Consider the following 72,089-nt stretch of genomic DNA (forward strand, 5'->3'; position numbering starts at 1 on the left):
TCTGCTTTTTTTGGAAGAAAAGAAATGGAAGCTAGAAATTATTTTCTTGTTTGAAAACGCCAACTTTTAAACCAATAGAAGAATGTAAGTCCTAAGATCGGTCGTCTCCGGTTGGGGATCGAATTAAACTTCGATTTTGGCCTCTCCCGGGATCTAAGTTAAAATCTAGTTACACAGTAACGAGTGGTCAACCAATTGGAAAGCGAGAACGATGAAAAACGACCAATCAGAATGGTCGATCTAGGACGGAAATTGATAAAAACCTGACAATTCAAGAACGTGACGACCCTCATCGAAATTCCCCCTGTCAGCGACTTTACAATATCTTCTTGGCATATGTGTTGAGTGTTTTGTGCCCATTAATGCGGATTACATTTTTAAAATGATTATTTATAAAATGACGATGGTAAAACGACTAACATTTTTATTTAATATTTATTTAAAAAATAAGAAATTAGTAAAGAATAGTTAGATCTTCAACAAATAAAAGATATTAGTTGAAATATTACAGTTAGATACTTCAGAAAATGTATAGAAATTTTGCAATATTTCATTAAAAGTTTGAAGTGAGCATAACTGTTATCTGGGAGCATATTAGCTGTTAATTGTTCATTGATACAAATTGGTTTATTCGTTTTAAAAAAATTCTTTGTATACTACTTTAAATAAAGACGATTAAGGTACAAAGAGTGTACTTTCAAAAATACAATCAAAATATTCGTGAGATATCTGAGTGATTTCTTACAGAGCACCGTCGTTCAACCGCATTCATTCAAGTAAATCTGCATCGGGATCATACCGAATCTATATATATATAATCGAGACGAGTTGATAATAATAATAATAATAATAATTGGATAGCGTCGAGATTTTTACAAGTGATATAGGGATGGCGTTTGGACTGGATAAATGCAAAGTAATACACATAACTGCAGGACGCAGAAGCAGTGCAGTTGGAGAAGGACATATACTACTGAATGGAGAAACTTTCGACCAACTTGCAATAGGTGACAGATACAAATATTTAGGAGTGCATGAATCAGGAAAAATAGAGCATAGTATTATTAGGGAACAGATAACAAAAGAATATTTTAGAAGGATTAGAAAACTTTTAAACACACACCTTAACTCACGTTATCTAATACAGGGTATAAACACGTATGCTATCCCGGTCTTACTTTACCCATTCGGTATAATCAACTATAAAAATACTGACCTAAAGAAAATAGATGTTAAAACACGAAAGCTACTAGCAGTTAAAATAGCACATCTGCAAAAAGCAGAAGTAGAAAGGTTGTATTTGCCAGTAAATCAGGGAGGAAGAGGACTATTAAATATAGAGTATAAAGCACAAATAATTAAATACAACCAGTACCTAAAAGGGGAAAGTGATCATCTGATTAAAGTAATAGTAAAGAATGATATAGGTAGGGATAAATACTCAATATTAAAAGAAGTACAAGAGATAGAAGGTGAATTACATCTACCACGAGGAAATACACATACAGATGAAGAAATTAAAAAAATCAATAACAAAACGGCATAATGATGTATGGAGAAGCAAACAATTACATGGTCAATTTCCTAAAAGGGTATTGGATCAGGGCAATAGAGACAGAAAGCTTGCATTTGAATGGATTAAAAAGCAACAAATAGCCCTAAGAGTTGAATCATTAATATTTGCTATTCAGGCCAGGCTGTAATGACACGACAACATCAACGTGACATATTAAAGGAGCCACTGGATGGAAAATGTCGCCTTTGTACGACCAAAGACGAGACCACGCAGCACATTATATCAGGATGCGAAAAATTGGTGGGGACTTGTTACGTAAAACGTCATAATAACCATGTCCAGTACGTCTACTGGTGCCTGGCCCGAAAACATAAAATAGAAGTTCCTAACCAATGGTGGAAAGAAACATTAATCCAGCCACAAGTTAAAGAAAATGGTACGGCCAAGATCTTATGGGAAATGCCTGTCCAAACTGACATCACTATCTCACAATAGACCGGATTTGATTTATGTTGATAAAAATCGCAATAAAACATTCTTAATAGATATAACTGTACCATCAGATTACAACATTGGTGCTAAAGAAATTGAAAATTAAGTAAATATCATCTTTTGAAATCTGAAGTTAGCCGTCTATAGAATACACAGACGACTGTCATCCCAATAGTAATAGGAGCAACAGGAATAGTACCAAAAACCATTAAAAAAATACATAGATCAATTAGAATCCAACATTGACATCAGCATTCTTCAGAAACAGGCAGCCATACGCACATTCCTTATACTCAGTAGAGTGCTTGATAATACTATCTTTGTGGTCAACACACCATATCCACTCAAGCATAATATGCAGAAATCTCCAGACACGCAGCAATTATCAGATACGCATCATTCATCAGTTAATCCGGAGTTACCCAATACGACTGTTGAGACTAGTACACAATGCTCATCTAGAAACCTTTTAAGAAGAGGAAAAGGGAGCGGAAGAGGAACTACTTGCACGTAAAGTGCATCTAATACAGTAAAGGGGTGGAATCAGACACTTTCTTTCCTGTGGGTTACAGGACGAGGTATTTTTTTACTCCGATGTAAATCGTGTAGAAATAACAATAATAATAATAATCAGCGCAGAGCCCAAACGGTTAGGAGTTGAAAGTTGAAATTTGGTACACAGGGTACGCCACTAGATCGCACACTAAGAAGGGATTTTTCGAAATTCCTTTCCACGGGGGGGGAGAGACGGGATTAAAGCTTCTATACACATTATCGAGACGTGTCTATACGGTTAGGAGTTGAAAGTTGAAATTTGGTACACAGTTAGGGTATGTCACGAGAACGCACACTAAGAAGGGATTTTTCGAAATTCCTCCCCGCGGGGAGAGGGACGGGATTAAGGCTTAACACTTCCATCAACAATGGAAGTGCTAAGTAACAATGGAAATGTCAACAATGAAAGTGTTACGTAACAATGGAATTGTTAAGAGAAAGCGACGTGCAGATGCAGTTTTTCGTTTTTGCGGGAAATCGAACATATTTTTAGACCCATCTAAAAATTCTCTAATTAGTCCGGAAACAGGGGGACCCAATTCTTGCATTCTGTGGAAACGGGTACGGTTGACTGTAACGTAATAATCTTAATTTTCGCTAAAACGGTTAGGAGTTGAAAGTTGAAATTTGGTACACAGTCAGTTAGGGTACCAAATTTAAGTACCAAAGTGTTAGGTAACAATGGAAGTGTTGAGTAACAATGAAGAACAAGAGAAAGCGACGTGCAAGATTTACGGGCTCTGGAAAAAAAAGAAAAAAAAGAAAAAGAGTTATATGTTAGAACATATTCGATTTTCAAACTTAAACAGATTAGTTTGGTTTTTCTCGACCTTTCTTCTTTAGAACATTCGATGAAAATCGAACGATATAATCAAAACACGTAGTGAAAATCGAACAATATTAGAGCATTCGATTATCAAATTCGGCCTTTCTTTAGAAATACTTAGTTCGTTGATGAAATTACTCTTTTTCTTTTGTGACTATAACGTAATAATCTTAATCTTCGCTATCGTTACTTTTGCCCGAGCAACGCCGGGCCTACCTGCTAGTATTTATATAGATTAAGATAATAAATAAAAACTTTTAACATCACTTACTTTCATTAGGTTTTAGAGACTGTCCTGTAGTGTTGGTTAGGTGACTGCTGAAATAAACAACACTCTCAGCTCGATCGTAAAATCATAAGGCTTGAAGAAAGACACACGGGGAGGCTCTCTCAATCGTAAAGTAAAATCTAATTTTAAAGTTTTATTTCAAAATGGCCAGAATAATTTGAATTTCAATTAATTGCAGTATCATACTAATTAATTACTAGGTATATTTATTTAATACAGTACACTCTGTTTCTTTTAATTTTATTTATACTAAACTAGGTTTTATTATTCTGAATTAATAGAGAATTAGTTAAACAATTGAGTTATTGGTTTAATTGTCAATATTTTTTACGTTTTGGCTGTTTTCGCCCTACAGGTGCCAAGTCCTTTTACTCATATAAATCAGGAGTTCGATAGACACAAATAGGGCATCCAGGCCAGAGGAAGAGATCCAAGCTCGAAATATCTGGGACACACTACTATCCGAAAAATTTCTGGAGCTTTTACACTGCATGAATGCGATTTCGTTTCCCTGGCCGGTAGCTTGGCACCTTAATTCACTTCATTCATAAACGACTGGGGGTAGTTAAGACATTATTTGTGACTATTATAAGCATTAATGCAGGTTGATATGTTAAACACAACTCACCCATTTAAGCCAAGAGAAATTAGGCATTACTTGTTACTATAGAGACATTAATTCTATATTCTATAGAATTATTTGTCGCAGTGACGCAATTCTTATTTTGTATGTACATTTACACGGTTATGTAATTGTTTAAAGTAACGATGACTTGAAGTGATACTGAGAAATGTGTTAATCTAAATTTTGAAATTCTAATTTCAAGTTTATCCTGTATAGATTATTTTATTATACTATTATAAATTTATTATTTAATAAATTTATCTATAAATTTCTCACAAGTTTCAATTTTAATCCTCTGTCATTCTATATTTTTATTGAACTTTTAGTAAAATTTCCTATATTTTTAAATAACTCTTTAAATTATAAATTTAATTGCATGAAAATACTAAATATTTATAAATGGTACTAACATATAAAAGTGATGATTCTGCGCATTTTTCGCTGTATTTTAAAGAATATTTAAAATTTAGTAAAGTTAATTTATGAATAAGTAAAATTATTGTTTATTTCCTAAAAAATTTACAAATTTATTTTTAAAAATAAGAATAGGAACTGTCGAATAAAATCTTAGAAATTGACGGTCGAATGGACAAGATGGATAAGTCATCAGCTTACTGTTCTGGGAGATCCGAGATCAGTTCCGAGCGAACCTCGCCTTAGGATTTTATGGCTACAGGTGTATATCTCGAGTTACGTCGTTCTCGATTATACGTCGTTTGTCAAAAAAGTACAGTGGTGCTCGTATAACGTACGCCTCGAGTAACGGACGCTGCGAACAACGGACTTTCTGTTTGGCCGTTACGTGACTGGAGCGACGGACTGGCTGCGAACAACGGACTTTCCGGCATAATTGGCGACTGCTCCATGGATGCGTTCTTTAATAGCGGTCTCTCTGCGTCTCCGCTACTACGGGAGTGCGCTGCTGTTTGTAGGCATTTAGGAACGACGGTGAAAGAAAGAAAGATGGCGGCGCCCGTACTATCGGTAGTATCGTGATGGAGGAATCTATGATTCAAAATATGAGCTTTTAAAGGCAAAAGAAGGGTCCCAATTGTAAAATTTAACCATAAAATGGATTATTTGTTGAAAGAGAATTCAAAATAGCCACGAAAAAAAATTAGAATGCCGGCTACCATTCGAAAGAAATTCGTAAAGACACTTACATCACCGCGTGCACTAACTCGCGCTTTTACAATTTTTAAATTTTCATTCATAAAACCACATAATGGACCCGGAAACGAAATTATATGAGCAATGGAGGACGCCATGTTGCTTTCCACCGTAAACTACTGCTACAAGCGGCCGTTTTTGCCGTTCGACGGCGCGCACTCCCACCGGAATTTAGGAACGCATTCCGCAGGAATTTTTAAACGGATGTCGCTCGCGCAGAGTTACGCGGAGGAATAAAAGAACGCACCCCATGTTCATTTTTTTTATGATACAGTACGGTTATTTTATGCTGCGGAACGAATTAGATGTTTTAACATGTATTTCTATGGGAAAATGCGTTTCGTATAAAGGACGTTTCAATTAACGGACGTGCACCTGGAACGGATTAAGTACGTTATATGAGGCACCACTGTATATGGAAAAATAAAAAATCAAGTTTAAGTCATTTTATTCGACTTTACATCTGTCTGCCACAAATATTGAAGTAGTAATATTACTAGAAAAGCGTTAAAAGCACATAAAATCATATTAAAATATATACATTTACAGTAAATGTTAATGTAATCATCATAAATCCTAGAGAACGAAACATGAAAACATCCGTGTTTCTGTGTCGTCGTCTTATTTAGCTGTCTTTGAGTGCTCATTACTGGCGTTTTCCACCAAACTTTCGACTTACGTCGTAACTACACAAGTAAATTCGACTTACGTCGCCTCTCCTGAAACCAATTACGGACGTAAGGCGAGGTATACCTGTATTATGTACCGGATATGTTGGGATCTATTACACACTATCAGGATGTAAAAGTAATCAAATCCACAACATGTAAGGAAGGCTTTATAGTGCCCACAAGAACGTGTCTTACACGTGTAGACTACATTATTCGAAAAGACATCTTGTATCAGGGGAGGAGAAAAATTTACAGGAAATGTTAGAGCCGCCGCAAACTAGCACTTCGCGAGAGCAAAATGCTAGCAAACGTGCCCTAGCACAACCGATGACGTCAAAGGTTCCGCCCCTCTCTTCTTGCTCACGTGGTTTTTCCTTTGCTAGAGCAGCGATACGAGAGTACTCTCGCTGTTCACAGAATTGAACAACGAGAGCATTACGCTAGTAAGAGAGAGCAGCGGAAAATGGATGATTACATAAACATGCCACACGTCGAAAAGGAAATAATAGAATTTTATCGATGTACGTAAATTACATGATTAATACATTCAGTATTGAAAAGAAAATGGTGTAAACGTTGTATATTAAAATAGTAAATAGTTATTTATAAATAGGCTTAAGCCTAGTTAGGTTTAACTAGTAGGCATATTTTTCCCATGCTGTTTCAATGTTCGGAACGAAAACTGACAAGTATAGGCTATAATAAAATCTTTGTTCTATAGCCAATCCACATCTGTGGATTCCACGTCATGTGGACTAGTTACGCGAGCAAACGTTGTGTAGTTTGCGGCTGCTTCGTGCCCGAGTAGCTTAAAAATGGCCCATAGCATCAAGGGAAAAAAGGCGGGGCTTGGGAGCGCGACCGAGCGTACGCTAGCTCTCGCTTCCTGTAGTTTGCGGCGGCTCTTAGATGTTAATGACGTGAAAAACAATTCAAAGATTTGTATTTTAAAACTGTGTACAATAGAAAGCAAAGTATCACCATTTGACAAACTTAGAGACATTATGCTACTGATTGAAAAAGAAAAATTTACAAAAACCTGATTGTGTCAATGACGTACAACACTAATGAATTGTCATCATGCAGATAACCCATTTTAAAATTTGCTTTGTTAATTATTAACGTTTAAATTTAAAAACTGTTATAGGTAATCGTTTTACAATAATTTTTCTTTTAGGTAATTGTGTATATGTTACCGGCCAAACCCGATTTCAGGCCAAACTAGTTTGTCCTACGCGTCTCAGGATATACTAGTTTAGCTTAGGACAATTTAGTTTGTCCTAAATACTTTAGGCTTAACTAGTTTGACCTAGGCCGAACTGATTTAGAATTATTATTCAAGTATATTAATGGTTAAAATAAAATTAAAAGGCAATCAATTAGATGAACAATTAAATTCAAGCATAGTCTACTTAATTATAAAAAAACAGCATTATTTATTTATTTTTTAACTCTTTCCGCCCTGTGGGCACTAAGAGGGCCTCTTTTTGTAGGCCTATTATGGGTTCTGACCAGGCCCACAATGGGGCGACCTGGTGGTGAGGGACGGGGCCCGACATATCCGAACGGACCACCCCCGCGAAAAATTCCTGGGGATTTCTCGACCCGTTCGGATTCGATCCCGGGTTTCCCAGAGCGGTAGGCTGCCACCTTGACCGCTCGGCCATCCGGCCTAAGAAACGGCATTGATTAGAAATGACACAACACTTGTACAAAACTATAAAATAAAAATAAGCTAATCATTACTTATCAGTTTGTATTTTTTTTAAATTAAGCCATGCAATTTTAAAGGTAATTAACTTTCGAAAATATTTTCAAAAATTAAAACGAAATAATAAAAATAACTTTTAGAGTTAAACTAAAATTAAAAATGAACTTATTTGTGTTTCTCAGTGTAACATATACATTATACAATATTTAATCTTTTATTTATTTTTACAGGGTGGGTTAAAGTGTACCTAGGTAACCCCAATGGCGGCGCTTTCCGACTGTTCGTGCTTCTGACGGACTCCTCCCGGAGGGGAGACGCTGGCAGGCTGCCCAGTGTTTAACGTCACTAGTTATTGATTCACGGTAGTTCTTGAACAAAAGAAAAAAAAGAAAACGTCTACTAAAAATGTTGTTAACCTAACCAAAGCAACCTAACTAAAGCACTTCCATTGAGGTTACCTAGGTACACTTTAACCACAGGGTGTACTGTGGTGGAATTTCGAATTACACAAAATCATTTTTGTTTTTTTACACTGGCCCCTATTTGTAGTACATAAATCAGTTCGGCTTAGGTCTAACTAGTTAAGCCTAAAGTATTTAGGCCAAACTAGATTGTCCTAGGCTAAACTAGTATATCCTGAGACGCGTAGGACAAGCTAGTTTGGCCTGAAATCGGGTTTGACCGGTAACATATATACTGTGATATTATCATCAAAAGTTGTGAAATTATTTAATGAAGCTTATGAGCCTCATAAAATAATTATATAATTTTTAAATTTGTTTGAATCGTTTTGGAAATTGATATAAAATTTTGAAACAAAGAGATTTAGTGAGATTACAACATTTATATTTAGAATTTAAAAATTTCGAATATTGCATTGCAGATTATATAATGGCCAAGTTAAAACACGTAGCCTACTTTTGTTAATGATATTGCAACCTTGTTTGATTCTCTGATAGAGCTTGAAAAATTAGTTGAATTGTCGACTGATTATTTAGATAAAAATAATCTAAGATTAAATTTGTATAAGTCTGGTTTTCATTTTCCGTAGAGATGCTAGAGATTGGAAAGTGCATAAATGGAGGGATCTCTAACTGATGTCACTTCTAATTACAAATACATAGGTGTTACCTTTTCGGCTAATGGGTATGTTGGTTGAACTATTCTAATATAAACTCCATTATTGACAATCTACTTAATTGAGGAAATCTACGAGATTACGAAACTTGAACGACTTTTCAGGGTAAATCAGGATTAGGATACATGGTAGAAGAAATTCTGGTAGCTGTGAATGTGAAAACGAATTTTATTTAAAAAACTGACTAATCTGCTGTTCTATTACATCAAAAAATTAAAAAAAAAAATACAACCAACAAATAACGTTGTTTTTGGAAAGATATTCGAAAACACAATATATAATTTTCTGCTAAATACTCTCTGACCTTTAGACGTATGGATTAGTTGGTGTACACTATATTGATGAGCCATCTATCAGAGCTTCCTCTGTTATTTTTGATCGAATACAGGAGAGACTCTTTACTCAAACTCATAAAGTATTATATATAAAGTCATTGCTGTTCTTAACTTTAGATTTTCTAGGCTAGAGTAAACATGTGTAAAAATTCAGCAAAGCAATAATAGAAACATTCGATTTACTCACTTATTTTTACAGAAATTTCACTAAACAGTACGCACAGCAAGCATGACTTTCAACTAACGCAATGTATGTACCACTTTTCAGTTTATATAGTACAATAAATAACCTGTAAAAATTAATTCTTGCACTTATTACAAGTATACAGGCCACTTTTGGTGCTTTTACGCCGTTTTGCAGATATTAGAGAGGTTTAGACGCACGTATTCAGCCCAAAACGTGAACGGCGGACGGCGGAGCGCCGCCATCTGGCAATTCTTGCCGGTCGATAATGGCGTTCGCTTCGTCTAGAATGGCGAATAGAAGATCGGTTAAACTTATTCAATTTTTTGTGTTTGGGGTTTAAATTATGACCTGTTTTCTTAAAATAACGATTATTTAAGCATTTACGAATAACATTGTAAAGAAACAGACGATTTTAATCTAAAAATTATTTAATTATTCAATTTTTTAACAAGTGATGTGAAGTGTCGATAAAATTTTTATAGCTGTGTTCATAAACTAGCATATCATAGTCTTTTTTTTAGAATGATCAAGCCAGTTTGCGAAGATCTGGAACAGAAGAAGAATTTACAGAACGTAATCAACTTCTACAAGAAATAAAAGAGTTAAAATATGAGGCCCAGATAACATCTGAGAAATTCCATCACAAGCCATTGCTGGACAGCAAGTCAGAGATGACATCTTTAAGAGTATCATCATCTCTTGAGTTTTCATCTGGTAAATATAAAAACTAAAAAATTTTATATATTATAATTTTTACAAGAATTGTATTATAATTATACATTACTAATTATTTTTGATAAAAATACCAATGTCACGAAAAAAGAAAACAAAACTTTCTTGTCTCATACTTACAAAGCAAGCAAGACCAATAGCATCAGTTGAAACAAGAAGAACCACATTTAAATAAAGAACGACTGAAACTGGAACAAGAAAAATTAGATTTGGAAAAAGCAAAATTTGATTTAGAGAGAAAAGAGAGAGAAGCAAGACTGAAGCATGATAGAGAGGAAAGAAGACAGTTTTTAGAAAAATTTTATTTACAGAGAAAAGAAAGAAGAGCGTTATTAGAAATACTTTTGAAAACTTTAAATAGATATCGCAGAAAAATTTTTATAAAATTGAAAAAATTCCTTATTTATTTATTGATTACATTTTAAGTCTTTGTCCAATTTCGGGAGTAAACAATTAAAATAATCTGATGTTACACTACCGTATAAGCATGTGTGACAGTTTGTAAGTAGTTCACCAACAATATACAGTTTACCAACAGGCTGAAGATACAATTTCAAATGTTTTTTAAATCTAGAAAAGCAAACAAATATCTGAATTATTTTCCCAAATACCCATTCCACACACTCTCTTATTAAAGCCATCCTGGAATTAAATACTTTTTGCTCAGGTGTTAAGCTAGCACATCGGAATGGTGTAATGGGGTTTTAACGCAAAGGATAACCAGAATCTCCATATAAAACAAATTGGGTCCCGTTCTCAGAACAAGGAATCGCAGCCAAATGTCTTAACAAATTAGATTCTCTTCATATTCCACTATCATGGCGTCTTTCTTCTATTGGTCCAAATAAATTAGCAATCGTACCATCGGGTGTAACCACTGATTGAAATTTCAAACAATGTATACGTTTATGGCCACTGAATACCACCCTTTGATGTGGTTTTGGTCGACAAATAGGACGTGCCGTTCCATCTATGCACCCCCAACAATTTGTCAAAGAAGCATCTTTTGCTGTTATTACTTGGTTAAATAACTTTAATTTTTCTCTTGCTAGTTTTATTTTGTCGATATTCAATAACAATTTTGTAAATGATATTTAGTGTTTCAAGCACAAATCGTGAAAGTTCAATTTTTGATCTCCCCAACAAAACAGAAATATCACCAAGTCTATTAGGATAAACTAATCTTCGTAATAAAATACATAATTGATATTCCAAGTGAGCGTGATCCATTTTCACGAATGATTACGGATGGAAGGCGTAAAGCAGAATGCGGATGAAACAAATCGTCTCTTGAAAATACGTTAAAATTAAAAATTTTATAAGTATTATTCCCATTTTTAAGTATTTACTTTAATTTGTAAATATACCACTTACCAAAAATAAAACAAGCAATCAGAATCAGTTATTTCATTTAAATTTATTCTTGCTTTTGACACAGGCAGATCTTTAATGATATGATATAATAAAATGGCTTCTTCATCACTTTAAAAGTCAACAGTAATCCGTCATCACTAGACTACAAATATAAGTTTAACTAAATGCTTACTGTGCGAAAATAAAAATAAAAAAAGTGAACACAGCCTTAGAGTTTCTGTGGTCACTTCACATTACATTAAGTATTAAGTAAAAATTATAAATGTTGGATATAATTTTTTTTGTTGTTTGTATAGTATGGAACCTTTAAAGTAAAGTGTTTGTTTTGTATATGGTTAATTGAGACCTCCTGCCCCTAAAAATGCTTTTGTCTTTCATCTATCTAACTTCGTTCTCAAGATTAAGAAAAAAGATAGAGAGACAGACGGCCAGACAAAGGACGACAATAGGAATTTATAGGTCTACAACTTTTTTCAAATTGCAGCGCAAAAATCGTAGTCTTGTATGAAAACACAGGGCAAATTTCGAAAAAAATAGCGAGGTTGAGGCCGAAGTTTTCAACGCAAAAACGTATACGTCGGACGTTCAGCGCCGCTTTGCTGTAAGCCTAGAAGTTTGACAATGGCGTTTTGAATGATTCCACGAACTTTCTAAACGCCATTGTCAAACTTCTAGGCTTACAGGAAAGCGGCGCTGAAGGTCCGACGTATACGTTTTCGCGCTTGAAACTTCGGCCTCAACCTCTCTAATGTATACGATAAAGAACTAATTTTTGGTTGATTATAATTGCCATACAGTCCTTGTTTCTAAAGTGATTTTTAATTGTCTACATGGACATTACTCATTACTAGGACTGTACACTGGTGTTTAGATATTGACACAAGAATAAAAATTAGTTCAGAAAAAACAAATTTTCTTTATTGTATCATCTGTAGTAATTTTCCCTGTACACACATTACACGTGTTTCGGGCTTGTATGTCCCTCGCCAGCAGTAATACTACAAAACACTAAATAATAATAATAATAAAATAAATAAGACATAGTATATAATAAGTTCCTGACAATAAAATACTATTTTATAACTTACAATAAATAGGCCTGTATATTCCAACACCGAGTACAACCGGATGATATTTCTCATTTTAAATTTACATAACTTCATTTCACTGTATAATTAAATATAAATAAGTAAATTAAATAAGTGTAGCGATCGGCCAAAAAATTACCCTTCCCAAATTTTTACATTTTTTGACTGAGGACACCTTTAAATGTCGAGATATGCAAAAGATTCGGTCTTGTTTCTTCATGTATGTATGTGCGGGGGGACGATTTTGTTCACCCTGTTACAAGCCTAATGAATTCTGTGGTTTTAAATCGGATAGTTTAACACAGGAGTTATTAAGCTTCAAAGTGGTTGAACTAAATCGTGCCCCCATACACATTCTAACATCTCAGGCGAGAAGATCATAACGGGTTTTACTGTACTATTGTGGGGATAGCAAAAACGCGTAAAAATGGTGAATAATTATAAAGTTCCGAAGTCGGAAAGTTTCGAGAGTCAAATCGTGTCAGGAACATGTGTTGGTGATGTAAACCAGACACGAAAGAAACTCTCCCAAACTTATCCTAAAACAAACGCGACACGATAATGAACGACCGAGGGGATGTCAACCGAGAGAGAGGGAGCTTTGTCCAGGTGCTCGTGTACGAGTGTCGGAAACGGGAAACAGAGGGGGGTAAATGGCCACCGAAGCATCTGGCGGACCGCGTGAGGTCAAAAACGTCAAAGAGAGGGCCATAACGGCCGGAATATACGAGCACGAACTTCAAAGACTCCGTCAACACCTCTCGGAACTCTCCCGACCCAGATCGGTCTCCAGTTTCGCATAGAAACAAAAGAAATGACCAATCGGGGTAAGGGAGAGGAAGAATAGAACCAATCAAAAGGGTGAAATTCAGGGGGGAAACTCCTATAAAACTCCCGAGTCGCAAGGTCAAGGGGTGGACCCTCCTTCCGTCGTTCTTGGAATAAGTGCGGCAGTTCTCCTCTGGACCAGTGTTACCTCATAGACGCCAGAACCTACGTCCGCCAGCTGGTGACCCCCGTCCAAGCCACACGTCCAGTGCAATAGACAGTTCGTCATCCCAGCCCCGGGCACGCATCTTCGGAAGACGGACCGCATCCGACTACCGACAACCGGAGATCTCTATCACCACAAGAGTCGATCTAGATCGCAATTTGTACCAATAATATGTAAGTTAACTTAGTAGTTAGAATAAACGGTTTTGTGTAAGACACTTGTCATCTTTGTCTCCTACCGCCACCACCCACATACGTTTTCGACCCTAGGTTTTCCTGACGCGCGATTAACTGTTTTTTCCTGGAAGTCGGCGGTCTTACACTATTCTAAAATGACAAAAAGCGTAATTTTGAGAGTAGACAGAGTTTTATTTACAAAAAAAAAAAAAAATTGTAAACGCTAATAACGAGTAAAATATTCATAAAGTTCGAACGCACCGAAGATATGACACATGACCCCTTCTATATCTCCACCCTGTTGACTTTTAATTAAGAACTAAAATTTTATAGCATTAATGCCCCTTTATACAGAATCTACAGTCCAAATTTCGTTTGTTAAACTTTACCCCATTCTTAGATATTGTTTCATAAGTATCTCCGAAAAGAGAATAAAGACATTAAACAAATTAGAGCTAATATACACGCGCGCGGAAATTTTTCACGTTTAATTGACATTATTTTCGGGTTCGGGAGGTCTCAAAACGTGCAGATTTGGAGAAAATTTGGAGGGTCAAATTTGACACCATTCCAATACTTTTCCATTTTATATACATAACAAGTTGGAAAGTAAAAAAGAGTCAAAGTCGGCGGATTTTTTGACGATTCCGACTCCGACTAAAACACCAAAACTCCACGACTCTGACTCCGACTCCACAGCCTTGGTTTACATTTGAAAAATCTTGTAAAACTGAGAATAATTGCTTTTATGTTATGTATACCTATGCAACAACATCTTATCTCATGGAATGATTTAATAACCGTAAACAAACGTTTTCAATCTTTAACCGACGATTTTTATTTATTTTATTATTTTTCTATTTTAAATTTTATATAGGCCTATATTATCGTAATTTGTAAGTTAGCCGACTTTTAATTAAGGGAGACTCGTTAATCCCGTGTCAGTATGATCTAGGAATGTTCGCGTGTGGGTGTGGCGGAGAAGACAAAGATAACAAGTATCTTACAAAAACCCGTTTATTATGACTGGAAATAACTTACACTATGCACAAAGTGAGTTAAACAATTGAATGTTCGAAAGTTCTAAGTGTCGAAAATATTTTTAACGTCTAAATTTCTATAATAAACGTTTAATTTCGACCCGTTTGTGGAACTTCACACATTTATTCGTTGGATTCAATTATCTCAATATTCCAAGCAATTTTGTATTTTAAATGTGTTCTTAACTGTTCTATACAGAAAAGAACAGTTAACAATATTCGGTGATTTTTAAAAACCTAAAGATGGCCAGCAGAATAGGTTGAAAACGATTGTTATGCTTAATAAATTATCTTCGGTGACATTTAAACATTTGGAAAACTATTTTTTTACTTTCTCTAATATCAGATGCAATAATCGAATGTTATAACTGCACGACTACACAGCATAATAGATAAAAATACTATTGAAGTGATCATAACTGACAAAACTAGTGAGTAAATTATGAAATAAAATATTATACCGAGTACACGAAAAGAGAATTATTGTCATTTCAGACACTTTCGAACAAGAGGAGAGCTTTTGTTTACAGAGTAAAGATACGGTTTGCGGTTTGTTGATAGTAGCAGGAGAAATCGATAGCGACTTTATTCATAATGTACTATATCTGGAGTAAAAAGTTTTTACTATATTTGACATTGATTTTAGTCCATTTAAGTACTGCTGCTTTAATTCCGTTTTATTAAATTATAACTAAAGTATTAACAATAGCTTAATAAAGTTAAATAAAGTTTCCACTACCCTGATCTTTAAAGACAACCCCTCCGTATTTAATTCCAAACGAATTCCTCATAAACCACTCAGAACTGAGATAATTTACAACTAAGAAAGAATTACATAAGTTTCTACTTTCAGATACCAAATTCCAGCAACGAGTTGCTTAACTTTCTCGGCAACATTTGGTTGCACCATCTGTTATAATATTTAACTTTAAAAAACTTTAGCTACTCACCTATAGTGTTGTTTGGAATCCGTCACTCTGAACAAAGCTCTTCAATTCAACGTAAAATCGACAAACTTGAATACTTATACGAGGGAAGCTCTGTCACTAACGAATTAAAAGATCATTTTCAACGCTAATATCATGCCAGAAGAAGGTAAATTGCGAAATCAAAATTTTTGAATTTATTTTTCTTAGATAACAGCTACATTTCATAATTGGAGTATGTTCCGGTTGCATTGGTAGTCACGCTATTTGAATTCAAATATTTTCTTCGATTCTATTGATAACAGAAAAAGTATAATGTATAGGGAGGGGCAAGACACTACTAATTTGAAGTGGATGCAAAATATTTTAAATTAAATAAACCAAAAATCTTTTTACTAAAGTCTGTTACTTACCTACTTAAATTATATTTAAAATATACAAATCTTTTAACTCTTATTGTTTTTAAAACTAGATTAAATTAAAAATATCATCTAAAATATATTTTGCCACAAGAAATAATTGCGCGTTTTGATTTTATTTTACAATTGCTTTTTTATTACCATTAAACACGCGAATTATTCTTATAGTTGCGATATTTATTCACGTTTAGTCTCTTCTATCCCTGTGGATACTAAGAGATGTTTGACAACAATTAATTTCTGAAAAATTCCTGAAGATTTTTGACTATTCGAATACCATCCCGAGTCCCCCAGAATAATACTTAAATTTACTTCATGGTGTCCATCAACATTCTACGGAAATTATTTTTCATTTTAAACTCTCTGTGATATGTTTTACATACATATACGCGAAAGTTTCGTGTAAAGGTAAATTCAATTCGACGTCGGAAATCTTTTAACGACAGGTTTCACGTTCTTTTTAAAAATTTATTCCTCGTCACCGAATATAATTATATTAGGCACTTATATGCGTATTTTTTTGTATCAAATCAGTAAATTCATATAAATATTTTGCTGGAATTTTAATTTAAATTTGTCAGTTTACATAATTTAGTGTAGTTTTTTTTAATAGATGTACTTACGTTTTATAAATAACTGTTTAAATATAGAATAATAAATCATAAAAACGTTTGATATGTATAAATTACTTCCTCATGTAGAAGAGATGATTTTACACATTTTTCTGATGTATTAAAGTCGGACAGTGACAGAGTCTTTTCGTCATTCTGGACATTCAAACAAGTGTTCTGCACGGAGATAAACAGACAAACGGACAGGAATTGAAAGAAAACTCTTTTCGTGCTTCTGGTACGATTGGCAATTTCCTTTATGAGATTCGGTAACCCAATTCTTCCGCTGCTCGATCAAGACTTTTCGTATATTTTTTCTGTCCAAAATCCGGTATATAGGAAAATAATAAGCGTGAGAATTTAGTCTTCGATCGAACAGTCTAGAAGGGAACAAAATAATGTATTATATAGAACGTGCTCATCAAAATATTAAATAATAATCTAACACCTTTATCGTTGCCACGGAACGATACTAGAACGGAACTGTTCCATTGTCGGTTTATTTAACCTGATGATGGCCTATGGAATAGGTCGAAAACGTTTGTTTTAAATTAAACTTTCTCGGCAATGATAAAGGTGTTAGATTATTATTCAAAAGAATGTAAACGAAAGGAAAGTTTTAACATCCGCATCCAGCAGCATCTTCAGAAATCTTTAGAGCGGTGCAGAAAAGAATCAATACGCCCTTAAAAATTTTTAACTTCCTGGGATATGGTTTTACTCTGGCAAACGCCTTTAATCCTGAATTCATTCTGTTTTTTTGCTTAATCACCCGAGAAATTCGACATTCGGTCCGATTTACCTCTGTAAAGTGCGTTTAATTATCACTCAATGACCCATGATAAAATTCGATTAACTACGTCTATTAACTACGCTATAATAACGTCTATATAATAACTACTAACGTCTATATATAACGTCTATATAATAACTACGCTATTTATTTAGGAACGGCGCAACAAAGGTCGCTAAGAAAAAAATGGAAATCGTTTGGGCTGTGATTTTGTTAATAGCGATCTATTCTGTACATCGTCTCTTCGCGCGGGATGGCGCAGACCAGAAGTCAACAGGTACAGGTATTGTCGCTTCATCTCTTTTGATTGTTTGTAAAGTAACTTCGTTCGAGAACTTTAAAGGTTAACTTTTAACTTCCGGAAATACACACGAATTACGGAAATTAATAACGTCCCTCTATTTTCGATCCTTACAGAAACTCGAATAATTCGTAAAGGGGATAAATTCACGCGAGGATGTAGAGACAGCGTAAGCGTGCGGAGATGGTAAAATGAAAAGCATAAGAAGCGCGTAGACATGCTGCTACAAAGCTGTGAGACACAAGCCAAAGGAGATGACGCCATTGAAATGGTCTTTACCATCGAATTTTATTAATGGAAAGGAAAATAAACTATTATTAAGTAGAGTTGATTACAAATAGTGATATATTGATGTATCTGAATATTTCTGATATTAGAATCTGTTCATTTTAAAAAGTTATGTTCTGTTTTGTATGTAATTCTTGTTTAATTGGAATGTCGTCCTTTAGATTTATATAATACCCTTGACATAGTGAAGGATTTAACTTTTCGAGGTCTCCTATGTGTCGAAATTGGGTAAATGTTAGATTATTTAACGGATGCCGTTTTTCCGCTTTTAAAGACGTAAGTAAATGGTCGGTTAATATAAATTTACTGTTAAAAGGCATTGTTTAAGTCATACGGGAGTTTATACGGTAACTTACGTAAACCGTGTGTAAGTTTTATAATCGACATACAGAGAAGACATTAGCTTTTATCGACGATTATGAATGTCGCGATTAAATTATCAGGCATTATTAATACAATTTCTATTATAAAAACAAATGACGATTTTATTCTTCGAAGCAACCAAAAATTATTTTATTTTTGGTTGCTTCGAAGAATTAGTTATTGATGATATTCAGTTGCTTCGAAATAGTTATTCGATAATTTTTAGTTTACCGGCTGTTATCAGCCGGTAAACTAAAAATGATCGAATAACTATTTATATATTGATTATGTCCTTACTTAGAGAAGTCTTTTAGCTTTGGAATAAAAAGTTTCAACGTTCTATCTTTATTAGAAATCTATTTGTTGAATATTTTGTTCGAGGTCCCATGATGACATCAAAATTTCCGGGTCTATTTTGGTAAAAAGTCCCCCCCTGGTTGGAGCAGGTAGAATTTTACACGATTCCACAGCCCTGATTTGAACAAGTCATATAAAGTCTTTTGGACAATAAGGTTAGCAACTCGACCACACGCAGGCCATCACAACCTGTCTAACACGGTTCATTTTTCAAATATTAATAGTAGTCCAGTCTTAATTTGTGGTCGTTGACCATCCTCACTTCCGGGAGGACGTCAACGACTACTTTTGTTCGAATTACTTTTACCCCCTGTCGTAACATTATTTCTTTCTATAGGACCCGTGCTATGATGGCATCGGAATTCTAAAATTACATAATACAATGTCAGCATAAAATATGTTTTAACTGGTTTAAACTGATTTACGCCAAAATACGTCTAATAAAGAGAAGTCTTTTCTCTGACATCAAAGTAGACACGTGGTTCATATTCTAACAATGGCAACAATGAGGTTTAACCAACGAGATAGAATAACATAGAATGCTAGTAGCAGTGATTACAGCACCACTTTTTTAAGCTGATCGAAAAGAAGGACGCCATGACAGTTTCGGTGGTTTATTCTATCTCGGTGGTTGAAGGGGAAGCGTACGGTACCATAAGAAATAATCATGCCAAATTTTTGTGCCACTATCAATTCTACCAACAGTTACAAGAAAGGTTCGGGAATTTCATTTCACAAGTAAGTTATAATTATTAATTTTTCTCACAGTATATGCCTAATAAAATATTTAAAGATTAATTTAATAAAAGTAAACGAAAAGTGTCGAACTTACTTCAAAACGCTGTCTAATTTATAAAAATTTAAATAATTAGAAATATTTTGCATAGAAGCCTTATACATATCAAATTATGAATTTTAAAGTGGTTAAAGCGTTCTACAATCCCATTGGTAGCCGGGTGATACGCTGATGTGTACAATCGCTTGATGCCTAATAATTAACAAACAGATTAATTGACCATTAATTTAGCTAAAAAGTTAATTATTCTATCTGTTTACAACTGATTTGGTGGAGAATAACGTAAAACAATTTTTTCGACAAAACTTCGTGCAACGGTTTCTACTTTTTGATCAGGAAGTACTACACATTCTGCTAGCGACTGAAGTGATCTAAAAAAACGAGTACACGAGTACAAAAGACAAGTAGTAGGAAGAGGGTCTAAAATATCCATTTTTGTTCTTTGGAATGGGCAACTAAGTTCTGCAAATTTTTGAAGTGGTTGCTGTGTCCATTTTCCTGTTATTTTAGGTATACTGCATTTCTCACATCGTTCACAATACTGTTGGACACTTTTTCGAAAGGTCTGGCAAAAAAAAAATTGTGTTTCTAGCTGCTTCCTCATTTTCTTACTACCTAGGTGACCCGATGTAGGGATATCATGGAAGGGATTGAGGATATATTTCGGAAGCGTACGGTACCATAAGAAATTCTGCGATAAGAAATTCCTCATAAGATCATTACTGAGAAGTATTTTGCATTTTCTAACATACTAAGTGTCTGTGGTATCTGTGGTAATGGATAAGGATCAATCCTGGCGATTTTGTTCAGTTTACGGTAATCAATGATCAATCTTGCCAATCCATCGTTTCTTGACCAAGAGCGCAGGAGCTGACCATGGAGATTTTGAATGTTTTGTAATTTTATGTTCTAATAATTGGTTTATTATTTCATTCATTTTAGGCCTTTGTATAGGGTATGCGATAGCAGTAGGGTATGCGATATGTAGCTTGATATATGGGTGCACTGTCTCCTGTATGAATATCATGCATAACCCAATCGCAAAATCCTTGGTCTGAATCATTGATGGCAAAAATGTCTTTATATCTGCAAAGAAGAGGTAGGAGAACAGTTTTTTTCTTTTTCCTGTACTTCTTCCCAATTAAATAATTTCCCAAAATCCTTATTACTTGAAGTTGGTTTTTCTTGCTTGACACTCACCTTTTTGATTGTAAGTAGATCTTTTGGAGCTGTTTCTTCTAGCAGGAAAGTATGTACCAACTAAAGTATTTTTTCGTTTTAACACAATCTCTTCTTTAGTAAAGTTCATTAAGCGAACAGAGATTTTATTTCTATGGTCGGTTGTGACCAACAATTTTGCTTCTATTATACCATTGACCTTGAAATTAAAATAGGGCTTTATAATCCTAGTTATTATTGATCGAGTTCTAAGATTGATTCTGACCTCAGCAGGTAGAATCACTTCACATCTAAAAGTTATAGTCTTCAACAAGTCTAACAGCTCTAGTTGAGAAATTTCCTATATTACAGTATTCATGCCCTTTTAAATTCAAAATTTTTACCTTATTTAATTTAGATTTATTGATTTTCCACTGAGTTTCTCTTTGGTTCCTTTGGGTAAGATTTCCATCTGATTTTTCCCAATAGAATTTTTCTGTTTTCCCATTAGGGGACTTAAGTTTGTTTTAAGTGAAGAGAACATTGATATTAAACCTTTCGAGTAAGTCTTTACCTAATATTAGAGAGGTTGAAGCACAAGTTCAAACGTTGAACTTGTACGACAAGCAGAAGTACACCTTTGACATTTTAAGTCCAAGTAAATGTCGTTGAGGCACTCCTTCACAACATCACGTGACTCAGTAAATGTGGCACATTGATTCATGGAAAATAAGTTAAAAAATAATGGAAACATTTGGCATGGAGGATTACCAGCAAAGGTAAATAAACAAATTAAACTGTTTAAAAGTCAATATATTAAAATAAATAAAACAATGGGATCGGTTATTAGAATCAATAAAAATGGGATGTTTAGAATACTTAAACATAGCGAGTCAAAATACTCAATTTTTCCAGACTTCGAAGTAGTTGACACAAGACAAGCGGAAATACTCAAAGACAACAATACCTTTTTATTAAACAATTATCACCATGGTGATAATTGTTTAATAAAAAGGTATTGTTGTTGCCAATTAACAATTAATTTTTCAAAATTTATTTATATTTTTATTAGAAAACAGTTTTGTACATTTTAAGACAATTACAAAAATATCATTTTCAAGTTTTTCATCTTTTAATAAATATAATAGAAGTTATCACTTTTTACTTGTCATCAGAGTATAGGTACACTTTCTGAAATTACATTAAAATATATTTAAAATTTATTTTTAACACTTTTAATATTTGATTTCACCCCCTTTAGCTACAATTACTTGAAAAATTCTGCAACTTGAACACTAACTATATAGTGTATTTACTCGGACACATGGAAAATTTCATCACTAATTTTTATTCAGTTGAATTGCAATCTCGGTGTTATTGCATTTCAACTGAATAAAAATTAGTGATGAAATTTGCCATGTGTCCGAGTAAATACACTATATAGTTAGTGTTCAAGTTGCAGAATAAGTACCGGCACAGTTTCATAAATACTACAATTGAAAAATTCTGTTAGGCATGAAGTTTATTAATTTTTTAATTGTTCATTCTTAATTCTATCCCATGTATCCATTATTGCAATTTTCAATTGATTTACAAATTTATATTGTTTCTCATTTTGATAAACAATGGCCGTTAAAACGCTCCATATATTTTCAATGGGATTTAAATCTGCACTACATGAAGGCCAGTCAATATTACATCAATATTTTCTTTTTAAAACCAATTTTTTGTTGACATTGAGACATGAATGGGAGCTTTGTCTTGTTGAAACTACCATTTATGACCTCCAATTAATGCACTAAATATAATGATATTTTTGTCAACAAATACTCAATTAGTTCTACCTTCCCATCCATCCTATTTACCTCCAAAACTACCCCAAATCATTAGAGACCCAACACCTTGTTGCTGGCTTATTTTAACTCTGCTTTCTCTTCTTAAATCATGCCAACAATACAAACCCATCAGAGCCATATAAATTAAACTCATCACTAAACATTATTTCTTGCCATTCTTCAGTCCATCCCATCTTGTCTTTAGCCCAATTTAAATCCATTGATATACGTTTGGCAGTTAAAGGTGGTTTCAATTCATTTTTAAATATTTTACATTGCAGAACTTTAAAAAAACTATGACAAACAGTTGCAAGAGATACATCTATTGGTATTTAAGCAGAAGCTTCTGCTGAAATACCTTGCCTTGTTGACATGTTTTTTTATTGATAAGCTTCAAAACTTCTCTCCCATTCCTGGATGTTAAACATGATATATTTTGAATATATAAGTAGTGAATATTTGTGAAAAAAATTATGCTGCTTTATGAAATGTAAAAAAACCTGATAAAATAATTAAAATGATGATAAAAAATAATTAATATTTCCAGTAATAGTTTCAAAATAAATTTTTAAAAACAAAATTTATGGTGACTGTAGAACCTACTCTATTTTTAGAAGTATAAAATAGAGAGGTTGTGTCGCAAGTATCAGCACAAAACGTGAATGGCAGACGGTCTGAGCGCCGCCATCTGGCAATTTTAGATGGTCCTTAATGGCGAGTGGAAGATCGGTTAAACTTCTTCAATTTTTTGTGTTTGGGGTTTAAATTTTGACCTATTTTATTAAAATAATGATTATCTAAGCATTTACGAATAACATTGTAAAGAAACTAAATAATTTTTAGATTAAAATCGTCTATTTAGCAAGTGATGTGAAGTGTCAATAAAATTTTTATAGGTGTGTTCATAAAATAGTTTATCATAGTTTTCTTTTTAGAATGATCAAGCCAGTTTGTAAAAATCTGGAACAGAAGAAAAAAATTTACAGAACGTAATCAACTTCTACAAGAAATAAAAGAGTTAAAATATGGAGGCCCAGATAACATCTGAGAAATCCCATCACAAGCCATTGCTGAACAGCAAGTCAGAGATGCAGCAATGACATCTTTAAAAGTATTATCATCTCCTGAGTTTCCACCTGGTATATATAAGAACTTAAAAGTTCTTTATATTATAATTTTTACAAGAATTGTATAATAATTATACATTTCTAATTATTTTTAGATGAATATACCAATGTCACAAAAAAAAAAAAAAACAATTCTTTGTTGTCTCATATTTACAGAGCAAGCAAGACCAAGAGCATCAGTTGAAACAAGAATTACAAAATACAGTCAAACCTGTTTTTATGCGCTCTTTTTATGTGCGATTTTTATTTGTGCGATTTTTTTAATGCGAATTTTTAATTTGTGCGGTATAGTTGGCGACTAGTCTCGTGCGATTCGTCATGTCTTACGTTGACTTATTATAGCTAAATAAACTTATTATAGCATAAATGCACTTATTATAGTAATATTATTGCATGAATATGCGAAAAATGAAATTATTTACTTTTTAAGTCAACAAAACACCACCTGGACAAAAATATGTAAAACAGACGATAGACCAGACGATGCGGTCAAGTGCTGACATCTGTTGTCAATAAATTCTATTTCGTACGGTTTTGAGTTATTTTCTGTGAGACTTTTTTTATGCGGTCCCTGTTGACCGCATAAAAAAAATTTTTAATTGTGTCGCGAAAACTATTATTTACAGCCATTCGTGAAGTTTCGTGAGATTTTTTTTATGCGTTTTTTTTAATGCGGTCCCTATCCCCCGCATAAAAACAGGTTTGACTGTATATAAATAAGAAGACAATGGGATCGGTATACTTATAAAATGCTAAAAATAAAGGAATTATCTTTAGTTTTAAAAACAAGTAAAAACTACTTTCTTATTCCGACTTCGAGGAAACGATACGACTTTAAATGGACGAGTCAATGATGAAAAAAGACCTCAGTATTTTATCATTACCAGTTTTATTTTATCCGTTTTATAATTCACAAAATCCAAATGCATTTCGCTCTAGGTCGAGCCTCTTCAGGGGAACAATTGAATTATTAATCGTTACATTCCTTTTATGTCAAGCGAATCTATCCAGCATGCATCGACGGCTATGCCGGTATTCAAATTCATAGTATTTGCATGTGCGATGATACAAAAATGTTCTATAATTTTTCTTTCGGTACAATTTTCCTTTTTATATAATATTTTTACATTATTATTATTTATGTTACAATTGAATTCGTTACAATGTAAAAACAATGCTGACACTTTTCTCTTTAATCTAATCGCCGCTTCATGTTCTTTTATTCTTACGCCAAGCTTTCTTCCTGTTTCCCCGAAGTAAAAATTTGGAATTGCACAGGTACAAAACAACTTATAGACCACTCCTGCGGTTCCCAGTTGGTCTTCCGGCGACTTTTTTCTTCACTATTCAAAAAGTTAATCATACCGGACTCGTCCATTTAAAGTTGTATCGTTTCCTCGAAGTCGGAATAAGAAAATAGTTTTTACTTGTTTTTAAAACTAAAGGTAATTTCTTTATTTTAGCATTTTAAGAAGAATTACATTTAAATGAAGAACGACTGAAACTGGAACATGAAAAATTAGATTTGGAAAAAGCAAAATTTGAGAGAAAAGAGAGAGAAGCGTCATTAGAAACACTTTTGAAAACTGAATAAAAATTGAAGAAAAATTTTTATAACATTGAAAATATTTTCTATTTATTTATTGATTACATTCTAAAGTATTTGTCCAATTTGGGAAGGGATAAACAATTAAAATAATCTGATGTTGCACTACCGTATAAGCATGTGTGACAGTCTGTAAGTAGTGTACCAACAATATACGCTTTACCAACAGATTGAAGATACAATTTCAAATTTTTTTTTTTTTTTTTTAAATCTAGAAAAGCAAATATCTGAATTATTTTCACAAATACCCATTCCGCACACACTCTTACTGAACTCATCCTGGAATTAAATACTTCTTACACAGGTGTTAAGCTAGCACCTCGGAATGGTATAGCGAAGTGTTTACGGAAAGGATAACCAGAATCTCCATATAATACAAATTGGGTTTCGTTCTCAGAACAAGGAATCGCAGCCAAATGTTCTAACAAATTAGATTCTCTTCACTATTATTTAAAGTCGTCTACGTGGACGTTATTTATTAACAGGACCTTGTACTGGTGTATTGGCACAGTAATGAGAGTTCATTCAGGAAAATTTCTTTATTTTATCACCTGTAGCAGCAATATCCGTACACATTTTACACGTGTTTCGGGCTAGCATGCCCCTCATCAGCAGTATTACCACTATGCTCTATAATTAACAATAAAACATATAAATTACAATAAAATCTAAAAATATTCCGAAAAAAATTAATAAAATACAATTTAAAACCTACTATGAATACATATCTCAATTCCGAGTATGAATAGATGTTTTTCTTTTTACAATTACGTGTATTACAATTAGGTACGTATTACAATTACGTATACAATTACAATTAGAAGTACGTATTTACACAATATCTGTAATTGTAAAAAGAAAAACATCTATTTATACTCGGAATTGAGATATGTATTCATAGTAGGTTTTAAATTGTATTTTATTAAATTTTTTTCGGAATATTTTTAGATTTTATTGTAATTTATATGTTTTATTGTTAATTATAGAGCATAGTGGTAATACTGCTGATGAGGGGCATGCTAGCCCGAAACACGTGTAAAATGTGTACGGATATTGCTACTACAGGTGATAAAATAAAGAAATTTTTCTGAATTAACTCTCATTACTGTGCCAATACACCAGTACAAGGTCCTATTAATAAATAACGTCCACGTAGACGAGTTTAAATAATAATAAATTTTAAGGACAGTAAGGCTTTTCTAATTAATTAGATTCTCTTCATATTCCACTATCATGGCGTCTTTCTTCTATTGGTCCAAATAAATTAGCAATCGTACCATCGGGTGTAACCACTGATTGAAATTTCAAACAATGTATACGTTTATGGCCACTGAATACCACTCTTTTATGTGTTTTTGGTCGACAAATAGGACGTGCCGTTCCATCTATGCACCCCCAACAATTTGCCAAAGAAGCACCTTTTGCTGTTATTACTTGGTTAAATAATTTTAATTTTTCTCTTGTTAGTTTTATTTCGTCGATATTCAATAACAATTTTGTAAATGATATTTAGTGTTTCAAGCACAAATCGTGAAAGTTCATTTTTTGATCTCCCCAACAAAACAGAAATGTCATCAAGTCTATTAGGATAAACTAATCTTCGTAATAAAATACATAATTGATATTCCAAGTGAGCGTGATTCATTTTCACAAATGATTACGGATAGAAAGCGTAAAGCAGAATGCGGATGAAACAAATCCTCTATTGAAAATACAGTAGAGAGTCGTTAATCGGAACCCCGGTAATCGGAATCGCCGGTAATCGGAACGATTTTCAGTCGGACTGTGTCGCGCTGAATCGAACGTTTTTGATACTAGATTTTACTTCTAAAGTATAATTTTCATGTTTTTATATTCTTCAGTATATTTATTTAGTTTGTACAAAATGAAGAGATAATTTTTAACGATACGATAGCCTCGATTATTATTATAAAAATTTTCGTTAGGCTTAAAATCGACGAAAATTCAACACGAAGCGACACGCAACAAAGAAAAATTTGAACATCGGACAGGTTAATGTATTTTTTCGTACATAATCGGTAATCGGAACAAATCACTAATCTGAACAACCCCAGTCCCCAATTGATTCCGATTAACGACTCTACTGTACGTTAAAATTAAAACCTTTTAAATAAAAGTTTAAAAAAAAAAATATTGTGTTACTGTTTGTAATTATTATTTGGAGATATTTATTCGTTTGTAGGCTAAACTCAATCTTACGAATGTAGTGATTAGGATCGGAAGATCGAAATACACATACTGAAACAAATAACAAACAGCAATGGTTTTATTAAAGTCTTTTTAAATACAATTTTACTGTTCTTAACACTTTCATTTCGGATTAAAGTCGAAATAGTACAAGAGATAACTAAGAATTTTATCTAGCGTTATAAAGTTATATATATTTTTAATATAATTTTAGTAATTAAATAAATTTGGTAAATATATATAAAAAGAGTAGAGAGTAATTGCTCTTTTCCTTTTTTAAATAGATTTAATTAAAATTATGATAAAGAATTGCACCCCGGCATTGTAACGATGCCAAAATAAATCACTGCTCGTTTTGATTTTTTCTTATAGTTGTTTTATTATTAACATTAAACACGCGAATTATTATTATACTGTAATTGTCGATATTTATTCACGATTAGTCGGTTCCATTCGTGTAGTTCCTAAGAAAACCTTTTCAATCACGCATAGAATTGGTTCGCTCAGGCAGAAAAAGAGTGGCCAGATGGAGATGGACGAAGCCCGAGATATTTGCAACAATTAATTTCTGAAAAATTCCCGAAGCATATTGACTGTACAAATATTATCCCGAGTCCCCCCAAATGATACTTGAACTCACTTTATCATGTCTGTGAAAATACTACAGAAATTGTTTCTAATTTTAATGTATCTGTGATGTGTTTTACGTGCATGTACGCGAAAATTTCATGCAAAGATAATTTCGACACATGGGCGAAAAATCTTTCAATAATAGATTTAAAGTTCGTAAAAATTTATTCGTAATCACTGTATATAATTATATTATGCATTTATATATGTATTTTATAATATCGAATCAATAAACTCATGCTCAAAACACAATTTAAATTCGTCATTTTACATAATTAATTTATTGTAAAATGACTGATTTAAATTAATTAACTCTACACTTTTTTTTCTATATCTTTTAATATATTACAGAAAATGTGCAAAATCATCACTTTTACATATTGAAGTACTTTATGAATATTAAACATTTTTATGAAATCCAATTCAATATTTAAACACTTATTTTTAAAATAATTTTTAATGAACTGTTGGGCTATAAATATGGTATCAAACTTAAGTTTTTAAACTGTAGATAATGCTTTTGAACACAGATTTGAGAAAGGTGCAATGATTCAGGCGTTGCAAAGTAAAAAATATATTTAAGTATATGGGACAAACATGTCAGGGTCCCACTCCCTATTAACTTTTCTTCGAATAAGTTTTTTGTCTTTTGCAATTAAAGCATTGTAAGTACTGAGTTCAATAAATGTACGTTTTATTTTCTAAGACGATTTTTTTATATATATATATTATCCTCTGCCAACTCCACCGCACCAATCCTCTATATGTCAAAAGTCCGAGCCTGGCCGGACATATGCAACTACTTTTATTTAATGTAAAGATTTATAGAATGGTAGCAATTAAGTTATTAGGGATGAAAAGAAATAAAGAATCCCAGGGAAGTCCATCAACGACATTTCTACCTTTTCTTTAATTTTATTTTCAATTAATCGACCAATAGTCACAAACTATTTTAATAATTGGCAATATCATTTCACGTTTCGGGTGTTTACGTTATGAGAGTACTAAGAGGACCTATTTAAGCAAGCAAATCATCAGACCACAAGGGGCTGTAATTATAAAGGAAATTATTGTCTTTTATCGACTGCACAGATATCATTCCAGCCACTCCCCCAACGGTAGTCTGATGCCTTAACTTCTCTGGAAGCAAGTTATTTAATCATATAGAGAAAAATATATTTCTTGCAGTGTCATTTTCGTTAATTACGAGCTATGATATTGCAAAACAACCGTTAGTCATGAATACAAACGACGCATTTTAATGTATTTTTAATATTTTGTACGTACATTTACTCTATTGTTTAATGTAAAGAAAATTTCTAGTTTAAACAGAAAATTTTTATTATCCATGGTACGTTTCTAATAATATCTAACAAATAAATTTCGTACAAGTTTCAAGCTCGTATATTTATATTATTTATCGTATTTTTAGAAGAAGTAAAAATTTAAATGTTCAACAACATTATGTAAATTTATTTAATGTGTATAAATGGAATCTAAATATAGGTGAAGTGATGATTTTGGGAATTTTTCATTGTATATTAAAGAAAACTTAGGCAATATTACAGTTGTATAACACGTGGGCGTTGTGCCGAGGGGGGTTTTTTTATGAGAAACTTATGACAAATTAATATGTTTTTTATATAAATTTTAATAATTACTTTATACAGTAGGTACATTAATATTTGAATAAAATATTAATATAGCGTGTAAATGAAATATATTTTATTCAAATGTAGGTTTTACCGAATGCTTATTCAGGTATTTTCTAAGTTATTGCGGTTAATTGAGCCTGATATTACTAAGCAGTATACCCCATGACGTGGTGCTATATCTTTTTTTTTTTTTTTTTTTAACTCTTTCCGGCCTGTGGGCACTAAGAGGGCTTTTTTAGTAGGCCCATTATGGGTTCGGCCAGGCCCACAACGGGGCGACCGGGTGGTGAGGGACGGGCCCGATATATCCGAACGGACCACCCCCCCGAAAAATTCCTGGGGATTATTCGACCCGTTCGGATTCGATCCCGGGTCCCCCAGAGCGGTAGGCTGCCACCTTTACCGCTCGGCCATCCGGCCGTCTGGTGCTATATCTACTCACGATTGACTTTGTTTAACATTACGATAGAATTAATTACTTTCTAATTCAAGTAGAAATTATAATCATTTTGACATTGTCACCTACATACTTTAGAGCTGAATATGTCTTTGAACCGTATCCATGATATATATATATATTTGGGGAGAAAATGCATTATTATTGATATTTACAAAATCAAATAAAATACATATATATATATATATATATGTTAGAACTTTTTTAGGAATTTTAATATTCGTCAAGGGCTTCAATTTACGGAGAGTTTTTCTTCTTATGGGTTGGAGAATGCCAAGTAAAATTTCGATATAAATGATTTTGTCGTGGAAAGTCAGTGGAATCATGCTCGACATCCCAAACGCCATTGTCAAACTTGTAGGTTTACAGGAAAGCGGCGCTGAACGTCCGACGTACACGTTTTCGCATTTGAAACTTCAGCCCAGTAGCGTAGCGTAGTGGGGGCGGCAAAATTTCATAATAAATAATAAAATCTTGTAAAAATACCTAAATAAGGGAGCGGCGAAATTTTTTTTCGCCCCGGGCGGCTGACAACCTGCTTTGGTCTCAACCTCGCTAATAGCCGCAGGCAAGAGGGTTGACGTACCGGTAAAGGAAATTATCAATGTATCCGACAATATAGTAAAACGATGTATCCGAAATTGGAGAATAACGGAGGCACAGGGAAATCGGGAGTATATATAACACCAAGCCATTGGGTACTCTGAACTATATTTAGATGCCATTTATGAATATTAAATAAATTTACGTAATATAGTTAAACATTTAAATTGTTAATTATTCTAAAAATACGATAATTAATATAAATATAAGAGAGTGAAAGTCGTACGAAATTTATTTGTTAGATATTATTAGAAACGTACCATGGATAATAAAAATTTTCTGTTTAAACTAGAAATTTTCTTTACATTAAACAATAGAGTAAATGTACGTACAAAATATTAAAAATACATTAAAATGCGTCGTTTGTATTCATGACTAACGGTTGTTTTGCAATATCATAGCTCGTAATTAACGAAAATGACACTGCAAGAAATATATTTTTCTCTATATGATTAAATAACTTGCTTCCAGAGAAGTTAAGGCATCAGACTACCGTTGGGGGAGTGGCTGGAATGATATCTGTGCAGTCGATAAAAGACAATAATTTCCTTTATAATTACAGCCCCTTGTGGTCTGATGATTTGCTTGCTTAAATAGGTCCTCTTAGTACTCTCATAACGTAAACACCCGAAACGTGAAATGATATTGCCAATTATTAAAATAGTTTGTGACTATTGGTCGATTAATTGAAAATAAAATTAAAGAAAAGGTAGAAATGTCGTTGATGGACTTCCCTGGGATTCTTTATTTCTTTTCATCCCTAATAACTTAATTGCTACCATTCTATAAATCTTTACATTAAATAAAAGTAGTTGCATATGTCCGGCCAGGCTCGGACTTTTGACATATAGAGGATTGGTGCGGTGGAGTTGGCAGAGGATAATATATATATATAAAAAAATCGTCTTAGAAAATAAAACGTGCATTTATTGAACTCAGTACTTACAATGCTTTAATTGCAAAAGACAAAAAACTTATTCGAAGAAAAGTTAATAGGGAGTGGGACCCTGACATGTTTGTCCCATATACTTAAATATATTTTTTACTTTGCAACGCCTGAATCATTGCACCTTTCTCAAATCTGTGTTCAAAAGCATTATCTACAGTTTAAAAACTTTAGTTTGATACCATATTTATAGCCCAACAGTTCATTAAAAATTATTTTAAAAATAAGTGTTTAAATATTGAATTGGATTTCATAAAAATGTTTAATATTCATAAAGTACTTCAATATGTAAAAGTGATGATTTTGCACATTTTCTGTAATATATTAAAAGATATAGAAAAAAAAGTGTAGAGTTAATTAATTTAAATCAGTCATTTTACAATAAATTAATTATGTAAAATGACGAATTTAAATTGTGTTTTGAGCATGAGTTTATTGATTCGATATTATAAAATACATATATAAATGCATAATATAATTATATACAGTGATTACGAATAAATTTTTACGAACTTTCAATCTATGATTGAAAGATTTTTCGCCCATGTGTCGAAATTATCTTTGCATGAAATTTTCGCGTACATGCACGTAAAACACATCACAGATACATTAAAATTAGAAACAATTCCTGTAGTATTTTCACAGACATGATAAAGTGAGTTCAAGTATCATTTGGGGGGACTCGGGATAATATTTGTACAGTCAATATGCTTCGGGAATTTTTCAGAAATTAATTGTTGCAAATATCTCGGGCTTCGTCCATCTCCATCTGGCCACTCTTTTTCTGCCTGAGCGAACCAATTCTACGCGTGATTGAAAAGGTTTTCTTAGGATCTACACGAATGGAACCGACTAATCGTGAATAAATATCGACAATTACAGTATAATAATAATTCGCGTGTTTAATGTTAATAATAAAACAACTATAAGAAAAAATCAAAACGAGCAGTCATTTATTTTGGCATCGTTACAATGCCGGGGTGCAATTCTTTATCATAATTTTAATTAAATCTATTTAAAAAAGGATAAGAGCAATTACTCTTTGTATATATATTTACCAAATTTATTTAATTACTAAATTTATATTAAAAATATATATAACTTTATAACGCTAGATAAAATTCTTAGTTATCTCTTGTACTATTTCGACTTTAATCCGAAATGAAAGTGTTAAGAACAGTAAAATTGTATTTAAAAAGACTTTAATAAAACCATTGCTGTTTGTTATTTGTTTCAGTATGTGTATTTCGATCTTCCGATCCTAATCACTACATTCGTAAGATTGAGTTTAGCCTACAAACGTATTAATATCTCAAAAAAATAATTACAAACGGCAACACAATATTAAAAAAAATACTTACAACCTATTATTTCTATGAAATTACTTTCTTGTTTCGTATCAACTAGTCGAGTGTGAGTTTCTATATACATTATGATGGTTGTTACTCCGGCAATAATGCCTTCCGAAAGGTCTTTTAAGGGTAACTGATCCCCAGTGGCGTGTTGTGACATTTGATAATAGGGAAGTTGTGTTTCTGTAAAAAGCCGACCTCCAGGGGCAGTCAGTTAATTGCGCGTCAGTAATGGTCTAGGGTCCATTCGTACATGGGTGGTGGCTGTAGAGACAAAGACGACAAGTATCTGACAAAAACCGTTTATTTTAACATAAAATAAACATACACTATGTAGAAAATAGTTTGCTTTCGGACAATAAGCCGTTCAGACATCCTGCGAGTCGCAACGTCTAGGATGTCCGAACGTTTCGTGGAACGTTAACCGAGAGCCAGGTGTCCTCGATTGTCGGAGATTATATCAATCCCGTTCTTTCTTTCGCCCATTTAATTGGGCGTTCTCTGTCAATCACGCTTCCGGAGTGGTTGGTTCCTCGTTACAGAGCGTAACGAGACTCTTACCTGGAGCGGGAAAAAAGTCAAAATCGAAGATGAATTCGATCTTCTACCGATCACAGGACGACTTCCTTCCGCGATTTATAGTTTCTGCCTCGCAGTTTGATATAAACAACGGGTGTCCGACTACAAACGACTTTTACCTATGTTTTTTTAAACTAATAAAGTTTTCTGTAAATTAACCGTTCTATTCTCGTCTTTCGTGACGGGTCAGACCTGTCCGGTACATGACATTTCCATAAAAGTTTCTAAACAAATACTGGAAATGACAAAAATAAACAATTTTATGTATTTTAGTTCTAAAATACAAATAATACATACATAATACAAATTGATACGATACAAACAATGATAGAAACACTTGGTTTCTTTAATTTTTTTATAAACTAACTGTATTCGGCGATTTTTTCCGCAAAGTTGTTAATTACTTTATGATAAAAGTCGCCGGTCGTCGACTCCATCGACGTATTTGAAAGCTCTTTTTTCTATCGAAAGCAACGCTAGCGACCACAATTTTTCCTCCGACCTAGTGTTCCTGGCCAATGTGTGTACAGTCAAACCTGTTTTTATGCGGGGGATAGGGACCGCATTAAAAAAAACGCATTAAAAAAAATCTCACGAAACTTCACGAATGGCTGTAAATAATAGTTTTCGCAACACAATTATAAAAATAATTTTTTTATGCGGTCAACAGGGACCGCATAAAAAAGGTCTCACATAGGAAATAACTCAAAACCGTACGAAATAGAATTTATTGACAACAGATGTCAGCACTTGACTGCATCGTCTGGTCTATCGTCTGTTTTACATATTTTTGTCCAGGTGGTGTTTTGTTGACTTAAAAAGTAAATTATTTCATTTTTCGAATATTCATGCAATAATATTACTATAATAAGTGCATTTATGCTATAATAAGTTTATTTAGCTATAATAAGTCAACGTAAGACATGACGAATCGCACGAGACTAGTCGCCAACTATACCGCACAAATTAAAAATTCGCATTAAAAAAATCGCACAAATAAAAATCGCACATAAAAAGAGCGCATAAAAACAGGTTTGACTGTATTTGATTCGTGGTCGAAAAACTGCGCATAGCAGACCCACTGGTAGATGGTACTATAAAAATTAATGATATTAGGCCTAAATCATATAATTCTTTTAGTACGTCTTTGTTCGGATCGACATTAATTATATGTTTTATGTTTAAGAGTTACTTGTCAATATAGTCCGGACACGAATATAAATATTGCGATCCACTACGTAATTTAGATAAATCAAAAAATTTCTTATAAAAGTTACTTAATTGATAGAATTACTTAATTGATTAGAATTTTTAAATCTTAAACAATTCACTTAGATAGCTCCCTACCCAGTGGCTAAAGGATAGAATCGTTGGAAGTGTTACACGTGTGTAGCTTCCACCAGCTAAACCGGGTGAGGTTGGAGGCTGGTGAAAATTTATATTTTAGAAACAACAAGGGAAGGTAATTGGAAAGTGGAAGCGGCGCTTCACCCGCTTCCAATGACTGCACGCCACTGCTGGTCCCCATTCAGGCGTTACAGACGTCGAGAAAACCCGAAAAACTCCTCGTGATCTGCCCGTTCTGAACAGGCGTGAACCCACGACCACACGCCTGATCTCCCAGTGTTTATAGTACAGAGCCGCTTGGCCACGGGCGAAACTATTTGTTTCTGTGCCATCTACAATCGTACAACACTATGGTGAGAGATTTATACACATATTTAATTAAGTAAATTTACATTTTTGTTTCTTAAATTTTTACAATATCAAAATGTTCGGTTATTTTTCCCTTCACTACCACAAAAGTAACAACATATCGTCCTGAAGAAAAGTTTATGAATAAAGTTTCTACATTTTCAAGCATCGTATTTTATGTCTATTATTTAAATTGTAGTAAATTGAGCTTACATTTCCTCTGCAATTACCAGTAATTGTCAATGATACATTAGCATTACAGGTTATATCTACTTTTTAACACTTAGTTAAAACAACTTTCAAATCATAAGTCGTGGGTTCGGCCAAGTCAGCAATGTATAGGTGGATGGTAGTGAACAGAATTTAAAATATCCGTTACAAACTACCCAGGAAATTTGCGGAAGAGTTGTTCACCCGAAGTTGATCTCGGATCCTCAGAAAAGATAAACTGAAGCCTTAACCAACTCGCTCGTTCACCGTGAGTTCATTAACTATGATACAAGGGTTCTATTTCCTATTTTTAGAACTAAATATGGAATTCAGTTAGTAAATAAAATAATAATTTAATGTTTTCATTCAAGTAATAGTAAATTTTAAACAAATAAAATGTATATGTAAAAAAATTTGAAAAAACTACAATAAATTATGTAAATAGACAGATTTAAATTTAAATTTGAGCAAAAATTTTAGTTGAATTTACTGATTTGATATTATAAAATACATATATAAGTACATAATATAATTATATTCAGTAATTAATATTACCTTAAAATTACCTTTACATGAAATTTTCAAGTAGATGTATGTAAAACACATCACGGATACATTAAAATGACAAACAATTCTTATTTTAATGCATTCGATTCCACTATATTAAACAGGGCTCTGAATTAACTAAAATGATACTGCAATAATTTTAAATTTTGATTTGTCAGCATGAGACAAGCGTTGAAAATTATCATTTAATTTGACAGTGACAGAACTTCTTTTGTATAAGTGCTCAAGTTTGTGCATTTTAGCTGAAGCGAAGAGCTTTGTAAACAGTAAGAGATTTCAAACAACACTGCAGGTGAGTATCGAAAGTTTTTTTCTAAATGAACTATCATAACACATGGCGCAACCAAATGTGGCTGGAAAAGTTAAACATCTTGTAGCTGGATTTTATGTATCTGATAATATAAACTTATAAAATTCTAATTTAGCTGTAAATGATCTCAGGTCTCATTGGTTGACGTGGGATTTGTTTAGGATTGAATATGAAAAGATTGTCTTTAAAGATCAGGGTAGTGTTCGTTTGTTTTATTCAGATGAAGGTAATGAAAACTTTATTTAATTTTATTAAATTAGTAGCAGGTAGGACCGGCGTTGCTCGGGTAACGCTGGGCCTACCTGCGATAAGTAACGATAGGGAAAATTGAGATTATTACGTTATAGTCACAAAAGAAAAAAGTAATTTCATCAACGAACTAAATATTTCTAAAGAAAGGTCGAATTTGACAATCGAATGTTCTAATATTGTTCGATTTTCACGACGTGTTCTGCTTTTATCGTTCGATTTTCATCGAATGTTCTAAAGAAGAAAAGTCGAGTAAAAACCGAACTAATGTGTTTAAATTTGAAAATCGAATGTGTTCTAACATATTACTCTTTTTCTTTTTTTTCCAGAGCCCGTAAATCTCGCACGTCGCTTTTTCTCGTTCCCATTGTTACTTAATACTATCACTGTTATTTAGAGATGTTTATTTTATTTGATTTATTTATGTGTTTAATTTCTTGTTTATATTATGTTTTCTCTGTTTCATCTTTTGAATTTAAAATTAAAGTCCGTCTTAACAAGATCATTTATTGCACAATTTTCACTATTTTCCACATAAAATGCGTGTTTTCGACATATTATTAAAGTACAGTTTATGCTTGTATTTTGAGTATTGCTATCCTTACTTCCAGATCATTTTACACACCTGCTTCAGGCCTGTAAATTGGCCGAGAATGTTTGTTCTGTAATTAAAGTTATTGCTGGAAAACTAGAAATGGTGTTTTCTATATTTTATTGTGAAATCTCAGGTTATTAAAAACGAAATTTTTGAGTCGGCTTCTTTTTGGCTACTGTTTACAAAAATTTTGGCTACAAAAGCTTAAAACATCTGGCCCGCTGTCATACTTGAGACAAAAAATTGCCGCTTAAGCGGTTTTCGTTTGACACCCCTCTTATACACTATATTAGACTGCATTTGCTGGGATTCATTTACGACAATCTTTACGACGCATCATACTCTGAGCCGTGATACTTCACATAAGCTGCGTTAAAAATCGAAATTACATTTCCGGAATTGATACAAACAATTAAATACAATAAGTAACATAAAATTGGCATGTAAAAATAGAAAATTTATATCGATCGTAAATTTGAAAAATTCTAAAAAAATCCCCCCAAAAATGGAGTCCGTGATAAATAAATCCAATGATTTGCTGGAATGGTTATTTTAGTTTTTCAGAGATTATGATAAATTGTCTTTAAAATGATTTATACAAATGTGATTCAATTATCACAATCTCTGTCTTATTGTCTTCTGTAATTAAACTAATCGCGTATTTTTCTTCTATCAAAAATTAGAAGCAGGGTTAAGTCAGGGATTGTTCTAGTATAACACGCATAATCAATTCTGCATGCCTTTGCTTCTAATTATTCTATAAGCAGAAGTTTTATCATTCCAAATAAAATTCGATTTATATTCATGATTAATTGTTATCTTGTTTCTTGTTGTCTGTATTAGTGGAAGCCCAAGGTTGAACTTTTGCAGTAGCTCCAAATATAAAAATTACACCACCCAGAATGTAAGCGGAAGACACCATATAGAAAACGTAGCTCCATCGAATCATGTCTCCTTCTTTATAAGAAACATTTATGAATAATTTAGCATATGTTATACAAGTAAACATAAATTTGAAAAAATTTCGACTTACGTTTTCATCTAATATAACTCCAGCAACATAGGGTGAAAATATACCTGCTGCGTTATATAAACTATCAGTCAATCCGAAAATGACACCTAGATACATATTAAATTAAGTAAAGCTTATTAAACATTGAATAAAACATTTTCTGTTATCCATAAATTTTACATTCATTATTGTTTATCCTTTAGATGACAAAACAGTATACACTATTAATTGTATTAGTACTAAGATTACGCTTTATTTTCAGATTTTTAGTAGGTCGGAGATCGCGTTAAAAAACGAACGAGAATTTGCGAAGATTATCCCGAAAATTCTCTGCACCAAAATATTTAAGGTCAACACCATAGATGGGTGCAATAATTGAAATTTGCCTGGAGCTTCATGAACCTGTAACGTGCCACAGTATGACACAAGACCTGGTATGATAGCATCTTCTTTGTGGTTGTGAGGCTCAGTAATTGACTGACAAACCGTAACTTCTGGTACGATTCGTGACAAAAATAGAGATGTAATGACAAATATACAAAAAGATATACATTAAGAGTAGAGTTTAAAAAATCCAAGAACGTGTTCGATAACATTCTCGGCAAACTTTAAAATTGTGTAGTGTTATTTGTTGTCAGCTTTTATTTTAAACACTTTTTATATTATTAAATGTTATAAAATTACAAAAGTGGAGATAAGATTTATAAAAAAAATAATGTAATAATGAGTAAAATGTTCATTATGATCAACCACACTTGAAATATCACAAAAAACCCACGTCCATTTTCTCACCCCTTGAACAGTTAACCACCAAAATATAACAGCATCAATCGTCTAATACACATACCTTGCTGAAATATTCAGACATTTTCGAAAAAAGGCACAAGAGTTATTAAGCTTCAAAGCGAGTGAACAAAACCGTATCCCATTCATACACAAACATTCATACATACAGAAAAATACCCCGCAAGATTAGCCTCTATTTCTAGGTGCTCTGAGTCTAAAAATATAAAAAATCTTTGGTAAAGAGTCATTTTTCTTTTGTCGATCGTCATATCGGCCATAAAAATAAAAATATCTTTGTTGTTATAAATGTCTTTCCCTAATCAACTTGTCAATGTATATATTTCAATCATCGAATACATCAATTGTACAATTAATTTCACATTTGTATAACGCATAGGTTGTACACACATGTAAAAATTGAAAATAATGAACTTCAAGGCAAATTAGACGCTACAGACAAAGTGGCTGTACGTAAATTATGCAAATATGGTTCGTCAAAGTATTCCGAAAATCGTTAGGATGAATAACAAAGAATTTTCTTAAAACTACGCAAGTATTGTTTAGATTTTAAATCGACTGATTATCTGATATGATTTTAATTAAAAAAGTTCAAATATTGTGTTTCAAAATATGTGCATAAAACCAACCTAACATATCTGTAAATAACCACACATGTTCAGAACAATGGATAATCTTCGTAAACAGGTTGAACTGTATTATTTTATTTTTGTATGTGTTCTATTTTTCTTTAACCAATTATATTGGTCTACTCCGTGTGTCTGCTGTATAAAAATTAATAAATTAGATTAAAAACAGGTAAAAAAGATTTTGCGCGCACACCACTTTTTTAATATCATGCGCATAATTATGTTGCAGAAATGAATATTTGATTGGCTTTATTATGTTATCAAGCTTTTCAACACATCATCTGTTGTGTCTGCTTACGAAAATTTTATGCCAAACCGAAAGAATATTGTTTAATTTCAGCAATCCACTGGAACAATGCTGAATACTGACTCAATTTTCTGGCTGCCTGGATGCTATCACCTAATGTCTTTAGAACGAACCGCACACTTTGACTTTTTGTCAGGAAAAACTTCGAGTATGATTTAAGTAAATACAGTGTATTGATAATATTAAGAAAAATAATGACTTACCTGCAAATTCTGGAGCTAAATCAAGAGCTATTGCAATATCGCCGAAACATTAAAGCCAAAACATCCCATTCCAACCATTAAACAAATAATTACATTTGTACTCTCGCATCCTTGAAATGAAATCGCTAAGATGCCTAATGCCGGACCAAACGTAGCTACAGTTGAAAAGGCGTATTAAAGTTTTGCATGAAATATGAAAAGGCGTATTAAAGTTTTGCATAAAATTTAGAGAAAATTTTATAAAATTAAGACTGCAGTTTTTTACCAATTGCTTCGCAAATTTTTTTGATATTAGTTATACTTAAATATTTACGAGATTTCATATAATCAGCAATGAAACCGGAAATAAATATGGCTATACAATCCACGGATACAATTAACGCACTCATTATTCCATTCTAAAACACGAATAATATACATAAATTTGTAGATATAAGGCTTATGTATAAACATGCGCATACCTTCTGGATAGGGAAACGAAGAATAATCTCTAAATATGACGGAATCTTAGTCAATATTATAAAATAACCGAAAACAAGACAAATTTTCGTCATAGTTAGTATGAGTACTGCTCTGGATGTTAAAATTTGTTTCCAGAGAATATTCAACTTCTGTTTTAAGTAAAAATGTATTTCTGAGATATTAATCAAAATAAACCATAGCAAAAATGATGTTACCGTTTCCCCTGAAGCGATGTTTGTTACGCTTTCATTAAGAAACGTCAATTCTTTGTCAGATATTCTGGGATGTTCTTGAGGTCTGTCATAAACTGTGAACATAACACATAAAGATAAGACAATCCCGCATATACCTGTTAAATATACAGATTACAAAAGATAGTCACATAGATACATTACAAAAGCATTCGTTTGTTTTTATTCACCAAATGTGTAGAAGTTGAAAGGCCATCCTATGTCTTCACAGATATATCCTGTCGTAATTAAACCAATAAACGTACCGACTTGCATACCAGAAAATGAAATTGATGATAATGTGGACTTTTCGTTTTCTGGACTCCATTTCCCTAACAGTGTAAGAGATCCGTATAATACAAGACCCTATGATTAAGAAAATACTTATTATTCTTCGGTCTTCAAAGGCAGTGCAGAACTTTATTCTTACCTGTCCAAATCCGAAGATAGCTTGACATAATGATATAACTGAAACACCGACATCTGCACAAAAGGGTGTTAAAATGCTGAATATTGAAGAGATCAATGAAGAAATTATCAACATTTTCTTTGGACCAAATAAAAAATAATGGTCCCTCCAACGAGTTCGGAAAATACGACACCATAAAATTGCACTTCCCAGAATTATTCCTTGAGTAGGTTGTGACCATACATAAGAACTCTAAAAAATAGCAATAACAGTTGATGCACTAAATAAAGGTTTATTACTCACATTCTTACAAACTGATTTAAGAAATAAATTAGAATTATTAACATTGAATATGACAACTCAATAACCTTAATACATCGTCATTAAGAAGATTCTTGCCACACTGCCATACGTCATACACTTAACACTCCGAGACCTAGATTAATTGTAAATACAAACATTCCCAAACAGATTCAAATAGTGTAGTATAGGACGTATAGTATAATATAGTATTCTATAGGAGAATTAAGAATATAATTGTAGAGTATTATTGTATAGTAGAATATGGTATAGCTTATCAGGATGAGTTTTTCCTTAGTCGAGTAAAACATATTTTATCTCAGTATATGCCGATGAATGCTTAACAAATGCTTTCGATACAATTTTAAACTTCAACAGTTTATAAAATTGGATCAGGGTGGATGATTAAAAAAATTAGATGTTTGGATATTCATTTGAGAATTTATAAAGCTGAGAGTGAAGAATATGGTAATATCATCCTTTCAAAGCATTCAATTAATAAGCTTTGTTTGTTGAATATTAAGTTTGGCGGTTTTAATAAGACTTCACAAAGAAAAATAATTCAAAACATTGATATTTCTACGTGAGCCAAAAAAAAAGGAAAGTTTCGAGGTAATTTTTAATTTACACACACACACATACACACAAAAAAGACTACGAATTAATTTAATAATAACTTCAATATAAATTTATAAAACAAGTTTGTGCATGATATTCGCTATTTGTCACTGAAAATTGTTAGTTAATTATTCTTACATTCTATGTTTAGACATTTACCTCTTTGTCACTAGACGTAGAATTTTGCTGAGACATTTCTGGACATTGTTTTGAAGTTGTTGTATTATATATGCTGGAGATGGCTGAATGATTAACCATGGCTAAGATAGCAATGTTCAGCACAGATGTTTGGCAGTGTATTATTGTATACAGTCAAACCTGTTTTTATGCGTTCTTTTTATGTGCGATTTTTATTTGTGCGATTTTTTTAATGCGGATTTTTAATTTGTGCGGTTTTTTTTGTGCGATTTTTTATTTGTGCGGTATAGTTGGCGACTAGTCTCGTGCAATTCGTCATGTCTCACGTTGAGTTATTATAGCTAAATAAACTTATTATAGTATAAATGCACTTATTATAGAAATATTATTGCATGAATATGCGAAAAATGAAATTATTTACTTTTTAAGTCAACAAAACACCACCTGGACAAAAATATGTAAAACAGACGATAGACCAGACGATGCAGTCAAGTGCTGACATCTGTTGTCAATAAATTCTATTTCGTACGGTTTTGAGTTATTTTCTATGTGAGACTTTTTTATGCGGTCCCTGTTGACCGCATAAAAAATATTTTTTAATTGTGTCGCGAAAACTATTATTTACAGCCATTCGTGAAGTTTCGTGAGATTTTTTTCTGCGTTTTTTTTAATGCGGTCCCTATCCCCCCGCATAAAAACAGGTTTGACTGTATATCCAAAATATAGAGAATACCAATATGTAACGAGCCGGAACATAATCTGAAAAGAAAATGTTCGAACAATCGCAAGTTAAAAATTTGAATAAATTTAAAAGTATTAATGTTTAAGTAAAAATTATTTAGAATATTCACATATAATTTACAATTTACGTTATATATCTATTAAAGAACCTCCATCGATTTTAAAATAATACAACATGATTTACTGAATGTTTTCTTAGATGAACAATGATTTCTTTTACATGATGTTTGAAAACACATTTTGAACAAGTCTAAAATTGTTAATTTTCATTGCCTTATTTTAAGATAACTAATACTATTCGTTTGCCCACCATTTGCCTACATCTGTATAACATAACGTGTCATTCGCATACCCTTCAAACAGTAGTTACAGCTCACCTATATTTTGATCAATTTTACATAACATTACCTTAGATTGCGTTATTTACAAAACAAGGTTAATCATTTCTTTGTTCACAATTTACCCATTAAAAAGTTTAATTTGCACACTCTTCAAATAAAGTTAGTCATTTACATTTTGAGTTTTATATAACGACATTCCAAATTACATTTTTGAAAATAACATACTTAACTTTTCTTGTTTTTTAAACTATCCTCTGCCTGCTTTTCACTTACAGAAGTATTAAATATTTATTAATTTAATACTTCTCGAAGTGCAGCATAAATTGCACTAAACTGTACTATTAGCATTAATAAAGTAATTAAAATATGATCGTATTGGTTACTTACTGTGTGGACTGGAAATAGTCTAGTATATATAATATATTAATTTGATTTAAAAAACTCTCATGAAAAACGATTAAGAGATTAATGCACGTCATTAAAGTGATATTAAAATCGCTATAAAAATTTTTTATGCAAATAAAAATTATGAAAAGTAATCATAGTGGCCACTATGATTACTTAGCTTTCAGATGTGTTACCATAGACCGAGGTATTTCGGGCATGATCCATAGCGTTAATTAAATTCGTTGTTTAACGAGGAATTTTTTCCAACGTTTCCTAAGCTTTGAGATGTGTTACCTTCCCTTCCAAGTAAATTATTTTTTTTGCAATATTTGAAATTTGAATTCAGTGTCACATAATTCCAAAAACATCTGCTTTAGAAGCAGCCAATTTTAAACAAATCTTTAGGAAAATTTATATTGTGATACAAAAATAGACGCGAATTCACGAAAAAATATTTTTCTACATTGTTTCAGTCCTTTTGCATTTAGCCATGAAATTGTTTACTTGTCCGTAAAAAGGCTTTCCTAGTACCCACAAAACAGAAATAGGGAAAAGTGGCCTGGGAAAGGTTTCTTGATTTCAGGTTAAGAACCACGTGATTGAAAGAATTTATTTGTAAACTTTGTAATGGGAGGAAAAAATGGGGGTTAGAGAAAAGAGTAGAAAATGGAAAAAGTACGTAAGTTAACAAATTAGTTTTGATTAATTAATCAGAAAAAATCATACCTTTATGTGCCATAATTATATCACCAGGAGAATACTTCCAATACTTTTAAACTATTTAAGATATCTGTTAATATTTAGGAAATTTCTAACATATCATCAGAAGTGGAATAGTAAAGAAGCGTGATCCTGCAATTTAATAAAAATAATTTAACACATTCATCTATTACATTATATTTTATTGACATGCTAATATTGGAAAAAAATTCTTTATATATGTTTAACAGAATAATTTCAATTATCAATTTGAATTTTAAAATATAACGAATTAAACACACCTTTATCTTATATGTAATATTATTAACTATACGACAGAAAAGATTTTAAATTACAAACTCTTAAAGAATAAACGTAAATAAATTCTGAACTTTAAATTAATATTGTGTTTTCAAAGAGCACGGTAACAGCTCAGCCGCAAATCCGATCTTGAAATGGCAAATTTGACCATTAATAATATCTCAAAGATCAACAAACCGATTTGAATGAAATTTAAAATATTTATTGTCTGCAATGGTAGTCTTAAATTCTGAATAAATTCGTTGAATTGTTCTGGTCTTACTCAATTCCAAATTCTGCAATTTTCTACGAGATTTACGAGAGAGATTTTTGCGAAAAACCAAGCTACCGGAAAATCTAGAATGAATGTACGCTTAATATCTCTTTCTAGAGCTGATCACCTTTATCGTGGTTCCTTTTATTTAAAATATTGAGTATTTATAAAATTATAGTTCATTTTTTAAAATGTGAGGTTATGCTGTTACTTTTAATCAATTAATTGATAGAAGCCTAATGATTTAAAAAATATATTTATAAAATAATATGCCATTTTATTTTTGTAATTCTTGTGTATTTACATATAACAAGAAAACATCGCTGGAACCGTGTCAAATTTTACTCTCTAAGCTTTTATGCAAATCTCCACGTTTTGAGGCTTTTTATCTACTGCTGTATGTAGATGAGACGGCATCATCAACCAATTAGAAGTTAGCGGATCTCAACATTATTAAGACACATTGTAGAGCTTTTTACATGCTCGCTATTCTATTTTTCGATCTCATCGCTTTGCTGTTGGCGAATTTTTCGATTAGTTTTAACATTAGAGCAGAGAGTCGTTAATCCGAATCAATTGAGGACTGGGGTAGTTCGGAATAGTGATTTGTTTGGATAACCGATTATGTACAAAAAATATATTAACCTGTCCGATGTTCAAATTTTTCTCTGTTCGCGTGTCGCATCGTGTTGAATTTTCGTCGATTTTAAGCCTAACAAAAATTTTTATGATAATAATCGAGGCTATTGTATCGTTAAAAAATTATTTCTTTATTTTGTACAAAAAATAAATATATTGAAGAATATAAAAACATGAAAATTATACTTTAGAAGTAAATTTAGTATCAAAAACGTTCGATTCAGCTCAACTGAGTCCGACTGAAAATCGTTCGGATAACCGGGGTTCGGATTAACGATTCTCAACTGTAGTTATGAACAACCAAGTGACCAGCGCCGTAACTAGGCAGGTGAAAAACAGGTGACCCGCATAAGGCCAACTTGGAAGGGGGCCCAAAATGCATGTATTTGTTTTAATATTTTTCAAAACCTAATTAACCTCTTAACAGTGGAACAGTCGGACTCGGCGCTACCAGTTAGTTGTGGAGATAAACCGTGGGAATTTTTTTAAGAATTTTCCCACGCGTTTTTCTCGTTTCCGTTTAGGAAAAAATTTTTTAAACAGTTACGTCTTGTAAAGAAAAAATCGTTCTTTATTGTCACATAATTTTTTTATATATGAATTTTTTTCGCGGTAATTTTTTGCTAAAATTTTTTTTTTCAAATTTATATTAAATTCTTTTTTGATTTTCCATCCGATACGATTTTTTCAAAACTTTTGAATTTATTTTCAATTTTATAAAATTTTTTAAAGTTTTAGGCATTTAAGTAATGACGATTTTTTCCAACCTGCGAATCAAATTCAAGAAAATGTAATTGACAGTTAACGAATTTCATCCACAACAATAGAAGACGTAAAGGTTGTTATGACTACAACTGGCGGCCTTTCCCCTTAGACTGAAATGTGGGTGAAGGTCGTCTCGTGTTCTACTTTCTGTAGAAGTGACGTAATCATTGTAAATAAAAGAAAATTTCAGTATATTCTTTTATTTAAAATTTTAAAATTCGTTGTTCAAATTTACACCGAAATATTAAAGCGGATTAAAATATTAGCATTTTGTAAATAAACTTAATTTACATATAATAAATTTAAATGAATTAATCTATAAGAAACAACAAAACAATAAAGAAATGAAGAAATATTTTTATATTCATTTTCACATTTATAACATATGTTATTGTCATTGATCGATATTTAATTTTAAAAACAATTTTCATCATTGGCATGCATCAGAAATAAAAGCATAACTTCCCTAAAACACTTCACTGAGTGGGTCCACTTCACTCTGAAAAAGCTAACAGTTTTATGTCAGAAATCCAATGTGTGACCTACTTTCTCGAACATAGTAAAACAAACTAAGTTACAGTACAACAATACACATAAACGCAAATAAATTAGTAGCTCAATAATACATACCTTCATTTATATCCATATGTTATATCCAAAGGTCAGTTATCCCAAATTGTCGAAAAATAAATTATTTTCAACTTTTCTTTCTGAAATTAAAACTAATTCACAGTAAACTTTACGTAGACAAAAGTAGAACTTATACAATAGTTATATATTAAGTTATTAATTTATATTATATGATATATTACATTGCATATAGTGGATTTGATCCCGGGATCCCGACCATTTTTTAGTCCCGAAATTTTTGGGATTAAGTTTTCCTAATTTCGAGATTTTCAGGATTGACATTACAAACCTGTTTTTATGCGGTCTTTTTTTGTGCGATTTTTTAATGCGATTTTTTATTTGTGCGGTATAGTTAGCGACTAGTCTCGTGCAATTTGTCATGTCTCACGTTGACTTATTATAGGTAAATAAACTTATTATAGCATAAATGAACTTATTATAGTAATATTATTGCATGAATATGCGAAAAATGAAACAGTTTTATTTTTAAGTCAACAAAACACCACCTGGACAAAAATATGTAAAACAGACGATAGACGAGACGATGCAGTCAAGTGCTGACATCTGTTGTCAATAAATTCTATTCCGTACGGTTCTGAGTTACTTTCTATGTGAGACCTTTTTTATGTCGGTCCCTATTCACCGGCAGAAAAAAAATTTTTTTTAATTGTGTTGCGAATTTTTTACTATTTTTTATAGCCACTCGCGAAGTTTCGTGCGACATTTTTATGCGTTTTTTTATGCGGTCTCTATCCACCGCATAAAAACAGGTTTGACTGTATTTTAAAAAAGTTGCAAAATAGACTGCATGAAGCGAAACGTTCAGTGTGAGTGCTCTTAACAGAATTGTTTGCCTATCATTTTAATATAAAACTTCTTGTATTTTGAACTAAAATGATAGGCAAGCAGTTCTCACTGGGTTACCTGTTAGATGACCAGTGCCAAATTTAACAATCAGAGACCCGTAGGCACAAATACGGTGGGGCCCCTTTTAAGAGTAAAAAATTTGATGATTTAGAAAATTTACACAAAATACTTTTAACTAGATTTACTTAACTAGATTAACTGTACTTTTGACTAGATTTACTTAACTAGATTAACTGCACTTTTAACTAGATTTCAACTAGAAAGTTGTAAATTTCATTTTTAAATAAGGTTATTGTAAACATACATGTATTTTATTGTATAAAACTAATTATTTTAATTTAATTGAAAAATACCTATGTAAAATTTTTTTCCCGGAATTTTCCGATATGTTTCATAGGTGTTTTCCCCGGGTTTTCCACAGGCAGAGAAAACAAAACCTTGTGCTTGTGGCCCTCATGATCAGGCCACACTAGGCTGTCGCGGTAATAGAAAAAAAATTTATGTTTAAACACAGTTTTGTGGTGGCCCTGGGCACAGGTGCCCAATTTATTTTTTTTAATATTTAATAACAACATAGATTTTCGAGCGTATGTTTTTTTCCGAAACAGGACACTAAAAGGGTTAAACATATATAAAGAAATTTTTTCGATTAACCCTCGCGGTGCCTGGTGAAGAAATTTCCTCCGAGCGCCTGGTGGAGTCCCACAGACCCCAAAATAAAACACTACATTATATGGCTTGTAGAGATAATTTCAATGTTATGTTAATATATATATATACAATAAGTTTATTAAGACATATTTAGAATAAAACAATCATTGATTTACGTGAAATATTTATTCACACGACTACATAATAAAAAACATCAACTTTTTTTGTTGTAACAAAAATATTAACTTTGTTTCTCTAGAAATCTTGATGTAATCTCGTTGTAATTTAAGTATTTTGAGTTCGTTTTAATGGCACTTAATATAATTATCTGTTAAAGCATAAAAATTAAGCTTCTTCATTTAAAATTTGAAATTGAGAATTCAGGCATTTTTCCCATAGGAATTTCGCATGTCTCATGCAAATAAATCTGGAGCATTTTTTACAGACGCTCAGTAGCTGCTTAAACGTTTATCTGCTGACAACGTAAACGTGTTATAAATCAAGCAAACACAAAAAATACGAATTTTGCACAAAAAATATTACTTACACTTTTGCAACGCGGAGCGCCTGGTGGGGTCTGTGAGGCCCGGCACTTATTCAACCACGTCTTGTTCGCAGGATATCGCGCGATGAACTAAAAATTTTGTGGGGATCGCAAGCGCATGAAGAGAACTGAAGCTACTAATAACCTTAAGTCGCTAACGCAAATATTAAAATAGTTATGAACTTTTGAAAATTAGTCGGGCCTCTCAGACCCCACCAGGCACCCCGAGGGTTAACATGTGAATGAAATATAATGTAATAGATAAATGTGTTAAAATATTTTTATTAAATTGCAGGATCACGCTTCTTTACTATTCCACTTCTGATGATATTTTAGAAATTTTCTAAATATTAACAGATATCTTAAATAGTTTAAAAGTATTGGAAGTATTCTCCTGGTGATATAATTATGGCACATAAAGGTATGATTTTTTTCTGATTAATTAATTAAAGACAATTTGTTAACTTACGTACTTTTTCCATTTTCTACTCTTTTCTCTAACCCCCATTTTTTCCTCCCATTACAAAGTTTACAAATAAATTCTTTCAATCACGTGGTTCTTAACCTGAAATCAAGAAACCTTTCCCAGGCCACTTTTCCCTATTTCTGTTTTGTGGGTACTAGGAAAGCCTTTTTACGGACAAGTAAACAATTTCATGGCTAAATGTAAAAGGACTGAAACAATGTAGAAAAATATTTTTTCGTGAATTCGCGTCTATTTTTGTATCACAATATAAATTTTCCTAAAGATTTGTTTAAAATTGGCTGCTTCTAAAGCAGATGTTTTTGGAATTATGTGACACTGAATTCAAATTTCAAATATTGCAAAAAAAATAATTTACTTGGAAGGGAAGGTAACACATCTCAAAGCTTAGGAAACGTTGGAAAAAATTCCTCGTTAAACAACGAATTTAATTAACGCTATGGATCATGCCCGAAATACCTCGGTCTATGGTAACACATCTGAAAGCTAAGTAATCATAGTGGCCACTATGATTACTTTTCATAATTTTTATTTGCATAAAAAATTTTTATAGCGATTTTAATATCACTTTAATGACGTGCATTAATCTCTTAATCGTTTTTAATGAGAGTTTTTTAAATCAAATTAATATATTATATATACTAGACTATTTCCAGTCCACACAGTAAGTAACCAATACGATCATATTTTAATTACTTTATTAATGCTAATAGTACAGTTTAGTGCAATTTATGCTGCACTTCGAGAAGTATTAAATTAATAAATATTTAATACTTCTGTAAGTGAAAAGCAGGCAGAGGATAGTTTAAAAAACAAGAAAAGTTAAGTATGTTATTTTCAAAAATGTAATTTGGAATGTCGTTATATCAAACTCAAAATGTAAATGACTAACTTTATTTGAAGAGTGTGCAAATTAAACTTTTTAATGGGTAAATTGTGAACAAAGAAATGATTAACCTTGTTTTGTAAATAACGCAATCTAAGGTAATGTTATATAAAATTGCCCAAAATATAGGTAAGCTGTAACTACTGTTTGAAGGGTAAGCGAATGACACGTTATGTTATACAGATGTAGGCAAATGGTGGGCAGACGAATAGTATTAGTTATCTTAAAATAAGGCAATGAAAATTAACAATTTTAGACTTGTTCAAAATGTGTTTTCAAACATCATGTAAAAGAAATCATTGTTCATCTAAGAAAACATTCAGTAAATCATGTTGTATTATTTTAAAATCGATGGAGGTTCTTTAATAGATATATAACGTAAATTGTAAATTATATGTGAATATTCTAAATAATTTTTACTTAAACATTAATACTTTTAAATTTATTCAAATTTTTAACTTGCGATTGTTCGAACATTTTCTTTTCAGATTATGTTCCGGCTCGTTACATATTGGTATTCTCTATATTTTGGATATACAGTCAAACCTGTTTTTATGCGGGGGGATAGGGACCGCATTAAAAAAAACGCAGAAAAAAATCTCACGAAACTTCACGAATGGCTGTAAATAATAGTTTTCGCGACACAATTAAAAAATATTTTTTTATGCGGTCAACAGGGACCACATAAAATAGTCTCACATAGAAAATAACTCAAAACCGTACGAAATAGAATTTATTGACAACAGATGTCAGCACTTGACTGCATCGTCTGGTCTATCGTCTGTTTTACATATTTTTGTCCAGGTGGTGTTTTGTTGACTTAAAAAGTAAATAATTTCATTTTTCGCATATTCATGCAATAATATTACTATTAATGCATTTATACTATAATAAGTTTATTTAGCTATAATAACTCAACGTGAGACATGACGAATTGCACGAGACTAGTCGCCAACTATACCGCAGAAATAAAAAATCGCACAAAAAACCCGCACAAATTAAAAATCCGCATTAAAAAAATCGCACAAATAAAAATCGCACATAAAAAGAACGCATAAAAACAGGTTTGACTGTATACAATAATACACTGCCAAACATCTGTGCTGAACGTCGCTATCTTAGCCATGGTTAATCATTCAGCCATCTCCAGCATGTATAATACAACAACTTCAAAACAATGTCCAGAAATGTCTTAGCAAAATTCTACGTCTAGTGACAAAGAGGTAAATGTCTAAACATAGAATGTAAGAATATTTAACTAACAATTTTCAGTGACAAATAGCAAATATCATGCACAAACTTGTTTTATAAATTTATATTTAAGTTATTATTAAATTAATTCGTAGTCTTTTTTGTGTGTATGTGTGTGTGTAAATTAAGAATTACCTCAAAACTTTCCTTTTTTCTTGGCTCACGTAGTAATATCAAAGTTTTGAATTATTTTTCTTTGTGAAGTCTTATTAAAACCGCCAAACTTAATATTCAACAAACAATGCTTATTAATTGAATGCTTTGAAAGGATGATATTACCATATTTTTCACTCTCAGCCTTATAAATTCTCAAATGAATATCCAAACATCTAATTTTTTTAATCATCCGCCCTGATCTAATTTTATAAACTGTTGAAGTTTAAAATTGTATCGAAAGCATTTGTTAAGCATTCATATGCATATACTGAGATAAAATATGTTCTACTCGACTAAGGAAAAACTCATCCTGATAAGCTATACCATATTCTACTATACAATAATACTCTACAATTATATTCTTAATTCTCCTATACAATACTATATTATACTATACGTCCTATACTATACTATTTGAATCTGTTTGGGAATGTTTGTATTTACAATTAATCCAAGTCTCGGAGTGTTAAGTGTATGACGTATGGAAGTGTGGCAAGAATCTTCTTAATGACGATGTATTAAGTTTATTGAGTTGTCATATTCAATGTTGGTAATTAGGAGTTGAAAGTTCAAATTTGGTACGCAGTTAGGGTATGTCACGAGAACGCACACTAAGAAGGGATTTTTCGAAATTCCTCCCCACGGGGGAGAGGGACAGGATTAAGTCTTGACACTTCCATCAACAATGGAAGTGTGAAGTAAATATAGAAATGTGAAGTAAACAATGGAAGTGTTGCGTAACAATGGAAATGATAAGAGCCCAAACGGTTAAGAGTTGAAAGTTGAAATTTGTTACATAGTTACGGTACGTCACGAAAACGCACACTAAGAAGGGATTTTTTCGAAATTCCTCCCCACGGGGGAGAGGGACAGGATTAAGTCTTAACACTTCCATCAACAATGGAAATGTTAAAGTAACAATGGAGAACAAGAGAAAGCGACGTGCAAGATTTACGGGCGCTGGAGGAAAAAAAAGGAAAAGAGTTATATGTTAGAACATATTCGATTTTCAAATTTAAACAGATTAGTTCGGTGTTTCTCAACTTTTCTTCTTTAGAACATTCGATGAAAATGGAACGAAATAATCAGAACACGTCGTGAAAATCGAACGATATTACAATATTCGATTCTCAAATTTGACCTTTCTTTAGAAATATTTAGTTTGTTGATAAAATTACTCTTTTTCTTCTGTGACTATAACGTAATAATCTTAATATGCGCTATCGTTACTTTGCCCGAGCAACGCCGGGCCTATCTGCTTGTATATGTATAATTCTGAAATACGATCCGTCGTATTGTAATTACGCCGTTATACAGGCGATATAAAAGATATGTATAATGACAAATTCATTAAAATAATTAAATAAAAAAAGAGTTTATTTCAAAAAAATAATTTAGAGATTATTTACCTCAGTAAAAAGTAAGAAAGAAAATAATCAATGTGGAGCTAGAAAGTGATCAATTGCTGAACATCAATGTTAGATATGTAAATTAGTTATTCCATATTTCATATATTGATATATGTTTCACTAGTGTCCGAGTGGAGAAAAGTATTGAGCATTCGTAATCGACCGGATTGGCTCGAGGGAGTATTCCGGTTTTTTTACATATCTATTGGGCTACCCTTAAATTACGAACGCATTTTTCTTGAAATTTTACTTTCTCCTCTTGTACACTTCTTCGGATGTCGAACAAAATTTGATCCCCCATAAAACCTTTATCACATTATGAACGAAACATACAAGAAATTTTAAAATAAATATAATGAAAATCCATAAATTGTATAAAGTTTAATGAAATAAACGAACGTCCACTGAAGCTCAACCCCTCTCCTCCCCCTTGTATTACTTGGTCCAACTTGTGGTAACCCCATCCGTTTTATCCAGTGTGAATGTCATTTGTGGAAAGCCTCTAACACTTAAATAGGGTCCAATTTCCCGTGGAAAATTCTCCTAAAAGACACTGTTACAAAGAAAAAGGATTTTCTTTGGAAGACAGTTCGTGCTGTGTTGCCTTATTCCATCCAATACAATTCATTGATTTTAACGGTTTTTCTTCTGTTAAAAGTTTTGCCAGAAAATGCCAATTTTTGCCACCAGAGTGCACTACTAGAGGGGCTATCTTAGAAAGCCTATGGTCAAACAGGTAAGGGCCGCCATGTCTTTTCCAAACTGCGTATTTATCTGCGGCAACGTACAGTACTATAATTAGTTGGAAAAACGGAAATAATCTAGCACTTCTTTAAATGGAAATCAACATTAATTCACATTTTTTAGATAATATGAGCATTGTTGCATTTTTACCCAAACGAAGATTTTACCTTCCCGGCTGTTATATATATCAGAGGGAAAGTATGGCGATCGGCAAAAATAACCTCCCAATATTTTTGAACTTAGGACATCTTGAAACGTCGAAAAATGCAAAAATTTCAATGTTTATACATACAGAAATTCAATCCAAACATTCATACATCCAGAAAAAAAATTGTAATTTATGTATGAATATTAGTATGTAAGAGGCATGGTTTCGTTCGCCGTGTTTGACGCTTAATAACTACTGTACTATTTGTTGAAAATTTCTGAAATTTTGCGGAGAGGTTTGTGTATTAGGGAATTGATGCAATTAAATTTTGTAATGATTTAATTGTTAATGCTAATTGTTATTATTTCCAAGAATGGCGCAATTTTGCAAAGTGGAATATTATGATGAGTTTTCTGATTTTTGCAATGTTCGACCTACACTTAAGCAACACCATGCAGTGTTTGAAACATGAAATAAGATATTTAAGATGTAGATCATAATGGTAATGCAGCAAAAATAAACACTAAGCAAAATAGCAGAAATTGTTACGAATATGCCACATAATAGTGTTGTGGAGGAGACGATTGTTAGCATTATAAACAAAATCGATATCAGAAATTGCAGAACAATGGACGTTGCCTTCAGTGATTACTTGTAAGTTGCAGTGGTTTTTAGCCGTGAATGACAGCCCGATTTTGATCTCTTGAAGAAAGCTGCTAATAGAAGTTTCAACGAGACTCATTGTAAAAAGTAATCTTATTTAATCCAACATCTATTCAGATTTACTCAGTTGCAGGTGGAGTAAAAAAAAAAAAAAAAAAACAGTATGCAAGGTTATACTCGTGATGGGAGAACTCCCGGGTAAATCAACGACCCATGCGAATTTCAAAGTACCGGCACAAAGCGTTTAGAAAATATCAAGTTTTTTATAAAGTATAAAAAATGTACGGGTTTGCAACTGTAACTAGTAATTTACGTAATAGGCTAATTACATTACTAGTAATGGTAATTACCATTTTTTCAAAATATAATTTGTTTTTTAAATGAAAATTAAAAGTACTAACTTTTCTACGTCAGTCAGATTAGTTTTCCACTTCTCCGCGGCCATGGCCGAAGCAACTAGATCGACAGGAGTGTCGTAAAATAAATCGTAGACGTTGCTGGTGGAATTCCATCTGTCGAATATTTCCCTTTCTTGTTAAAAATTGAAATTACACTTGATTTTGTTTTTTTAGAAGAAACCGTTAGGGGAGGAATCGACATAAATTCACGTGTAAAGAAAATTACGAACACAATAGTTCAAAGTCATATTTGCACAGAATTCTGCTGTTTATAGTTTAAACGATTGACCGAAACAAATTACCTAAACCAGTGATTTCCAATTTCTCTCTCTTTCTTTTTTTAACTCGTCTATCTAATTGGTGTAAGACTTTAGTATATCAGTTAGGTAGCCGGTATAAAATTGCATATCGAGGAATCTGCGACTTTCTGAAAAATGAAAATCACGGATTTAGGTTAAAAACATTCGAATTTCCCGGCCAAAATTTTTCGTATTTTCAAGAGATGAAGCACAGTAAGAAACTTCGGTTAACCGGCTAAGGTTCCGTGAAAACAAAAGAGGATACTTACGTAAACTGGAATTTTACATGGGTTACGATCAAGGGATCCGCTGCTGGTACAATCCTGTCAATATAAAATCGCACATTTTATAATCAGTGTCGAAGTCATTATTGAAATGCGATTTTGTTTTTTCCGATTTCATGATCGTATCAAATATTTGAGATATTTTCACAAATTTAAATGAATAGAAAAGTATTAAATTAACAATCAAAAAAGATTTTATTGGAAAGAGTATCGTGGCACTCTCCTGAGAACTTTCCTGGTGGCGCTTATATCACTCTTTTAGAGGAGTTTTGTGTAGTCACACGTGCTTATGTGCCTGTACTACGTGCACATTAAACTCTGTTTCCATTAAGCAAATTCTTGCTTCACTTAGCTTCCACATTTGCACAAACAACAACACATTTATTTCGGCTTTCGTAGGGCACATGAAAAACGATTTGTTCTTTTATCTCTTTTTTTAAACTTTTCCGGTCCTGTAAGCACTAAGCGGACAATTCTATCAAACCCAACGCGGGGTTCGCAAAGCCACAATGGGCTGCCATAAGGGATTGCAATTGCTGGATCCCTCATTCAGCAATCCAGTAAAATCCAGCGCATTCTTCAGCCTGCTGGATCCAGCGCATTCTTCAGCTAGCTGGATCTATCACCTGGTGCTGGATCCAGCGCTGCAGATCCGCAAATACTAGATTAACTTTGTAAATAATGTCGCAAAAGTCTACGTTGTCGGCGTTGCCGCTTTGCTACGTGCGCTATCGCTCAGCGGCAAGAGTGACGTTGCCGTTCAGTGCGGCACGTTCTACACCCCCTCTCTACACTGCACCGCCCGCCCTTTTGCGTCTGTTTATCTAATTGCCAGTTGACTTTTCGCTCTCGCTAAATAAAGTGTCTTCGCGCTAGATAAAATAAGTATCTCCTCTCCTAGTACTGGTGCATAATTCTAATTTACGGTCAATCGTTCTGTCAATGAAATACGTGACGAAACGATTTATGATTATTTGACGACCCTTAAACCAACTAACGTAGAGGCAAAAAGGGCCTTCTCCGCAGCGGGATATATATGCAGTTCATTAAGAAGTAGGTTGGGAGACAACATTATTAATATCATTTGTTTCTCGAGATCCTACTTCCAGAAAAGTCAAAAAAATAACAGAAGTTATTGATTTAACTTTATTTAATCCTTTAAAATATTTTATTCTAGACAAGACTAATATTTTATAACTTCGAATTGTATTAAGTAAGAGTTTTTAACTTTTATTGTATATGTGGTTAGTGGGCTAGGCTAGGCAATATTATTGTGAATATTAGCGAGAGACTGAAACTACCTACTTAGTTAAATAGTTAATTAAATCAATGATTAGTATCTTAGATATATGATGATATAAATGTACATGATTCATGATTGTGATAATAATAACTAACTACTAGACTACTACTAATTACTTACTCACTACTTTACTAACACAAATAGTTAAATTAGTTGTAAATAACTACAGACTGATATGTAAAGCCTAAATCAGCAAACTGTTGTAATATCCCTGGAAGCTCACTTAGACTGGAGTTAAGCAGATTTTAAAGTAAACACTATAATAATAAAAAGATACATTAAGCTTCTAATAAAAATTATAAACGCAGAGGATCTAACTACGACATTGTTACATCTTATTTTACCAAAAATCAAAGGAAAAAAACCAAAATAGAAATTGGATATTACAATTATCGAAAATACTCAATACGTATGGGTTCTCTATCAGCTTATTCATAGAACAAAGGAATACTGTTGATCACCAGAGTAAATTGCTAATCCAAAGAATTAGCTAAATTCAATTGTACAGGACATTGACGATATACAGAAACGGAAAAATCCAGACTGGTATAAAAAAGTTTTAAATTATCCATCGAACTATAAATATTTGTTGGTAAAATGAAGTTTAGACTATTTACAAAAAATTTTTACATTTCTTGAGTCTTTGTTTTAATCCTTTTCACTACTCCAGAAGTAACAGTTATTATGGTTATTTTAAAGAAACTTCTTTTACAAAGGTAAAAATAGGTAAACAATTCACAAAGTTAAACTCGATCCAGTGTCAGCCTTTTATTATTCTTAGAATTCTTTTGTGTTTTTAATTGTAAAGTGTCAGAAGCTCTAATAAAAAACTGACACTGGATCGATTTTAACTTTGTGAATTGTTTACCTATTTTTACCTTTGTAAAAGAAGTTTTTCTTCAAAATAACCATAATAACTGTTACTTCTGGAGTAGTGAAAAGAATTAAAAGAAAGACTCAAGAATGTAAAAATTTTTTGTAAATAGTCAAAACTTCATTTTACGAAGAAATAATATCCTGAGTTAACATTGAAAAATATTTGTTGATTAATCTTGCCTTCAACGTCAAAAAACTATTCCTACAACTTAGACTGAATAAATACGGAATAACTATTAATAATAAATTCAGAGAGTTTCCCCAGACTACATGTTTAAAATGTAATAAACCATTATCGAAATTTCACATTTTTTGTGAATGTTGTAAAGTAAAAGAAATTTCCCAACATTTAGAAATAAGTATACTATAAGAAATCCAACTGCAACAATGAAAGTGAACTATATGAGATCTTCGACAGAGCAAACAATAATATCATATTTAAGTTATATAATTACGTAAATCAATATTTAAAAATTGGAACAATTTCAAGATTTGAGTCAATACGATATGAACTATGTGCATGTTCTAAATTATAAAAATAAAAATAAAATATAAGAAAACTGGTAAGACTGATAGCCACTTAGCCACTGATTATCAGTCCTTACATTATTATAATATACAGGGTGGGCCAGCGAAAACGAAACGGCAGATGTTCCTGTTCGTCCTAGCTTATTTAACTTAAAGATTACATTATAATTAAAATCTAACTAAACATTTAAAGTTAATTATTTCTAGCTCAAGTGTCAAACCAAACCAAAGTTAAGTTTACTACCTAAATGTGTAAGAAGTTTTACTGATTTATAGTGACAAGTCTAAATAATAAAAGTTTCTTAAGTTTTTTTTAAAAAATGTTTTATTTCTTTAAAAAAGAACCATAAATTGCTGAATAGATAGATAGATAGATAGAGAGATAACACTTTATTTCACCAAAAATACATCTGCGCTGGATCCAGCTGGAATGATGTTGGTTAGCAAAAATCCACCTTCACTGAAAACACTGCTGGATTGCAATCCCTAGCTGCCATGTGATGAGAGACAACGTATTCAAAATGAACCACCTCCGAAATATTATTGGGCATTTCTGACTCTAGTGCATTCGTTCTCGAGTCCCCTAAAATAAAAAGTGAAATTTTAAATACTAAACGGTTTCGAAATTGAGTGCCCATTCGCCCAGTGAGGCTCTGACAGATTCGATAATCTCACGCTTATTATTTTTCTATATACAGAATGTTGGACAGAAAAAATATACGAAAAGTCTTGATCAAGCAGCGGAAAGATTTGGGTTACAGAATCTTATAAAGGAAATTTCCAATCGTATCAGAAGCACGGAAATAATTTTCTTTGATTTCCTGTCCGTTTGTCTGTTTATCTGCGTGCAGAACACTTGTTTGAATGTCCAGAATGACGAAAAGACTCTGTCACTGTCCTACATCAGAAAAATGTGTAAAATCATGCCTCCTACATGATGAATTAATTTATACATATCAAACATTTTTATAATTTATTATTCTATATTTAGACAGTTATTTTTAAAACATAAAGACATCTATTTTATAAAAAAAAACATTAAACTAAATTATGTAAACTGACGAATTTAAATTAAAATTCTAGCAAAATTTTTATATGAATTTACTGATTTGATATTACGAAATACGTATACACGTCCCTAATATAATTATATTCAATGACGAGGGATTTAATATTCAAAAAGAACATTAATCTTGTCGTTAATTAAAAGATTTCTGACCTCGACTTGCATTTACCTTCACACGAAAGTTTCGCGTACATGTATTTAAACATATCACAGCTAGTTTAAAATGAGAAACAATTACTGTAGAATGTTGATGGACACCATGAAGTAAATTTAAGTATTATTCTGGGGAACTCGAAGTGGTATTCCAATAGTCAAAAATCTTCAGGAATTTTTCAGATATTAATTGTTGCCAAATATCTCGGGCTTCGTCCATCTCTAGTGCCACTCTTTTTGAGCCTGATCGAACCCATTCTCCTTCTGATTGAAAAGGTCCTCTTAGTATCCACAGAAATAGAACAGACTAAACGTGAATAAATATCACAATTATAAGAATAATTCGCGTATCTAACGGTAATAATAAAAAAAAAACAATTGTAAGGTAAAATCAAAACGCTCAATTATTTCTTGTGGCAAAATATATTTTAGATCACACTTTTAGTTAAATCTATTTTTAAAAAAATAAAAGGTAAGGTTTTGTATATTTCAAATATAATTTTACTAATTAAATAACAGACTTCAGTAAAAATATTTTTGATTTATTTAATTTAAAATTTATTGTATCCACTTCAAATTAGTAGTGTCTTGCCCCTCTCTATACATTATACTTTTTCTGTTAGCAATAGAATCGTGCCAGTCATCTACTCCGTTTAGAGAAAATATTTGAATTCAAATAGCGTAGCTATTAATGCAACTGGAACATACTCCAATTATGAAACGTAACTCTTAACTAAGGAAAATAAAACTGCAATAAATTTAAATGTTTTTATTTCGCAATTTACCTTCTTCTGGGATGATATTAGCGTTGAAAATTATCTTTTCATTCGTTAGTGACAGAGCTTCCCTCGTATAAGTATTCAAGTTTGTCGATTTTACGTTGAATTGAAGAGCTTTGTTCAGAGTGACGAATTCCAAACAACACTATAGGTGAGTAGCTAAAGTTTTTTAAAGTTAAATATTATGACAGATGGTGCAACCAAATGTTGCCGAAAAAGTTAAGCAACTCGTTGCTGGAATTTTGTATCTGAAAATAGAAACTTACATAATTCTAAGTAATTTTATCAAAACTTATTCTTAGAAATTTTTAGAAACATGAATAAGACATTAGAAAAAATATATATATTCGATATTCAAATAAATAGAAATAATTAGTTTTTTAAAATTAAAAAAATTGATAATTTTTTTTTTTATTTTTATATCCACACAAAAAGTTATTTTATGTTTACTTTACTTAAAGTTATGCGAATAAAATAAATTTAAGTTGTTACATTTATAGTGGCTTTTGAATTTTGTAAAACACTTCTATAAGATATTTGGAGTCAGTAATTTCCATAGCAATAAAAATATTTTAGCTTAGTATTTTAATTTTTAAATAATGCAATTTGAAGTCAACATATTTTAATGTATAGTTATTATGTATAATTTTTTTTCTTTCTTTTATGTTTATTTTAAAATCTAAACATCCAAATATATCTACATTTAAAAAATTAAAATATATCTATCTCGTAACATTAATACTGTAGTTTAAATTTTTTCTTTAGACATATTTTTAATAGTTCCGAATATAACCATGCACGTAAAATATAAACCAAGTTTATAAACCGTTGGTTTTTATAACTTTTTTACATCAAACGGTTGTAGTTTTTACAATCTTTACTACAAAAGTTACAAATTTCGAGCAAAATGTGTTAGTGTAATTCGTTTTTCTAGATACAGTCTTATTATGCATTATTTTTTAAAGATATTAAAGACGTAGACTAATTATTCTTATCTGTTGCAAATAAGTGAACTTTTGCTACTTCTAAATTAATTAAACGAAGGAAGATAATTGAGAAGCCGACTGCTTTTTAAAAGTTTGGAAAATGTCGTTTTATAACTGCAAATTATCAATTCGCTAGTAAGTGAACACTAATATAAAACCCGAATATATTTAATAGTTTAGTTACCAGAATTCTATTCGTATTTAAGTATTAATAAGCAATAATACTTGACATATATTGCAAAAAATAACGCGATGTCATTATTTCCTAATCTCTTCATTCTTTTTAGAATTTTTCTGACATTACCAGTTAGTATAGCATCAGTTGTTTTTCCAAACTCAAACTTGTGGGGGTCTGCTGGTGTTCTAGTCTTTTTAGAAGTGTTTACTAGAGTTGCACGTCTAAGGACTACAGGAAATTTTGATTATTAACCTCTCTTATTAATAAAGAATTATACAATGTAGTTTATTTGTTCCAAATTTTAATTCAAATAAAATAATTAACATTCATTTATGGAATGAACTAATCAGAAATTTTCTATAAACCGAGGAAAGCACGTAATACATTAAAATGCAAAATAAGCATTGCCTTGTGACAGGAGGGGGTAATGCTGTGATTGTTACTGCATGTGGTCAGATGGTTTGAAGAATAATATGTTGATTTTTGTGCGGAAAGCATTTAAAAATAGCTTGTGTTTTAATCACGTGTTTACAAGGGACAAACGTCGCAGGTATTTCAACACTAGCTGTCCGGTTCTATGTGGAAAAATTTTTAAATATAACATTAATAAAAAGTGGCATGTTTGTAATAAAAAATATACAAGAACGGCTCGATTATAGACTCAAAATATCGCTTAAAAATCGCACTACGTTCGATTTGTTTTTTGTTTCATATCACAAATTTTGTTTAGTTTACGAACCTTTGATTTAAATTATGATTAATTTAAAAAATTTATTAAATGTCATATTTTTAAAAGTTAAAAAAATAGTAGTATTATAAAACATGTATTTAATTTGTTATATATATTACTTAGATATATATATATATATATTTTTCTTCCAAACAAAAAAACTGCAGCTTTCTAGAGTGGTGTGGACAGATAATACGGCCTCTTACATACAACGCAGATCTGAGAGGGGCATTTGATTTTTCAAAAGTGAGTCGAGTTCTTCTTCCATTGCGGCATGATCGCACTTTCAGACGCAACCAACAATTACTTGAAAATTTGAAAAAAAAACTGTAGACATACATTTAACCATGTCGATTCGATGTTTAGAAGATTAAAGGTGTTTAATTAAAAGATTAAAGGATTGTGCACACCATAAAACAAAAAATAGGTACAGTATAGGCAAAACAATAGAGAATCTAAAAAGGTTTTTAACTGATAATAAATTAATAATAGTCAAAGCAGACAAAACAAAACAAGTAATAATTGTGTAATAATGAGCAAGACGAAAGTATCTACAAGCATTTGTTGGATCAAGATATGTATACTGAACTAAATAATAATCCAACTGACCTAAACAAACAATTAAAAAAGGCAATTGTTAAACTTGAAAAACAAACCCTTATTAGCCAAACATAAAAGCATTTAATTCTAAATAGTGGAAACAGAACACCAAAGTTTCTTATAGAGTTAAAGCACACGAAGTTCCAGTCTCTTATAGACCTCTAATCCATATAAAAGGATACATCTTTTATAATTTAGAAGTTATTTTGAAATAAAAACTAAACACTCTAAATAAATTTCCTTACAGCATAGAGAGCACCGACTGCTTTATACAAAAACTAAAAACTGTACTGTTCGAGCCCACCTATAGAATTGCTTTTTTGGACGTATACAGTATGCATCTGTCTATTAAACGTAACGGGATTTTAGAAACACTGAAAACCCCAAACTGTCAGCAATGACTTACAGATATGGTATCTCTTGTATTGCAAAATACAGTAGAGCATCGATTATCCGACTTAATTGAGGACTGGGGTTGGTCGGATAACTGAAAAGTCGGATAACCGAAAAGTATGAAAAAATACATTATTAGTATAGTTTATTAGGCCTGGTTTAAATACTAGCCCCCCTTTTATGGTCGAGCCAGTGCTGACAGCTAAAAAATGCAAAAATTTAACAAAAATAATATTAAAGTAGTTAAGACATAACCAAATATTGTAGCGCTACATCACTAGCGGACATTTGAATTTACCGACTAGAACGCAGTCGGTTAACCGATAAGTCGGTTAATCGGGGGTAGGATAATCGATGCTCTACTGTAATTATTTTGTTAGCTAAAAAAGATTGTATAAACAATATGATGGCATCCTCATGGGCTCAATAATAAGCCCAATCCTTGCCGAATTACGTTCAATATAGACCATGAGGTTAACATCAGAGGACTAATAGGACTGACAGTTACGTTGATAATTGTTTTGTCGTATATGATGACAACATTATACAGGCTGACCAAATCCTGGAACTTGTAAATCAAATAGATACTGATATTAAATTTGATCTAGCACCGGAAATCAACTGTCAGTTACCATTCTTAAACATTTTACTTATAAGACACAAAGACAAAACAATTTTTAATAAAATATAACCCTGTACTATTGACAGCGTCATACACTTGACATCTGAAGTACCCACTTACATAAAAAAGAGTACATTTTACATGTACTTGAATAAAATTACGCATCGTACTACATATGATACAGATAAATCCAATGAAATCGAATACAGCATAAAAATGTACTTTGCCCTCGGGGTGGTTGGTGTGGTCTGAGAGGCCCGACTCATTTTCAAAAGTTCATAACTATTTTAATATTTGCGTTAGCGACTTAAGGTTTATTAGTAGCTTCAGTTCTCTTCATACGCTTGCGATCCCCACAAAACTTTTAATGCACCGCGCGATATCCTGCGAACAAGACGTGTTGAATAAGTGCCGGGCCTCACAGACCCCACCAGGCGCGTGGCGTTGCAAAACTGTAAGTTATATTTTTTGTGTTTGTTTGATTTTCAACATGTTCACGTTGTCAGTAGATAAACGTTTATGCAGCTACTGAGCGTCTGTAAAGAATGTACCAAATTTATTTGCATGGAACATGCGAAATTACTATGGGAATTCTCCCGAATTCTCGATTTCAAATTTTAACTGAAGAAGATTAATTTTTAGGCCTTAACAGATAATTATATCATGTGCCATTAAAATAAAGCCAAAATACTTAAATTATAATCAGATTACATCATGATTTCTAGAAAAACAAAGTTAATATTTTTGTTACAACAAAAAAAGTTAATGTTTTTTATTATGCAGTCGTGTGAATAAATATTTCACGTAAATCAATGATTGTTTTATTCTAAATATGTCTTAATAAACCTATTATATATATATATAATATATATATATATATATATTAAAATAATATTGAAATTATCTTTACAAGCCATATAATGTAGTGTTTTCTTTTGGGGTCTGTGGGACTCCACCAGGCGCTCGGAGGAAATTTCTTCACCAGGCACCCTGAAGGTTAATAAACAGTTATAGCAAGCACACGATCAGTAACTGGATAAATAATAAAAGAGATAATACACACAAAAAACCAATTGACAACACAGCTTATAAATTTTTAAAAATTTTTACGTAATAAATACTTATGGATGAATTAAAAATAAATTGAATAATTATGGTATTATTTTGGTACCTGAACATCATAACAGCTTACATAAGAAACGTACTATAAACGTACTGTACGCAACAATAAGAATAATTCGCGTGTTTAAATTAACGGTAATAAAAAAACAATTCTAAGGTAAAATCAAACGTGCAATTATTTATTGTGTCAAAATATATTTTAGATCATTTTTTAATTAAATATTTTTTTAAAAAATAAAAGGTAAGGTTTTGTATATTTTAAATATAATTTTACTAATTAAATAACAGACTTCAGTAAAAATATTTTTGGTTTATTTAATTTCAAATATATTGTATCCACGTCAAATTAGTATTGTCTTGCCCGTCCTTATACATTATATTTTTCCTGTTAGCAATAGAATCGTGCCAGTCATCTACCCCCGTTTAGAGAAAATATTTGAATTCAAACAGCGTGGCTTCCAATGCAACTGGAACAGACTCCAATTATGAAACGTAACTGTTAAGTAAGGAAAATGAAACTGCAATAAATTTGAATTTAAAAATTTTGATTTCGCAATTTACCTTTTTCTCACATGATGTTAGCGTTGAAAATTATCTTTTAATTCGTTAGTGACAGAGCTTCCCACGTATAAGTATTCAAGTTTGTCGATTTTACGTTTAAGTGGAGAGCTTTGTTTAGAGTAGGGGAGAGCGGAGCTAAAAGTTCTCGGGGTAAGTTGTTCCGATTGAAATAGCTCCACAAGAAAAATATATATATATATATATATAATTAGTAAGTATGTCATGAAATCGAACGTTTCTGCGCACCGACGGCAGCTATCTTAATCAGGCCAGTGACGTCCGGTACATTGGAAAGAGAGCCTGTACGTCGCTGTTCCACATAAGTAAATATTATCGTGTTTGATATTTTTGGTATATCTAACGAATTTAAATAATTAGCGATTAGTTGTTTGGTATTTTTATTTAAAAATACATCGAGTATCTTGATATACTACGCTAAAACTGTATATGTCTCGTAACCTAATCTAGTAGTTGCTGTTTTGAATTCATGTGTTATCGGGGCTAGATGTTCCCTTCTTTGGGAGCATGTTGTGACCTTGGAACAACTTGCCCCAGTTCATCTGTACCGGTAATGCAGTAAAAATAATGTTTTTTTCCTTTTGCAGTATGCGGACTTATATTCGAAAAACAACACGGGGTTCTGTATCTCGGGAGTTGATGCAAAGAGCTGCAGATGCAGTTATTAAAGATGGTTAAAAAATAAAAACTGTTGCCAGAGAATTAGATATTTGTCATATGACATTACATACATTTGTAAAGAAGTTGAAATCTGGAGTAGAAAACGCTGCGATTGGCTACAAAAAAGTAAGATTGGTCTTTATTGAAGAACAGGAAAACAAGTTAGCAGAGTATTCGTTAAATGTAAGCTTTACTGACGAAAGACAAATCTTGGATCAGCCAGGGTCATCAGAGTTGTAAATTTGCCTGCAACTTCTGGTGTTATACAAGAACATGGAAAGGATGTTCCTTTCTCCCCTTTCTTTAAGTAAAAGTTATAAATGTTGAAACGTAAAAATGTTTCCTTTATAATAAATTTAAGAAAAACAACTAATTATTGATAAGATATTATTGATTAATCTTTAAATACATACTTAGTTAAATAAATTATTGTTTTTTTTTTTACATATTACACCTTCCATAGATCTTGTAACAACTTGCCCCACCCTGTTAACAACTAGCCCCGAACCGGGGTAAGTTGTTACTTTCCGACTTTAGGTATTGTATTATTAATTATAAAAAAACTTACAAAAAAATCAACCCCAAAAACTGTATTTATAGCGAAGTTAGATATATTACTAAATTTTAATCCCTTAATACTTATGCTAGAATTATGTTTCCTTAACAAAATATAAGGTTGATTAAAAAACGGAACTTGTAGCCCCGCTTTCCCCTACAATTTTTTTATAAACTAGTTTTTCCATCGAACATTTAAAATCGCGGAAAGGATTACAATAATTGTATATAATAAATAGAGAGTTTATTATAACATTTATTTCTGACTTTGAAAGAATTAAACAATCATTTATGCATTCGAAATTTACATCTCACATCACAATAGGAATATTTCTTAATTAATACAAGTTCTGTTTTCACAACAGTCGCTCAATTTTCTTGCAAAATGAATAATTTCAAAATATCGAAGAAGTGGCACACCTCGGCCCATGCTGAGCCCGGGATGGCGCCTCGTCTTGGCCTCGTGTATTATTCAAAGAGGTACAAGATCAATGGAATCGGTATTATATCTAAATTTTTTTTTGATTTAAAACTCTAAGAATAAAAAAATAATTTTAGTTATACATAACATCTATTGTTAATTTTACAAGATTTTTAAAATTTAAACCAAGGCTGCGGAGTCGGAGTCAGAGTCGTGGAGTTTTGGTGTTATAGTTGGAGTCGGAATCGTCAAAAAGTCCGCCAACTTTGATCCTTTTTACTTACCAACTTGTTATGTATATAAAATAAAAAAGTATTGGAATCGTGTCAAATTTGACCCTCCAACTTTTCTCCAAATCTAGAGACCTCCCGAACCCCCCAAAAAATTTCAATTCAAGGTGAAAAATTAGCGCGCGCGTGTACGTTGGCTCTAATTTGTTTAATGTCTTTATTTTCTGTTCAGAATACAGAAATTAAACAAATTCTCATTCTGATTTCTCATTTCTCGTTCTAATAAATTACCATAATTATTACCAACCAAATTATTAGAATAGGTTAGGTTAGGTTATGTTAGGCTAGAACGTGCATCTCCACTGTTTTCCTTTTTCTGTTTGCTGGAATCAGAGAGGAGCCGCCATTTTGACTACCATAGGTAAATTTAACCGAGATGTTAAACAATATCTCAGAATGAGTAAAGTTTAAAAAACGAAATTCAGATTGTAGATTCTGTATAAAGGGGCATTAATGCCATTAAATTTTAGTTCTTAATTAAAGATCAACAGGGTAAAGATATAGAAGAGGTCATGTGTCATATCTCCAGTGCCGTCGAACTTTATGAATATTTTACTCGTTATTAGCATTCACAACTTTTTTTTTGTAAATAAAATTCTGTCTACTCCCGAAATTAAGCTTTTTGTCATTTTTAAAATAGTACAGTAAACCCGTTATGATGTTATCGCCTGAGATGTTAGAATGTGTATGGGGGCACGATTTAGTTAAACCACTTTAAAGCTTAATAACTCATGCGTTAAACTATCCGATTCCGATTATAAAACCACAGAATTTATTAGGCTTCAAATAGGGTTAACAAAATCGTGCCCCTCACACAGTCTAACATATACATAAAGAAACAAGACGTATCTCGACATTTAAAAGTAACCTGAGTCCAAAAATATAATAATTTGAGAGGGATCATTAGTTGGCCGATCGCTACACTTTCCTTCTGTTATATATAACAGCTAGTAAACTAAAAATTATCGAATAACTATTTATATAGTTTGAAATAAAAAAGTTTCAACGTTCTATCTTTATTAGAAATCTATTTGTTGAATATTTTGTTCGAGGTCCCGTGATGACATCAGAATTTCCTGGTCTGTTTTGGTAAAAAGTCCTCCCCTGGTCGGAGTCGGAGTCGGTAGATTTTTAGACAACTCCACAGCCCTGATTTAAACAAAACATGTAAAATCTTTTGGACAATAAGGTTAGCAACTCGATCACACGCAGGCCATCACAACCTGTCTAACACGGATCACTTCTCAAATATTAATAGTAGACTAGTTTTAATTTGAGGTCGTTGACCATCATCACTTCCGGGAAAACGTCAACGACTAGCACAACACTTTCTCTACGACTGACTACTTTTGTTCTAATTATTTCTACTCCCTCTCTCAGCATTCCTTCTTTTTATAGGACCCGTGCTATGGTGACATTGTAATTTGAAAATTACATAATACGATGTTACCGGTCAGCATAAAATATATTTCAACTGGTTTACGAGGATGCCGTCATTAAATATTTACTCCGTTTATTTTTTTTTGTCCTTTTTTGCGAAATCTGGTTGGTTGGCAGATTACCGTTTGATATTCGGCTGTGAATGGTACCGATTCTTAGAATTGGCATAAAGAATAAATATGATATGTTAGAAAATTTCAGATATTACATTTTCAAATGGTGTCTACTTGGCCAAAGAAATTGTGTCATCGTACCATCCGCGTATTGGAATAAACATGACGATGGTAGGCTAAAATAACCAAGCTCTTTATATAGTTTTCGTTTTGATATTTATGATATTATAGTATTTAATTTGTATAACTATAAAAGTTATTTTCAGTTTCTCACGGGTATGATAAACCCTTATCTAACATATTTTCAAAATTCTTTATTCCTGTACTTACACAATTTAAAAAATTTTTTAAATGCCTGGTATTTTTTAAATGCCTGGTATTTTTTAAATGCCTGGCCTTCGTGTTTTAAACCCTTAACTGGCAGATGAGCCCGATGTTCCTCGAGGAAAAAATAACAACAGACATTAAAATTATTAGATTGTTTGGTTCTTTTAATTCTTCTGTTATATTATATTATAGTATTTGATTTGTATCACTACAACTGTTACTGGCTTAATTATATTTTAAACTGGAAAATAATATTTGAAGTAGACTATTAACTTTTATTTTTTTTAGTTATATACAAATATATTTTTGATAAAAATATAACTAAAATATGTTAGTAAACGTGTTATATATATTTTTCTTATATTTCAGGATTCCTGTTGCTTTCATTTTTTCATTCGCAGTGATATGTTGGAAATTGTTCGTGTAAAATTTATATTCTAAAGAATTATTAATCGTCAACAGAAAAATATAAATCCATCTTTATAATAAAACAAAGATCTTGGCATTACTTTGAATCATAAGAAGAGAAAAGTGGAAGAGGAATAAAAATATTCTAACTGGAATATATATTTTTTAAAGTAAACCAGTATCATAGAATAAATTAATAAACGTTCAGACATATTTTTAATAATTTAAAATAGAAAATGTATTCATCTTACGATATAAATATGATACATAAAGGTAAGAATGTTTTAAAATTAAGTTTTTACTTGGATATTTTATAATAAAAATTCGCAAATCACATTATGCTGAGTTCTAGGTGTATCTCTATTACTTAGAAAAGCGACTTTAGTACGATGTACGATAATATGATTTTGTATGATTATTTAATAAATATGCCTAACTCCGAAAACAATTTGAACAATTTGCAATCACTATTATTTATAAATATTGCCTTTTCGTTGATATTTGGCGTGCTTTTCGCTGCTAGAAAGCTACTAAATTTTCGAAAGTTTTCAAATTGGCTATTACCGTATACTCTCGATTATAAGGCGCACCTTTTTCGCATTTTTCCAGACCGTTTACTGCTATACTTTTAGTTCTACTGATAAAATACTCGAATTGATATCAAAATTCCTATTCAGATCTGCCACCTCTGAAGATATTAAGAACTTGAATGTTGAAATATCAAAGATTAACCAGTATCAACAAGGAGTTATTCATTTATTGCATTTGCAAGCTACCCTATCGAATGATACTTCGAATATAAGTAAAACTAATCGTCATCAAATTTATGTGCTATTTAAGCGGCAGGAGGCCTTTGGAAAACTCATGAACTTATATTGTTATGATCTCGTCTTTGAAATAATTTTTCAAATAGTTGAATTTTTCATCCAAGTATTCCACTGCCAACTAGTGGAGTTACGAGAGGCGATTGATATTTTGAAACATGGCCAATTGAACACTTATTTTATCTCCCGAGAAATCATGTTACACACCCACCCTCCGAGATATCCAACTTCAATTGGCAGAAGGTTACGAAATGATCGAACCTATCAAACCGGATACGCTGTTCAAGTACTACCAATGGATTACTACCATTGCCATAGAGTTACGTAACAAATTGAAAATCTTTGCTAAAATTCCCTTGATCACTTCTAATGGATATTTTGATATGTACAAAATTATCAAATTTCCAATGTACATTCCTAATTTGAAGGCCTTTGTCCTAATAGTCCACGTTTACTTCCTAATAGTACTAATAGTCAATTCGAAACGTTGTAATAACACATAAGATTGTCTATTCATAGATAGGGCAATTATAGAATATTTTGGTTGAAAATTAAAATATCTTATAATCGCCCTGTCTATGGATAGACAATCGTATATGTTATTACAACGTTTCGAATTGACTATGTGTAAAATAGACCATTTATTTATTTGTTCATTGGATGTTCTTATCCAACGATTTCCTCAACAAAGTTGTGAATATGCGCTATTTAGCGGCAATGAAAACAAGATCAGAGACCTCTGCTCTTGTCAAATAGTCACCACATATACGCCAATTTTTAAGAGAATCGATCAACAAGAAAAATGGATGTATTTCATTCCAAATCCTCTCACAGTGATTATTAGAGGCCCCACAAGACATAAAAAATCTCCTTTTGTATCTACTACTCACAAGCTAAACAATACCGGGA

The 72,089-nt window shown here is 32.0% G+C and overlaps 2 protein-coding genes across 2 annotated transcripts; both read right to left on the reverse strand.

Moving 5' to 3' along the window:
* Positions 1-25,540: 25,540 nt before the first annotated feature.
* On the reverse strand, positions 25,541-26,981 carry LOC136972190 (uncharacterized; the record flags this gene model as incomplete). The annotated part of the gene is made up of 2 exons (XM_067266748.1): positions 25,541-25,791; positions 26,720-26,981. Coding segments are annotated over 2 exons (513 nt in total), but the record flags the coding sequence as incomplete, so codon positions are not given.
* An 11,301-nt stretch (positions 26,982-38,282) lies between these two features.
* On the reverse strand, positions 38,283-42,787 carry LOC136972191 (putative inorganic phosphate cotransporter). Its single transcript, XM_067266749.1, has 10 exons — positions 42,689-42,787; positions 41,633-41,863; positions 41,394-41,568; positions 41,188-41,321; positions 40,972-41,121; positions 40,776-40,908; positions 40,562-40,665; positions 40,511-40,529; positions 38,585-38,674; positions 38,283-38,509 (listed from the first exon to the last, which is right to left on the reverse strand). Exons 1-10 carry the CDS (start codon positions 42,785-42,787, stop codon positions 38,364-38,366), a joined length of 1,281 nt encoding a protein of 426 aa, XP_067122850.1. The 3' UTR covers positions 38,283-38,363.
* Between the last annotated feature and the right edge of the window lie 29,302 nt (positions 42,788-72,089).

This window comes from Centruroides vittatus, unplaced genomic scaffold, assembly GCF_030686945.1.
Source record: "Centruroides vittatus isolate TY-2023 unplaced genomic scaffold, ASM3068694v2 contig_2825, whole genome shotgun sequence".
Lineage (NCBI taxonomy): Eukaryota > Metazoa > Arthropoda > Arachnida > Scorpiones > Buthidae > Centruroides > Centruroides vittatus.

What these genes read in the sequence shown, in the direction of transcription:
- LOC136972191 (XM_067266749.1), bottom strand. Translation starts at nt 42,787, where the DNA reads ATGGTTAATCATTCAGCCATCTCCAGCATATATAATACAACAACTTCA. An exon ending in CTATCTTCGGATTTGGACAG is followed by an intron (nt 41,569 to 41,632) that starts GTAAGAATAAAG and finishes TCTTAATCATAG; the next exon opens with GGTCTTGTATTATACGGATC. An exon ending in TTTCAACTTCTACACATTTG is followed by an intron (nt 41,322 to 41,393) that starts GTGAATAAAAAC and finishes TATATTTAACAG; the next exon opens with GTATATGCGGGATTGTCTTA.